General features: G+C 36.8%; 3 protein-coding genes and 2 long non-coding RNA genes across 11 annotated transcripts; 4 read left to right on the forward strand and 1 right to left on the reverse strand.

Annotated features, from left to right (window-relative positions):
* Positions 1-5,902: 5,902 nt before the first annotated feature.
* LOC114542408 lies at positions 5,903-8,837 on the forward strand. Its single transcript, XR_003689615.1, has 6 exons — positions 5,903-5,942; positions 6,818-7,174; positions 7,427-7,489; positions 8,327-8,418; positions 8,498-8,584; positions 8,826-8,837. It is a non-coding gene; the product is annotated as an uncharacterized LOC114542408 (long non-coding RNA).
* A 4,865-nt stretch (positions 8,838-13,702) lies between these two features.
* LOC114542401 lies at positions 13,703-14,141 on the forward strand. The gene is made up of 3 exons (XR_003689605.1): positions 13,703-13,742; positions 13,943-14,018; positions 14,101-14,141. It is a non-coding gene; the product is annotated as an uncharacterized LOC114542401 (long non-coding RNA).
* A 228-nt stretch (positions 14,142-14,369) lies between these two features.
* Positions 14,370-23,131, forward strand: LOC114542404 (calcium/calmodulin-dependent protein kinase type II delta chain-like). Of its 7 annotated transcripts, none has more exons than XR_003689609.1 (5): positions 14,370-14,411; positions 14,639-14,815; positions 14,901-15,071; positions 15,417-15,497; positions 23,097-23,131. XR_003689609.1 is itself a non-coding variant. In XM_028561967.1 (4 exons), the coding sequence occupies exons 2-4, from the start codon at positions 14,804-14,806 to the stop codon at positions 15,492-15,494; spliced, it is 261 nt and encodes an 86-aa protein (XP_028417768.1). In that variant the 5' UTR covers positions 14,370-14,411; positions 14,639-14,803; the 3' UTR covers positions 15,495-15,634. The 7 variants fall into 7 exon arrangements, 2 of the variants coding, with proteins under 2 accessions (XP_028417768.1, XP_028417769.1); XR_003689607.1 differs by lacking the exon at positions 23,097-23,131 and adding an exon at positions 22,429-22,577; XR_003689608.1 differs by lacking the exon at positions 23,097-23,131 and adding an exon at positions 19,584-19,623.
* Positions 23,132-39,105: 15,974 nt separating this feature from the next.
* LOC114542402 lies at positions 39,106-40,597 on the reverse strand. The gene is made up of 4 exons (XM_028561964.1): positions 40,213-40,597; positions 39,761-39,838; positions 39,288-39,412; positions 39,106-39,145 (listed from the first exon to the last, which is right to left on the reverse strand). The coding sequence occupies exons 1-4, from the start codon at positions 40,309-40,311 to the stop codon at positions 39,136-39,138; spliced, it is 312 nt and encodes a 103-aa protein (XP_028417765.1). The 5' UTR covers positions 40,312-40,597; the 3' UTR covers positions 39,106-39,135.
* A 980-nt stretch (positions 40,598-41,577) lies between these two features.
* Positions 41,578-42,668, forward strand: LOC114542403. The gene is made up of 4 exons (XM_028561966.1): positions 41,578-41,633; positions 41,760-41,940; positions 42,082-42,185; positions 42,300-42,668. The coding sequence occupies exons 1-4, from the start codon at positions 41,586-41,588 to the stop codon at positions 42,666-42,668; spliced, it is 702 nt and encodes a 233-aa protein (XP_028417767.1). The 5' UTR covers positions 41,578-41,585.
* Positions 42,669-72,089: the final 29,421 nt, after the last annotated feature.

Raw genomic sequence — 72,089 nt, forward strand, 5'->3', positions numbered from 1 at the left:
GACCGTGTCCCAAAGCCTGTAAATATATATGGCAGAAATTATATTAAGAGAATCAATCTCATCAATATTCCTTTATCAGGCATTGCCAACACTCCTGGTACAGCTGTTACTCAGCTTTGTTCTTTTGGTCTTCTCAACTGACGGTCTATTCGGAACAAAGCGAATTTAGTCAAAGACTATGTGGTTGAGAATGAATTTGATATATTTGCGATTACAGAAACCTGGCTTCACCCTGACAAATTTGATCATATATCTTTTGGGAATTTCACCCCGAAGGGCTACTCCTTTAACAATATCTCGAGACAACAAGGTAGAGGGGGAGGCATTGGTATACTATACAACAACACTTTAAAAGTCAAGCTGGACTCGGCGAAAATGTTCTCACATATTAAGTCTTTCGAAGTGATGGGTATGCAAATCAATGTGTCATCTCAAATTCTAAATATAATCGTATTATATCGACCTCCATGTAGACGATAAGTCGGAATTAACAACAAAAAAAATTCTCAATCTTGTTGATTCTTTTAATCTAGAACAACGTGTACAACAACCAACACACTTTGCTGGTCACACGTTAGACCTTATCTTGTCTCGCCATGAGGAAAATATTGTTCAATCTATTGACGTTCATGATCCATCTATATCTGACCATTACACGGTTACATATGAACTCAATTTTAAAAAACCATTGTTTCAGAGAAGGGTCGTGGAGTCACGTAAAATTAAAGCAATCAATATGGACTCGTTCCTTAATGAAATTAGGCTATCTCCGATTAACACTGGGAACACGGCTGATATAAGTGCGAAAGTCAACCAATACAACTCGGAGCTGCCCAAAATTCTGGATCATCATGCACCACTTATTTCCAGAGAGATAATTATTCGTCCAGCTGCACCTTGGTACACTGAACAAATTAAAAACGAAAAACGTATCAGAAGGAAACTCGAGCGGGTATGGCGTAAGTCAAGACAATCCTGTGATCGTCTAAAATACAGTCAGCAATGTCGCCGTGTCAGTGAGCTATTATAGGAAAGTCGTACTCGTTATTATTCTGAAATTGTTAGAGATAATGGGAGTGACCAAAAGAAATTATTTAAAACCGTTGGAAAGTTACTACATTATACCCCTGATTCTCAATATCCTGTGTGCCAATCTGATGAGAATCTAAGCTAACAATTTTATGACTTTCTTTGAGGACAAAATTAATAAAATATATGAAGATCTAACGGAATCCACTTAGCTAAATAAAATGTCGTTGTTTGCAGCTAAATGAAATGTCGTTGTTTGCAGTAATCATCAGTTATTCTCCTGGTTTCTCATCGTTCCAGTCTCTTCATCCTTACTGCGAAAACTGGTTTGAAAATATTAAAGATTTGGTGGAGAAATACTTCAAGTGTGTGGTCTTCTTTTTTCTTTATATTTTGTTATGTAAAAATGTAATATTTTGGTATGTTGATTTTTGTTTAAGTTCGTGATGTATTTCTATGTAGCCTCAGTCTTATCCTAATGGGAATTTTTTTTTAGATGTGAAGAGAGGACGGCCAACCGAATTAAAGCTCTAAATGTGCTTTGTAACATATTAGGAACGTTATCTCCACTATATGAGGTATAAAATTTTAGTACTTTGAATAAATTTTAGTCCATTTTTCTAGACATTAGCGATATTATGAATCTTTTTCTAGTTTTATAACTCCGTGTTTTTTACAGGAAGAAATACTTGAGAATTCAGTGTTGTCACATTTAGACCACATTGTCAAAGATCGGGATATTTCTGTGCGGATCCGAGCTGTCCAGCTTCTGGTCGATGTTATTGAATCCTCTGATTCACCGAAAGTTTGCGATGTTTTGCATATAATCGAGAAGGTACTCAATACAATCATTTTCAGACGGTTTCATTTCTCCACTCCAATTTCCCTCTTCATTCGTGATGAGCTGATATTGTACTTCAATAGAAAACTCTTTCTTATCAGTGAAAGCTTCCTGACCTGAACCTAACTATATATCCGCAAATTGGATCGTTTTACACGGGGGTCGTGAATGCAAACGCATCAGTGAAGTAAAAGGATATATATTTCATTTATCAATTCCAGATTGCCACTGTCCAGTTGATCCTCTCAAACGATACGTTAAGCCGTCATGTAAAGAACATGTAAGGTAATTATAGAGACTGCAAGGTATATGTAGGAACATCTAGAGACATAAAATTACATCTAATCACTGTAATTTGTCTTTGTTGCTGCAGCCTCAGGATGAAACAGCATAGAAAGACATCAAAGAGGCTGTATTAGGATTAGTACGCTTGTTCAAGGTAATGAAGGACATGCAGAGATTGTCCACACATATTCGTTCATTGTGATGAAGTTATTTTCGTGAACAAAAATAAGTGTAATTTAATGCCACACTTGCTTCTCTTTCAGTAATTTCATTCTATTTTTGCAGATGAAATTGTTTCGTAAACCTCAAGAACGAGCCGAACGAATATTCAATATATTAGTGTACCACATAAAAACTCATTATGACAATGGCTATCGGACGTATAGTGCATCGGAAATACGGCTTTCGGTAAGGCAAATTCAATTTTATTTCTCGCGATGTTTCTATGATGTCTCACATTGTGTTTTCTTAAAGATTCTTCAATGTTTCCTCAGTCTGCGAGCTGACAACGTCTAGGCCTTGTGCAAGACAAAAGTAGAAAAGTTTAATTCACTTCGTATTTTGTTTGTTCTGAAAGAAAAGGTTGGTTAATGACGATAGTGCCACGTATGTCAGGTATTCTGCTTCCAAAATTCCTTTTCTTGTTTGCGTAATACATTTTCATTTTTGTTTTAGTTCTGCAGAAGATAAGACAAACGGGATTGTTTCACTGCCTTACAGCGAGGCGATGAATGTTATTCTTGTGTGCTTACAACAGGTAAACTTTTCTATCATAATATATCATCTGGCATTAAGTTTCGATTGAAGTTCAACTTTCTTCATTTTCTAGGAATTGGAATGGGAGGTGTTGGATGTTCTTCTGAGGAACTTTCCAGAGGCACTGCAAGATAAAAACTTGATACTTTCTGGAAAGCAATATTTACGTTCATTATCTACAGTCTTCTCTAAAATGTGAAGGGAAGTGAAGTTGTGTTCTTTCCACACCAAAATCATGAACTAAAAATTTTACTTTGCATTCAGGTTTCAAATTACGATTTTCTTCCTGGATTATTTCGTGTTCCTAACGATATGCGCCGACCTCATTTGTACGCTAGAATTTTTCCAGTACGGTTCTTATCAATCAGTTTTTTGCATATATCATAATATCTTACCATAATTATACCAAAACCATACCATACCATAACCATACCATATCATATAATCATATCATATAATCATATCATATAATCATATCATATAATCATATCATATAATCATATCATATAATCATATCATACCATAACTAACCATAACTAAATCATACCATACGATAACCATATCTTACCATAATAATATCACACCATACCATACCATAACGAAATCATACCATACCATAACCATGCATATCATACCATAATTATATCATACCATACTAATGATTTAATTGGATATTTTATTGTAACACGTGCAGGTATTAACGGAGCTGTGTACGTACCACATTTTTATTGGTCAAGATGAACAGGTAAGAATCTGCGTGACTTTATTTTCAGCGGTTGTCTGTTCTTGCTTAAACGTTGTTGTATATTTCGTCTAGTGTTGTCTGATGCGTACTTGGTTGCTCATTTCGCGACGTTAAGCGTATCTTGTCTCACCGTATGTATGTTAGAAATGCCTTCAGTTATGGCAAGGTATGGCTACTTAAAATAGTCTGGAATTTGAGACGTTTTTTTATTTCCATTAGCACTTTGTAAGAATGAAGTTGATTTAAGTAGTTGCAGCGTTTTAGAAGTTTATTTCTTTGGAGGTATTTGAAATCGTGCCTTGATAATGTGCTCAGTGAATTTACAGAAACGTTTTTCAATAAACTCCAGCCTAAACGTAACGTCTCTTGTGATGCGAGATACTCCTTCACAAATATATGATTTTTTAAGTAATAATTACTAAATTTTCTGTCCTTAGACTGCTCCCACAATATCTGGAAAAGTTTACTAAACTTTCGCCAACGTCTCAAGTTGCCATACCACTGCTAGAATTTCTCTCTGGTATGTTTCTTGAAGTTACGTAAATTATGAAATCTGTTACAAAATATCAATGTACCCCCTAAAGAGAGCTAGGTTGTGTAAACACACAATCGTATTCGGCGAAAAGTTGGTAACATTCTTTTAAATCGTTTAAATCGCATTGTAACAGCTTTGTGCTTTGTACAAAAACTTCACAGCGATCCAGTTGAAACAAGTCTTTGGAATATGTTTGCCTTACACAGAATCATCGAAGTTGGCTCAACGCGATAACATCTGAAACTTTTTATTATTGGTTTTGTCAAAATGATTAAAATATAAACGAACTGATATGTTTCACCTTAGATACTCTCAATACACTTAAGAAAACAATTCGTGCCATTTATTACGAAAGTAAGTCCACATGTCATTCTATTGCCACGGGGATTGCTTGCTGAATTTTCAATAGATATATTTGCAAGAGCGACCAAGTTTTAATATTCTTCTAGTGAAAGCTCTTAGGAACTTATTTGTCATTTCCAGGCTTCTTCAACTGATAGCAAAACTCGTGCAGATGATTCTAGCCAGGTGCCAAACACAAAATTCGATACCAAAGCATCTGACCTTCTTACCCGCGATTTAAAGGCTACTGGTACCGTATGCTCAGTACAGAAATCTTGTGACTCAAACATCTTGTGACGACCAGCGATGGGAAAGACTGAGATTTATGAAAGTTTAATTCCAAAACAACTCTTTGGTAAGCCCATTTATTTTCTCAGTCAAATTGTGCTCTGAATGTTTTCGCCCACAACTTGTCAACGATGGGTCAAACCTGTTCAATGTTTCGGTTGGGCATTCCGTTGGCGGAATGTCAAATTGATATTGTTGTATTTCAGATGATTTATCGGCTGAACTCATTAAAGAAGGAGCCAGACAACGCCTTGAAACTACAACAGAACTTCTTAGCGAGAGCACAGACAGCGTACATTGATTGTAGATCTTGTCAAAGATCGCCTCGCATCGTGTAGAGAAGATGAGGAAACTAATATTGAAGATACCCGGGATGATGTTGAAATGAAGAAAACCGAACTCAAGGAGTCAGGTTTGTAATGTTAAAACAGATCGGCCATTGTTCGCGCATTTACGAAATGAACAAATTATCTGCCTGCATTTTAGACAGCGCAGAACAAAAGATGCTGCTTACAGAACACGGCAGATCTTCACCCTCGTCGATTTTATTACAAGATTCCGGTCAAAAGTTGAATCTTGGTTCGGCATTTGTTCAACGAACTCGATATTTGAGTCGTAGGCCGAGATATGGACCAAGCGCTTTTATGGTAAGAATTTCTCTTCAAACTCGCTTTGCATGAAATTTATTTCGTGCAAGAACATTCACTATCCATCCCTTACATTGCTACTAACATGACTGGCAGGGGAAGCAGAGAAGAAAGAGATCTTTGATTTAGACTAGCTTTTTCATTTTACAATCGTTTCAGATTGATGTCGTACCAGGTTCCAAAGACACTGTTTTACACATGGAAGAAACTGAAGGCAAGCGAAATTACCTTTGCAATATGGAGGAAATATATATTATAATATGACTATATTTACCAATTTTTCTTTCACAGGAACAGTCAAGGCTTATTAACTCGTGAAGAGTTTCAAAAGGTAGCAATTTTAAGATCACGAATCATCATCGTGCATTAATCTCAATATCTGTTTAATTTTAGCCTGTTCCTGGTAAATCCCTTCTGGATGCAAGTCCTTTGAAAACTTTTTTGAGTTAAGACGAGGATAAACTTAATGAATCCGTAAGTCAAGTAATAATAATGATAAATTGGTCTTACGGATTATTAAATACTGAGCATTATAAACCAGTAAACTCAGAAACCGGTAATCTCAATTTTGCACTTCGATTTACGTAATTAAATCCTTGTGGTTGAAGGTGAGGACTTGCAACCTTACTTATTTATTACAGGTGACGATAGCGTGGGGAATTCAGGGGTCGGTAGACTTAGGGAAAGACACTCGTAATATAATAGATTTTACAAAATATAACATTAGGTTTTCCTATGAGTTACAATAAAACCTTTACAATTGTTCATTGATGAGCTCAGAATGTTTCGTTATCACGTGGCCTATGCACGACTCTTAATGGTTACTGTTAATCTGTTGTAACCACCTGCTGTACTGGTATGATGATTATCACATTTTGTTTGAGCTTTACATACCCGGGGAAAACACTCAGCCACGTCGAGGTTATTAGCTAATTCCAACAGCTTGTCGTAGTATTCATTGTGGAATAAATCTACAGAGGCACGTAGTTTTGCCATTTCATCCTTTAAAAGATTAATCCGTTTTATTGATTCCGCAATATCGATTTTTTTTTCTTCTTTAATTGGACCGTCAATGACAAAGTATGATCAAGAACATGTTGGGTGATAATGAGAGCAGCCAAAAAATCAAATTTCTCCACGTTGCAAAAATGAGACTGTGCGTCACTAGCTAATCTAGGAAATGGCCCTTCTTGCGATCCTCCAAACTGCATAAAATTGAGTGTTTCGTAGATAACTTTGAATGCATCCAAACAACCATCGCGGGATCTTATTCGTTCTACCCATCGTGTCGTGGAAGGCTTTTCGAGCTTGTTACGGGTTAAACCAAACTCTTTCATCTTTTTACTTAGATACTGTGAGCGGATAGGGAAACTGATAAAAAAGCTGGCGATATTTTGTGCCTGACTCAACATATTTTTCACTGGAAGAATTGAACACGCTTTGGCAACAATAAGGTTTAAACGATGACTGGAGTAATGAACATGCAACGCCTTCGGGTTTTTCTCTAATATTCTCCCAGAAATACCTTTTACCTGGCTGGACACAGCACTAGCACCGTCATATCCCTGGCCTCGACAATTTTGAAGGGAAGCCCGACATCTTGAAGTGTACTTTGACTAATGAACGGAATCAAATCCAAAGGCGAAACAGTTTGGTATACAAATGAAAATGTTCTTGAATCATGTAAAACTTCAAATTTATTCAAGGTATGTTAAATAATTAATAATGCATAATATATTTTTGAAATATTATAAATTTGAACTTAAAATCAGTGTCTACCGTCTACTTTTTGCGTATTATAAAAGTAGCAAGCAAATTCAAATGACCATAAACCCGGCATTATTTTAGAAATTCGAAATTTTGACAGGATATAATTTTGTAGTTTTGATAGTTTATAAACCCCAACAGCCAAACAATTTTATGATACTTATCCCTATATTGATCATTAAACCCTATAGAATGTATTAAATTATCCAGAAAGTATAAGCTTGGAGTTATCATTAAAAAGTGCCTTGCACCAGGTGAACTATATTTATTCAAATCTATTTACTAATTATTGTATTTTACTACTTTTGTATTTACTAATTATTGTATTTACTAATTATTGTATTTTACTAATTTTGTATATACTCATGTGTATGTTATAGTGATAATAATATAACAATAGAGTTGATGTTCGCGGTCATAAATGTGTTTTTGGCCCGACTTCGAACTGATTTTAGCCCGAGCGTAGCGAGGGTTAAAATGTGTTCCTTGAGGAGGGCCAAAAACACATTTATGCCCGCGAACATCAACTCTATTACTATAATATATAATAAACTATAAACTATTATTACTATAATATATGTTCAACATCGTCAGCCTTCATCCCCTTAGCTCAGTAAGTCATGCGACATTCCATGTCAGTTCCAGTAATTGTTCATCTCAGACCTTGAAAGAAAAAAAAAAACAAACACTCCAAACACTCCAAACACTCCAAACACTCCAAACACTCCAAACACTCCAAACACTCCAAACACTCCAAACACTCCAAACACTCCAAACACTCCAAACACTCCAAACACTCCAAACACTCCAAACACTCCAAACACTCCAAACACTCCAAACACTCCAAACACTCTAAACACTCCAAACACTCCAAACACTCCAAACACTCCATGTCTTCTGACCTGGATTCAAGTTTACTGCTTTTATCATCTTTTTATTTCACGTTTCCATTTTGAACATGTCCAATTGCAAAAAAGTATCCAGCCGACTTAAAATAGTTTTATTTTTGCAGTTACTTTCCAGAATATACCGTTTGGTTAAGACTTGTGTATTATAGTATATCATAGTTATAAAACTTCTTTTTCTGTCAGATATTTTCGATAATTAGCTATCGAGACCATCCTCAGTTGTTCGGGCTGGAATACACAAGCGGTCAGCTGAGAAATTACTCGTCTTCCGACAGGTAGTTTAAAAAAGCAGATTTTGTATGAAGCTATATAAAATATTTCTTGTTCTGAATGTTTGTATTTCACTCAATCTAGGGATATATCATTGGCTGGTTAGCTACACGGGGTTAGAGGCAGTGGAAATGGAGATGTTTGTGTAAAAACGACCCCAACGAAGAGACGGTACTGTACGCTTTTTCATAAATGATTGAGCGAAAATTATGGTCAAAATTTTCCTGATGAAAATCTCGCACTGCTATGATTGCCGTAAATACGAACCCTCATTTCATTCTCCTCCTGACGTATGGGATCTCATATAACACACAAACAATTACACTTCTCGTCAGGTATTCCTATTAGTCAGTGCAATACATCACATACAGCAAAAGAAGAATTGTTTTTTTTAAATGATATATTTTTCAAGGTTATCGTTGGGTCCATTGTATAACGTTGTTGACGAAGAAGTAGAAAGCAGTCATTTAAAATTCCTCGCTGCGTCTCCAGGTGAAATATTTCTCTTTTTATTTCACTTTAAATTTTTGAAATATCTCCCAAAGCTTATATTGTCTTATTACTGGTTCCTTGCAGGAAATTTAACCGAAGATGTGTAGAGATTTAACTGCAATATTTCCTACAGCGGTCTACTTCATGCAGTCACCCAAGACGTAAGTTGACAATTTCTTATTTTGTACTTTTCTGCAGACAAAATCCTGTGTAGAGAATATTATTGCATTTTTACTGAGTTTTAATGTTCTGTCAAAATCTGGATTAAGGCTGTTTTCCACTCACGTGTTTTTCATACGCACGTTAGTTTTCTGCTTATTTTAGTATGCATTAGTTGACCTAGATTTACAACAATATTCGTTTAAAGGAAGCGAGAATAATTTAAATTGGCAGTTGAAGCTTATTATAATCATAACCATGTACGCACGGACTCGAGTTTACTTGATAGTCGATAGCGTCGACAGCAAATGACATTGAAACGTTTGTATGGATATTTCGAAGTCCTGACAGTATAATTAATATCCCGTAGGTTATTTCAAGCAAATATTTGACTAGCGACGTCGAACAAGGCCAGTTAACCGTGTCGTGGATCGTAAACTGACCTCAATACAGAAAGTGGGACAAAATAGATAAAATACAAAACATTTTGTTCTTGGCCTCTCAGTTCCCGGCTCGCCGCGTATAAAGAACGTTAAGAGCCTAGGGACTACGCTGCGGTAACTCTGGTTGCTGAGTTGACTGGGTCCGAATCCATGAAATGGTAGATTTGAATTTTTCTCGCCAGAAGTACGGCTGGAATATTAAGTCTTTTAAACTCCAATATATTTTAAACGATTTTAAATATTTTGTAAGGACTTTTCCCGGAGAATAAAGAAAGACTTATCATTAATGCCATCACAATGCTCATTGCTCACGAAGGTATTGTATATCTTTGCCAATAAATATATTTAGTGTTCACCCCTAAAATATACATATTCTGACTGCTATTACCTTCACAGGTATTCAATATATACATAAAATAGTTAAAATGTTTCGTCTATTTGCAGGAGACCAAAACAAAATATCAGATAAAGATCTCGAAGCACTGTTTCACGCTTTGAGACATTAGGTTGGATCCAAAGCAGGTTTCACAACGCTCAGTAGGTGAGAAACGTTTATCTTTAACCATAACACACGCTGTTTACTCAACCAGCTCATTTTTCTCTAGACCGTGTTTCTGTTTTGTTTTTACAGCTTCTATGAGAAGGTTGGTGTGAAAACTGTGTGAAAGCTTTGAAGAGGAATAATGAAGCCGTGACTCACGCCGCTGTCGACATACTGTGTGCTCTGATGCAGGTAAAGAGAGGGCTTTCCTTTAAGCGGCCAAATGGTCAGACCGGTCATATTTAAATTTAAGATAGAGTATTTCGTTAAGAATATAGTTGCGAAATTTCCGAGCTAGACAGATGCAAGTAACGATATACTTGAACGCAGAGTTCTTGAAACACTCTAAAATACCAGTAATCTGTCTGTACCGAGATCAACAATAGGACCGGTCTGGCCGTTTTTTCCGTATAAAGGAAAGCGCCAACACTTTAACGATGAATTTCCTGGTAAAATGTTGCCAAATCTGTCACTGTCATTAGTGTTACCCCTTTAACTTGCAATCCACATAAACTTAGCCAACTTTGAAATCTGAATGTTAACAGGATCCAATTTTATCGAAACCAATTCTGTTTTTTTATATAGCCAACGCACGATAACTATGACATTCGACAAGAACAGGTAAATAAAAGCTCTTTGTTATCCTTTGAAAAATTTCTAAGCAGTTTGTTGGAAATTCTCACGATAAATGTTGTAAGATGTGCGGTGTTGGTTGCCTATAATCTATGCTGAACCCTTGCATTTTATTTTTCCATCCCTCTTGTATGTATATAGCTTTGTTTTGGAAGAGAAATTCCCTTGCAAAACCCAGCAAGTGATTCGTAGCAACTGCCTTTCTAATTTGAACTACCTTTCTAACTAAACACAAGAAATAGATTAACCATGAAAACTTTTCTTCTATATTCGTTCTACTGGGGTTTTAGTTATAAGTGGATTGCTTGATATTCTGACGTTTGCTCTGTGTCCTCCTTACAGGTTTGTTCTAGTTGCTTTGCAATATATTAAAAGAATACGGGGGTGAAGTTGGACATTCATGTTAAACTAATAGTAAGGTGTGATTGCTTCCAATATTTTGAATCAACTCATGTAGTCTGTTACAATAAATTCGACTATTGCGATATTCCTCTTAGTGAGACAACAGATGATGAACAGTTTGGGAAAATTACTGGAGAAAGTTGAGGTATGCTACAAAGAAATTTGAGGAGCTTTTCATTCAACTTGTCTTCTTGGTAGTTTATGGCTCTTTTACTGAGGTTGAGAGTTGATTAAATAGCCTTTCTCTCTTTACCTTTTTGGTGAAGTTTACCACGTCCACTAGCTTGACCCATGCATAGGAGCAACTCATGAAGTCTGTTATTTGTTTGTCTAGAAATGGGTCATTGCATTTATCGATTGTTCCAGGTAGGTTTACGACAAAACTAAATAATAGTACCAATTTTACCATTTCTTCGCTTATGTATGTTTTACTATTGCCCCGCTAATGGTTCTTACCAATCGTGGTTTTGAATTCGTTCCTCAACAATTTCAGCATCCGTCGACAACAATTGTGAAAGTGCTGGCATGGTTCTGAAGGCGATAATCGAGGTACGTTTTATTCATTCATTCATCCATTGAGAATTTTCTGCCTTTGACGAACGTCATTTATAACGCTCTGCATTTTTTTAGCTGTGATGAATGTACATATTAGTTCAGTTGATATTTAAGAGGTTTTAAAGGGTCTTAATTTTGAGAGGTATTATACACACTTCAAATCAAGCCAGGAACAGATGACGGAAAAATGAGTGAACTATAGATCCTCCGGCAGGAATCGAACCTACGCTTTTGCGATGCCGGTGCAATGCTCTTGTCACTGAGACGTACAGTTGACTCATTTTTCCATCAACTGTTCCCTGCTTGAATTTGAAGTGCGTATAATACCACTCGAAATTAAGACCCTTTAAAACCTCAAGAATATTCCTGCATCGTGTGAAGTGCCTAAAATCATCTGTTAATATTTAGTTAGAACTTCACTTTAGGAAGCTGATGAAGAAACCGCGGCAAAAATACAAGTTCTGGCGCTTGCCGAGAGCGCTCTACCAAAACGCTTACGCATGGCCATGTTTACGCAAAGCACTGATAAACGTTCGCTATTGAACAGGTGCGAATTAGTGTGATAAATTAACAAATTGTTGCAGAGGTATAGCCTCTATTCCATCCGCAGGACCAGAGTTGTATTTTAGCAACATTCTCAGATTCATCTTAAAACTTGTGATTTTATAATCCTCTATATACTAGCTATCTGTAAATAGTTCAATTGAGACTAACAAGCATACTCCATAAGTATTTTTTAATCATTATTGTTGGCATAGCATCATCCAACAGCAATGGCATTACTTGCGAGAATAATGTTCGTATTAAAGTAGTTATAGTTTTTAATGTCTAAAATATACAAGAAAGTTTAAATGCGAGATTTCTGTTCATAATTTTTGGTTCATAAACAATTATGTAATAAATTTGAATACGATTTTCACAGCCTGCTGGTTTGCTCTATTACCTTGAAAGCCCTGACGAAGTAAGAAATCTTTGAAAACTTTTTTGCGAGGGCCATTATTTACATAAACCCATTGAGGTGATTCTGACTAACCAATCGTATTCATGACTAAGTGTATCAACTGCTTTGGTAACTAAACTCCATCATTCATCCTTAAACTGTTGCCAACTGCCCCACTGAGGAAATAATTAAATGGTAATTCATTCAGAAGTGTAAAACCTTTTTGTAAAGAAACAATTTTGTTGGAAAGTTTTTATCTTTCCTTCAGCCACCAGAGACTGAAGAAGATCGTTTATCAATTCGTGACAATGTAAAGCTTGCAGAAGTACGTTTTAAATCAACAATCGTGTTCCAAAATTTCATAATGCATGCTTGCATGTACGTATAAGCCTGTTATTTCACGTGCTATACTTGTGTCTTAGAGCTCTGGAAAAACGAGGGGAACGTTGAGGAATCAACTTGAAGGATATCTCTCGCATTGGAGGACAAAAATAGGATTCAAATCCAGGAAAGATGTGAGAATTTAAATCCAGTTTTTTTATTACAAGTAAGTGTTCATATTAAGAAAATGGGAAAATGTTCTAGTCGTTTGAAAGATGAAAAAGCAATGATATTTAAGCGGATCTTTTTTACAGATTCAGTCAAGATCTGACAGCGTACAACCTGATTTGGAATTACAAGGTGAGTCTCGAAGTTAAGGTTAGTTTCCGTTGAAAATATAGGATATGGAAATGTAATGGAGGATTTCCTGTCGCTATGAGTATAACAAGACAAATTCAATAGTCCTGACCTCTTTCTCTAAACTGTTCTCGTAAAAGAGTATGAAACAATTTCTTATGTTTTCAATGTGACAGACGCGAGAGGAACTTCTGGGGCACTCGAATCTGATTTGCACGCATTTGCAATGGAAAAAGATCTGAGTGGAAACTACGTTGTCTTTTGGAATCACCTTTAGTTTGAAGTCCTGTATGAATGTTTAGCTGATGAACTGAAATAGGTTAGTGATAAGCCTAACTGCTCTAGCTTTTTAACAGTTCTTCATAAAGCGTCCCCCCCTTATTCCTCGATAGGAATCAAACTCAGTAACGTATCTCTGCTATCAGGTGACTATTATTTGAGAGTCTTGTTGGAACAAAACGACGAGGAGACGCCGATAACAAATGTGTGAGTCCACGACATTTATCTATCAGGGTTTGCAAATATTCAAACTACTTTCCATGTGCTTTTCTGTCTGGCTTCCCCCTATTCTCTATATTGCTGCACAGTTCACGCAATGTTATTTGTCCTGCAGAATGTAGTAGAGAAGTATAGAATCATGGATGAAACCATTCAAGATTCGATCGACTTTTCTATTTTGTTTTCAGGCTCGAGTTGTCTAACGATCTGTATCACTGATTCCTATTGACAACTAAACCAACTATGAAAGCAATGTGCCTTCAGGTGAGGATGTCGTTTAGCGGGAATGTAGCCATGTGTAGCCTTCGAAGAATGAATTAAACAAATTGGAATATTTCATTCACAGGCGATGACTAAAGTTTATGGAAAATATCACGAAGAGATTGGAGCTTTTAATGACACCAAGCTAAGGATCATCTGTTATTGATCCAGTGTTACTGCAGGAGCCTGAACTAAACTAACTTTATTCATACTGTTTCGTATTTTTAGCATTTACATGAAAATGGCATCACTAACAGGGATTGGAAGGTAAGCACGCCCTAATTTTTTTTCACTACTGTCTTTATATCCTAAACTTTAACGACCATAATTTAACTTTTTCTTCTCTAGCCAGAAAATGTTTTATTGTGTTCCTCGTATGACGAAACGCTTATAAAGGTTTGTGTCGGTTGTGTATTGAACTTGTGTTTAAATTGCCCTTTAAATTGTATTTGAAGAAACCATTCGATGTGACCATTGCCAGCAAATCCTGGAAGTCACTATAATCTCAATTCCGAGTTTTGTCCCTGATTCGTTTTACGAAAGCAGAGCGCATTCTGCAAACGTTTTAGGTTCAGTTATTTCTCATTGTTACAGTTTCTCAATGATAACAATTAATTTTTTAGATCAGAATTCCTATATGGAAACAATCTGTGGTACACCAAGTTACCTCGCTACCAAAATGTTAATCCCGTAGCCTGAAGAACGATCCTACAAGAAATCGTGTGTTATATGTTTGGTATGCCATATACTTCAGTTTACTCAAATTCACGTAGTGAACACGATTTGTAATGAAGCTGGAGGTAGCTTAACCTCATTTCAAAATTGGAGTACGTCAATGAAAAGTTAACGTCTTTTAGACTTTCCGGATCTTCTTTATTTTCAAAGCAGGCAAATAACCCATTGGAGAAACAAGTCAAAGAAGGGTCGTATAAATTTCCGAACAACCTCTGGAAGAATGTTAGCAGTGAAGCTAAGGATCTTATAACAAAACTGCTTACTGTTGGTCACAGAAAATGCATCACGGTTTCAGAAGCTCTGGAACATCCTTGGATGAAGGTGATGATGAAATTACTAACCGCCTTATAACACCCCGCATCTAAGATTTTTCAAAATCGGCTGACCTTTTTCGTCTGAAGTCCCAGCTTTTTCGAATTGTTAGAATTAGTTTGGTTGAAGTTTAGAACTGATACAGCTATCCAGCATAAATAAAGTCAGTTTAGTTCAGGTTTCCTCCTGTAGTAACACTGGATCAATACGGGATGACCCCTACTGGACCTCCATGAAGGACAATTTAGAACTGATAGAACTATACGGTATAAATAAAATTAGTTCAGTTAGGAGAGAAAGCTTTTAAAAGTGTTAGATTGATCCACGATTTAACAAGGTTTTTGTCTTTTGTAGGATAAAGAAATGATAGAAAAAGCAGAAAAAATGATAAAACCGACCGTGGATGGAAGATCAATGTCTCCGCCCTTATAAAAGGTATGTTGAAAACTACGATACTTGTCCCGTTCTTCCGTCCAATGACCCTTATTTTCAACTCGCAATTGCAATGAAACATTACATGTTTGCAAGTTACATCGAAATTTAACCAGCTTTCCGAAACAATCTCAAGGCGCTGTTACACTACGCAACTTTCCTTGCAAATTGCAAAACCATTCTACTCCTGAGGCATCTAAAGTTGTCAAATACGAACATCTATTACGATCTGCTAACGTTTCCTTAGTATTTCGAACACTCTTTACAAATTAACATCCTTCGGAATTATAATTGCATTGCAAGTTGTAAGGAAAATTGCATATTGTATAGTAGCGCCTTCAGTAAAGTTGAAAACTCACCGTGCAATGAAACATTGCATGTCGGCAAGTTAAAAGGCAGAAAATAACTGTCACCGTACATGGTGAAGACTGGCCGACGGTCACGTTCGCAGACGAGGCTCTGCGAGCAAATAAAATACTCAGTGGCGAGCCAGCACGACAGTTTAGCAGCATGACTGAAAATGCTTCATGTAAGATCACATCACTAGTTATTCCGATAAATAAAAGAACAGGGGCCGGTTGTTCGAAAGGTGGATAAGTCGCTATCCAACGGATAACTCACTATCCAACGGATAAGTTTTATCCAGCGTGTGATTTGGGTTGCACGAAGCTTGTATAACTTTAACCAGAGGATAAAAATCGCTATCTACCGGATAAATTTATCCAAGGTCCGGAGGTGGTTTAAATCCACTATCCAGTGGATAAATTCAAAGATACAAGGTAACACTGTAAACATTTATATAAAATAGGACAAAAATGCAATATTCCTCTTACTGTGTTTCAACAAACTAATACACATCATGATTGTATTCACTATATATTAAAAATGTTTTCGAAGTGCAATTTGTCGCAGCAGCGTTTCACGTTGCCTACACATTCCGTTCGACCGGCGATTTTTTGGACATCCTCGCATTTATAACAGGTGGTAAATTTACTATACGCTTCTAATCAGTTTATAAACGCGAATATGCAAAGAAAGATTCAACCTATTCCAAGGAAACTTGCTAATATCTAAGTAATTTCATTCACGAACATTAAAATAGTGTTTCTAAATTTGCTATTGGACCGAAAGGCAAAGCGTTGCAAGGTCAAGGAATAAAATTGCAATGTGTTTAATTAATAAAATCACTATGATGTGAAGTGCAAAGTTACGAGCAAATCACTTGTTCAAGTCTTTTCCATTCAGTAACTATACTCGAGAATTCGTAATGATTATGAATTCAATGTTGTAAATGCTTAGCAACAGCTGACGTTGTGGTACGAAATTTCAGAATAATCCTGTTTTCTTCTGGTAAATTTTAACTTATCTATTGGATAGCTATCCACTTCACTATCCACGCTTCCTGCAACGCGTTTTTATCCAATGGATAACTATCCAGATTTATCCGTTGGATAGGACTTATCCGTTGGATAAGTTATCCATCTTTCGAACAACCGGCCCCAGTTCCATACCTATACTTTTGTACGTGTGAAACTTTTCGCTTGATTTTCTTTAATTGTGAGAATCCGACCGTGCAGCAAACATTGAAATAAAGCGATAACACTAAACTTGATTGTGATAGCCCTGAGTATATACCGCTATAATAGCTTTGTTCCTCATAATGATATGCTGGATTCCTCGTCCAGGTATAACTTCTAAAACACGCCTTATTTTTACTTGTATTCCAATGCACCTACAGTACTGCTCAGAAGTAACCTAATGTGACGAACGCGTTCAGAATGCGTTCCCGAACGCGTTCAGAACGCGTTCTCGAACGCGTTCCGAACGCGTTCCCGAACGCGTTCCGAACGCGTTCCCGAACGCGTTCCGAACGCGTTCCAGTGTTTTCACTTAGACGCTTCGTGTGCCTTCGGAAATTCCGAATAAATTATCGAACAGCTAGTCAATATGCTTATGCTACGGTTCGTTAATTCCGGTTTTAGTATGCGGGACAAGCGCTATTTTATTTCGCGTAAAAATAAGCAAGTGTGTGACTTGTGTATCTCATTCGAAAATGATACTAATATGTATGTAGCATCTTGAGAAATTTGGACTTGATGGCCTTAGGATATGCTATGCTTAACCAAAGCCAGTATTTGACAGGGAAAACGCGGTTAAAATTAGCTAGATGACTCTTATCGCCGTCTTTGTTCAAAGAAACTTTCGGTAGTTAATAAACCATTGTTTTTAGTTTTCAGTTAGTATACATTTAAACAGTGTATACAGTAGTCACGGTAATTACCGTATTTCGAATTTTATTCATATCATACTGTGCCGTACATGTAAAACAATTGAGGTTTTGATATTGTGAAACGAAGATCTGAATTATAATGATCGACCCGTGCTCTCAGCTAAGCTATTTCAGTTAACAATTGCATGTTTGTTCATACCTGCACTTCATTCCTTGTCGGTGACAACACAGCAGCATTCAAACTGTATCGAAGTCCATTTTTGTATTTTGTGAATGAATTTTTTTTTGTATTTTGTGAATGAATTTTCTTTTAACTCACGGGATGTTAACTCGTCATTTTCTTTCATTTTTTCATCTATAAAATTGCCATGCTCCTCGCTTAGTTTCGGCTTTCGACCACTCCGAGCACCGTCCACGAGGCTACCCGTCTTTCGATATCGCGAGAGAAACAGAGAAATAGCCGACGTTGAGGTTTTAATTCCTTCCTCAAGAAGAATTTCTTGTATTTTTTTGTGTGTATTTCCAGTGGATTTTAAATAAATAACCCTTTTTCTAGCGTACACTGAGAGCTTCGCCATTTATAAAGCATAGATTAAACCACAGTGTGATTAAACTAAATCGGGAATATCCGGGTATTGACGACAAGATCCGGAGTCGATAGCCGATGAATATCGAATGCGTGCTGGAACGCGTTCCGGACGCATTCGAGGACGCGTTCGGAACGCGTTCTGGAACGCGATTGAAACGCGTTCTGGAACGCGTTTGGAACGCGTTCTGGAACGCGTTCGGAACGCGTCCTCGAACGCGTCCGGAACGCGTTCGGGAACGCGTTCGGAACGCGTTTTTGATTAGGTTATTTCTGAGCAGTACTGTAAGTTAGTAAAAAACCTGACAAACCCGCTGGTAGGGTGTAAAGAATTTATTTCTAAATCAAAAACTCGCTCTTACATAAGCCACTTATTGAAAAATTTTCGCTATATATTTCAGTCAGATGGATCTCTCAGTCATTTCTCATTCCTTAATGAACAAATAGTATTTCAGTGAATTGCTAGAACATACCTGAAAAACAGCTATAAACTTCAATTCTCAAAGATATGTTGCATACCATGTCTTTGGATGAATGCGGATGTAAAGCGCGGTTACAGTTGGTGATAGGACATTTTCCACCAGCGAGTCTCTAATGAAATGAATAATTTGTTAAACAATTAATCTTAATCACACATTAAAAGTTATATATGACCGCATGGAAATGATGTGATGCATATAACGTGACAGGGCAATCTGTAGAAGCCTTGCTTATTAATCCAGCTAACCCTGACTAGTCCATTTATTTTGTAATGATCGAATTTTTGCCCGTCGGAACTACAGGACACAGAATAGGTCTTCACTCACTAATTATAATCACGACGACTTTGAGTGAAATCGCTCCGACAAACATCTTTCTTGCCAAATGCATTTGGTCCTGGTTATTTTTCCGTGCAGACCAGGAAGCTGCCTCATTTAAGCGACCATGTCCTGTCGACTTATCCGCATTCCCAACACTTGTTGCTATTATCTGGGATGTTATGTGTCTTCAGTACGTGGGCCAATAATTAGTATCAATTATCTTCTGGCACCAAAACACCATCGAACAAGAATCAACAAAAATGAAATGATAATGCATATAATTTTGCCATACACGGCTCCTCCAGGATTGAAACCAGTCGAGGTACAGCGTTATTTCCATTGATTTTGTGAAATCTTTACTTGGGGCTTAACATCGAATTTTATCACATTCCTATATAGGGGAATTACTGAATAAAAAAATAATGTCCAACAGTCCTAATATGACATAATTAAACTGAACATATACCATGTAGCCTGCAATATTTACCTTGCTTGGTATGTCAGTCCATCAAATCCATGTATGGCATAGCGATGGATGGAGGTGTAGTCAGTGATAAGAGAAAGGTAATAATTGTTAGCAACTCCTGGGTTGCCATACTTTATTTGATCTAAAATTGAAACACAAGGAACAAGTAAATTATTATATTATTGTCCAGGGTTGTGAGGCTATCAGCATTGTGATATCCCAGGTTCATGCGTACCGCTACCATGGGACAACATTCCTTAGCCAACAAATAGTATTTCAGTGAATTGCCAGAACATACCTGAAGAACCGCATAAACTTCAATTCTCAAAGATATTTTGCCGTACCAATTCGACTCTATATGCCATAGAATCTACAATTGAGATTACAAAAACATAACTATCACACAATTGAAACTATAATTGTATATGAATCACAAGGGCCTATACAGTATAGTAACAGCATGTATTTTTGACTTCTATAACACAAGAATATACAGAACAAAATGCAGGTTGTTTTCTTTCATATTCACATAATACCCCCACCCCTGACAGTTACATATATATTAGTAAATGCAATTACATAATAGGAAAGGGAGAAAAAAAATCTATTTTTTATAACACCAGTGAAATATTGTGTACGCATAATACTTAGCGCTATGACCCATGCTGTCATGCTTCCATCACCAGATATCATGAAATCATCTTGGTTTTTTAATGTTGAAATTAATCCGTTTAATTTAAAAAGCACAAAAATACCACCAAAATATAGCTCGAAAATTTCTAATCAAGAAATTAATCAATATTGCTGTTAACCTGACACTGCAGTGCAGCTCTAAAAATCATATCAAATTACACAGGATTACAAAATGGAAATATAACTCGCCTTTGGAATTTCGTTATTTTCTTCGTTATTTTTTATCCTGTCGTCTTTTAACCGTTACATATAAACTGTAAAGGCATTAGTTATCTTTTCTGATAGGATTTAAGTCAGGATGGGCAGAAAAACTCGAAAAATATAGATTTTTTTATTTGTTATTGTGTATAGCGGGCGGTGCTCAGCTGCATGCACAAGTGGTTGTCGCGTGAGGTTAGAGGTGTCAAAAACGTAATGTTGCCTACCCCGTGGGGGTAAAATAAGCCCAGAAATCGATTTCTGGGTAAAATTGTCCCTAAAGGTCATAATTGTCATATTTTCGCTAATATGGTGATAATTATATGTACATTTTCGGGTTTCCGTTTGTAAACACATTAGTTGGAAATATCACTACAAATCGCCAAAGCAACTGTATTTCGAGTAAAATATATGAAAATATTGATCCCAATGTAAGCTACAAATATTTGGAGGTTTTTAGGCGAGATTTTTGGAAGGCTTTGCGTATTTTTGCTTCTCTAACATTCAATTTAAAAAGTACAAGTTCTGCAATAAATATCTTGGCTTATAGGAAAGCTTTTGAAATGAACTAAAGTTATACAAATAGGTAAATGTTTTTTCTTTAAGATAATACAATTTCTAGTTGAATTGATAAAACACTTCCAGATAAAACCGAAATTATCTGTGTGCGCCGTTTACGACCGGACAGCAATGAGTTTAGTGGTCTCATATTTATTAAAATGGGTGAAGTATTCGCAGAGTAATCACAAGTTTAAATGAGCTTACCACTTTGAAATATCCTCTGATCGGACGTCTAACTGAGAGGATCCCTTAAACATCGAGAATACTTCATTAACAAGTGCCGCATTCTGTCCTGTTTGAGAAGTTACAAGAACTTCATCTTGGGTATTGGTTACTCTTTGCTCCGTTGGAAGTTCCATTCTGTTGTATGAGGACAACACTTGTAGTTGGTGTGATGAAAGGATGCAGATTGTCCGTTGGATGTTGTGCTTTTGTATTTGAGACGGACCACATTAGATATCAGCGTGAAATTGACACATTCATGGGATTCGAACCCATGAACTCCTAAAAAGGAGTATCCACAAAATGTGTTCTTTGTGTGGCCAGGAAAAAGAGAGAGCTACAGGGCTTCTCCCAAACCGACTGGCAGACAATACGAAACGTAGAGGACAAGACAGTACAACACAACACAACACAAAACACACAACCGACGACACAACATCCAACAACCCACAACCCACTAACTCTGTAGCTGAAACGACAAAAAATATGGTGAGTTGTTCCTAGAAAATTAAGCATCACAATTAGCATGAAGGCAATTGCTGGCTGGGGTTTAACTGACGGCATGGATATGGGGTGGCTTCTTAGGGTTGGATACTGAAACTAAACTACGATCGTCTTTGTCTGAAACACACAAAAAAAAATTATTAGTAGCTCCCTAGAAAACGAAAAGCAAAACACAGTTAGACAAGCAGTGAGCCGTGTTTCCAGATACGGGGACAGAGATTCTTAGCTAACCGCGGGGCCACGGGGTCTACTTCTATTTAAAAAATTAATTATACATACCTTGATCCTACCTAAAGAAAGAACTCACTTACCTGAGAAAAACGGTCGCAGACGGCTCTGTTTTATAGCCTGTAGGCTCTTGCATAATTCAGCAAAATTAAGACAACTTGATTGGTTATTTCTGTACACAGGTCAATTTGTCATTGGTCAATTTTTGTACTCCACGATTGGTTCAATAAAAACCAATCAGATTGGTTAATCTATATTCAAAATTTGATACCGTTTCTTTGATATTTGCAAGGTGATTGCACAACAAATGTTCGATTTCACACGTTTTGGAGCATATTCCAAGCCAATGTATCACAGTATGAGTGTATTTGTTCGATTATTTCTCTCATGAAGTTCACAAGAAATTACAGTTCAATCATTATTAAAAGGCTTTATTCCCCTACCAGCTTTAGAACCCCATCGAACAGGAAAGTCGGAATTTAAAAGGCAAGTAAATCTTTCACACTGTTGTAGCACTTGAATTCTGTGGTACATTTAACTACTGAACCTTTCAGAATATTGTAGAATCGGGCATGGCATGGAATAATAGTAAATATAGCAAACTGACAAATTCGCAAATGTAGTAAATTTCAAGGCTAAATATTGCAAATTCCAGTGGAAATACGGCGTTTTACCGCCATGCATACATAGCTATTCACAGCTACGATATTCACGTGTTGTATATATTCAATATTACACATCAAAGCGGCCTAATTCTTTGGATATTGCCCAAATGCAAACGAAAACCGGTTGCAGTGGTTTAGCTCACATATTCAGGATTATTTTGATATCCTTAGCGTCAAAATCAAGCCTTTAGAAGATTTTTGCCCATTTTTTATATAAACATACCTGATGATATGAATTATCGCATCACCGGCAATAATATTTCACAATAATAAAAATTTCGGGCCAAAAGCCGAAAATCTGACCTAGGTCCGATTCGAGCTTGCCTTAAGCACGTGATTAGCAATGATTATCGCTTAGAACTTATAAATGCTCTTTCTTTGATTTTTTGCACATACTACACCAAGAATTACTCAGAATTAAAACAGAATGATAACATGTCAAATTCTAGACATTTTGAAGACAACAGAGACCAAAAAAGCGAAAAAATATGGAATTTCCAAATATATTTTGCAATGGGTGAGTAATTTCAGATAACAAAGCAAGCTATTATTTAATTCTTATTTTCACGTATAATACAAATGCAGGTTATAACTATATGCTGGTTGGAATATACTATTCAAAGAATCGTTTCAACCGCTATCGTTTACTGGTATTCCGGGGTCTTTAGCCCAAATACTTGCTGAGATATTTAATGTTTTTCTTCTGTGCGACAATATTGTCAGGAGTAATAGCCTAATAGGGACCAGACGGGAATTAGATATTATAGTACTTGTATATAATAATTAAAGGAAAAAAATATTCCCTGTGATATATCTTCATAGGAAAAAGTATCAAAACGGATTATTTTCAACATTGAAAAACCAAGATTATCTGATGATGTCTGGTGATGGCATGCATGACAGCATGGTTCTTAGTGCCAACTACTTCGCAAAGCCACGTGTTATGCCTACACCATATTTTTCTGTACAGTTCCATCATTCATTTTACACTGATGTTATATAATTTTTTTTTATTCTCCCTTTCCTATTATGTAATTGCAGAACGAATATTCAATATATTAGTGTACCACATAAAAACTCATTATGACAATGGCTATCGGACGTATAGTGCATCGGAAATACGGCTTTCGGTAAGGCAAATTCAATTTTATTTCTCGCGATGTTTCTATGATGTCTTACATTGTTTTTTTGTAAAGATTCTTCAATGTTTTCTCAGTCTGCGAGCTGACAACGTCAAGGCCTTGTGCAAGACAAAAGTGGAAAAGTCAAATTCACTTTGTATGTTAATTGTTCTGAAAGGAAAACGTTGGTTAATGATGATAGTGCAAGGCATGTCAGGTATTCTGCTTCCAAAATTCCTTTTCTTGTTAGTGTAATACATTCTCATTTTTGTTTTAGTTCTGCAGAAGATAAGACAACCGGGATTGTTTCACTGCCTTACAGCGAGGCGATGAATGTTATTCCTGTGTGCTTACAACAGGTAAACTTTTCTATCATAATATATCATCTGGCATTAAGTTTCGATTGAAGTTCAACTTTCTTCATTTTCTAGAAATTGGAATGGGAGGTGTTGGATGTTGTTCTGAGAAACTTTCCGGAGGCACTGCAAGATAAAAACTTGATACATTCTCGAAAGCACTACTTACGTTCAATATGTACAGTGTTATCTAAAATGGTAAGGGATGTAAAGTTGTGCACTTTTCACACTAAAATCATGAACTAAAAATTTTACTTTGCATTCAGGTTTGAAATTATGATTTTCTTCCTGGATTATTTCGTGTTCCTCATGATATGCGCCGACCTCATTTGTACGCTAGAATTTTTCCAGTACGGTTCTTATCATTCAGTTTTTTGCATCTATCATAATATCTTACCATAACTATACCAAAACCATACCATACCATAACCATAACCATACCACATCATATCATATAATCATATCATATAATCATATCATATAATCATATCATACCATAACTAACCATAACCAAATCATACCATACGATAACCATATCATACCATACGATAACCATATAATCCCAAAATTATATCACACCATACCATACCATGACCAAATCATACCATACGATAACCATATCATACCATAATTATATCACACCATACCATAGCATAACCAATTTATACCATAATTATATCATACTATACTAATGATTTAATTGGATATTTTATTGTAACATGTGCAGGTATTAACAGAGCTGTGTACGTACCACATTTTTATTGGGCAAGATGAACAGGTAAGAACCTGCTTCACTTTATTTTCAGCGGTTGTCTGTTCTCGCTTAAACGTTGTTGTATATTTCGTCTAGTTTTGTCTGATGCGTACTTTGGAGATTGGTTTGGTTGCTCATTCCACGACGTTAAGCGTATCTTGTCTCACCATATGTATGTTAGAAATGTCTTCAGTTATGGCAAGGTATGGCTACTTAAGATTGTCTGGAATTTGAGACGTTTTTTATGTCCATTAGCACTTTGTAAAGAATGAAGTTGATTTAAGTAATTGCAGCGTTTTAGAAGTTTATTACTTTCGAGATATTTGAAATCGTGCCTTGATAATGTGCCAGTGAATTTACAGAAATGTTTTTCAATAAACTCCAGCCTAAATGTAACGTCTCTTGTTATGCGAGATACTCCTTCACAAGATTATTTGGGTAATAATTTCTAAATTTTCTGTCCTTAGGCTGCTCCCAACATATCTGGAAAAGTTTACTAAACTTTCGCCAACGCCTCAAGTTGTCATACCACTGTTAGAATTTCTCTCTGGTATGTTTCTTGAAGTTACGTAAATTAAGAAATCTTTTATGAAATATCAATGTACCCCCTAAGGAGAGCTAGGTTGTATAAACACTCAATCGTATTCGACGAAAAGTTGCTAACATTCTTTTAAACGTTTAAATAGCATTGTCAAAGCTTCGTGATTAGTACAAAAACTTCACAGCGATCCATTTGAAACAAGTCATTGGAATATGTTTGCCTCACACAGCATCATCGAGGTTTGTTTAACGCGATAACATCTCAAACTTTTTATTATTGGCTTTGTGAAATTGAATAAAATATAAACGAACTGATATGTTTCACCTTAGATACTCTCAATACACGGTAACTCTTGCTGATAATGTCATTTCATCCTGGTTTGTCAACTGTCCACTGTTGTTAAGAAAACAATTCGTGCCATTGATTACAAAAGTAAGTCCACATGTCATTCTATGGCCACGGAGATTGCTTGCTAAATTTTCAATAGATATTAAGAAGTGGTGTTTAAACTTTATACAGCTTAGGCAGTGTTGTTACATAAACTTGTCCATTTCATGTTACATAATTTTGCTTATATGCAAGCTCGTTTTCAATCATTTGTCCTTGTATTCCTTTAGAGTCTTAACAACGCAGATATATCTTCAGATGCTGCAAACCCATACCCTTAGTCACTAATCCCCACCAAATTCCATTCACTCCCAAACTCCCTTGAGAAATCAAAGGAAGACTCAAGCAACACACTTAGTTCAGAGATGATGGAAATCGTGGGTGATATGATGGTCAAATATACATTTTCTTCTTATTTGACCCAACCAAAAAGGTCTGTATGTTGGTTTCGTATTTTTCTGCACTGTGTTTCAGGGAAGATGACTATTTTGTTGTTTTTATAGAACTGCAGTTGTTGAACGACTCCTGCGCAATGGAGTGTCAAGAAGTTGGTTGCTTGGCAATGTGTTGATCACGGTTACAGTCAACAAGCAGGCAACTTCGAACATGTCATGCGCATATTGTTCGGCAGGAAAAGTGTTTGTGTGAGATGATTCACTGCAGAAGGGCACGGAGCCTGAGGTTTTAAAAGTTGAGCTTAAGAGAAACAAAAACGAGGCCTCAATTAGTCAGGTAAGGAAAATTCTTTCAGTATCATTGTTTAAATTGGCATACACTGTCTGCCCAGCGTATTCATGCTTAAGCAACAAAATATATTTGCAAGAGCGACCAAGTTTTAATATTCTTCTAGTGAAAGCTCTTAGGAACGTATTTGACATTTCCATTGATAACGACAGTAATATCGTGTGTTTGAACGTTAAAGATGAACTCAGGGATATTCTAAACAATACAAATTATGGCCCTAGAGTTATTTCCGATAAAAACCTGTCGAAGTTGGTTCGTCATATTGCAATGCATGTTAAATAAATTTGGTCAGTAACTTAGGGTAATTTAAATGTCCGGATGTGATATTGACGGTATACGAATGTTTTTCTTTTTAAGATTGCGTCAGTTATTCACCAAAATCAGAAGAAAACTACAGATACCTAGGCTGTAATTGGTTACAAAGAATACGTCAGATCAAGAGGATTCGAGCTAGAGTTTCTCATGCGGTACCGGAACAATGTAGGTCGCTAGACTTAAGGAAAGACGCTCGTAATATAATAGATTTTACAAAATATATCCTTTGGTAATTCTTATGAGTTGCAATAAAACCTTTACAATTGTTCATCCTTCACTGATGAGCTCAGAATGTTTCGTTATCACGTGGTCAATGCACGACTCTTGCCCTGGAGGAGGAACCCAATCCGGATATAAATGACTTTTTTATCTAAAGTACTTCACGGAAATGCCTTCAGTTGAAATATGAAGAAAGTCGGGCTGATGTTTCAAAGATTTTATGACGCGAAGTTGAATCTTGGTTCATCGTTTCTTCAACGAAACGGGCACTGATAAGACTTCACAGATAAGATATCACAGTGGAAGCCAGTGCTCTTTCGCTGTAGCTTGCCTAGCGGCACAGAGGTCTCAACAGATGGTAGGAAATGACAACAGAGAGCGAACATGATAAAATTTTTATGAATAAAATTATTCCGAAAATAACAAAAAAGATCAACCTGGTTGGGTGACATCTAGAGGTCTAATTTTATTCTTTCTCCAACTATGAGATTTGATGTGAGCCTCATTTTTGTTTCTTCTGTCCATCTATTATTTCTTGAAAACAAATACCATGAAACATGGTTCAAAATATTGAGACATTTTATAAGCACGATGTTTGTAGAATACTTTGCAACGCTTAACAAAAATCCGTAACTGGTATTTTCAATTTGTGTTTATAGCTTCAATCTCGTTCTACTGCAGTTTCCGATAGCAAAATGAAAGGTAGGATAATTAATTGTAATTTAAATTTTAATTTAAATTTGATGAAGTATCGTATACCTCAAAACCTTCAACACCACTTTGCTGGTATTACTAAATGACGCTCAGAAAACTTCGAAACATTAATTTTGCACTTTAGCGAGTTTCGAATTATGGAGTTTTTTATTGCTGAGAGAAGAAGCACTGGCTGAAGCCGTTGCTAGATCATTCCTCATTTTTTTCATTTTCAGTAATAATCAGTATTATTCACTCGCATATATTTATGTATCTTTCTCTCTGTAGTGGCATTCGCAAGTAAGTGAAAGGAGTGAGCCGTTTGAACCCGTTCTTACTTACGGTCACTTATTGAAAATTACTAGCTATACTATTTACAAAAAGTGCTGAAAGACTTCTCTTTAGGCCTCGACTGAAAACCATTATTCCATTGCACTCTTTCATTCATCTCTATAAAAAAATCACTTTATATTTTGAAACATCTATGACATGAAGAGAAAGTGCAACATTTGGAGAGAAAAACTCACCAAGTGGAAAATTATCAAAGAAAGCCAAGTCAAACCTTCCCAACTTAAAATTTGCAACCCGTCACCAGAGTTGTCGATGGGAATTAAAACATTTGTTGAAGTTTGCAAGTCGATTGTATTGCTACAAATATCACGAACATTTTTTTTTAATTTGTTTTTATTCTAATATCCATTCTACTTTACATATTTCAGTATAAAGTTGTTTTGTATTGACAAGCAATTGCTTTTGACTTACAGATGTGATTTACTACAATATTGAAAATGGCTTGATTGACGAAGGTGGACTTGGTGGAGTTGTTGAGATTATGCCATTGCAATGCGACATAATTGATGAATCAATGGCGAAAGAATTCTTTAGCTAGAGTCGTGTTAGAGTACCATGTTTAGAAGGCGCTTGCGACGGACGACGAAAAACAGCGGATTAAATTTGCAAAATATGGCTGAAATTGTGTTTTAGTGGGGGTTAAGTGAAATGAAATATGTCGTATCGCAACAAAACATCGTTATTTCTTTGGAAATTTATAATAAATATATTAAAAGCATTTTTTTCATCATATGGCGAACATTTTTAGAAAATAAAAATTAGACTTTTCCGGGTGAATCAGTAATTTTATGCCTAATTAGCAGTTGACCTGGAATGGTAAACATAATTTGCTTGTAAAATATAAAACTGATGATAATTTCACCCTCCAGTGACCACCCCTAAAAGCAACCATTCTGAACCATATAAGCAATTCAGAAAGACTGTAGCTTTGATAATTCAGGATTTAGAGCTATGGCGGTTATGACCGCCATGGTCATTTTACCCGAAAACAATTGAGATAACCTGTTTTGCATGAAATGCACACAAACTCCTTTACAGGGCCTTGACTAGTAAATATACCTGAGTTACACGGGCTGTTGATATCACAATTGTTTATCTCTTCACGCACTTGCAATAAATCACATCATTAGCAGGGGATGGGTTAACTTTGCAATTCCGGACTTGACTTGATATGTTCATATCAGAGAGATGTCGCTATTGGAGAGGTACATATTAAGACATGTTTACATTTTCAATTACTGCTGCCATCTTCTTTTGATATATGTGAACGAGTAGATAAGTTATGGATTTTTCTGATAACAGCACCGATTTCATGTATTGAAATGCAACGCTCAATACCTACACACAACTAGTAGCGTAGTAAAATTCAAGATAAATGGTACGATAATTTATTCAGCTTTAGAGAGATTACATGTTCTGACGTTTTGGGTTCATTACGTGAGCTGTTTGGCACTGCTACTTTAAACGCAAGTCGAACGGGAATTTCTTTAATATTTATTGAAAATATATTCTATAGAAAAGATTAAGTTTAACTATATATAAGTAAAAGGTATAAAGATACATGCATTCCAATCATTTTCTTAGTTCATACGATGAATCAAACTAAACTTAAACATTAACATAAACACTAATCACACTACAAACATACATGCAAACAGATAAAGTTCAGTACCTGAAGGGTGGATCCCCGTAGGACTTTGTCTAACACAACTATTTGTAAATCAACCGTTCGTTCTATCTCGTACTTCTCCTGACGCTTAACTGATTAGCAGTCACTCGTACAGTATCCTTTTATTAACTTAATAACTAACATAACTAGATATATTTATTACATAAAATTAATTTGATTATGATGGAATGTTGTTGGCTATTCAAACCAAGAGCTAAATCCCAACAAGGCTACAGGACCCGATATTATACCTCCTATTGCTTAACGAAAGATAGCAGAAGAAGTCTCTACTATGCTTAATGCTAGCCTCCTCCGCAAGCATATCTTATGTATTAATATTAGGCATTTATATTTCGCTTGGGTTAGCTGTGTCGGGGAAGGCGAGGAAAAAGTGGGAGAGATCAGCAATTTTTTTTCTCGCTCCCCGACAAAGCTAACCAAAGCCAATTATAAATGCCTAATATAAATACATAAGAGATGCCTGCGGAGGAGGCAAGCTTAATGCATTATACAATAAAGTAATCCGACATGGAGTGTGACCGTTGGACTGGAAACGGGATGAATGGATTTCAGTGCACAAAAAGGGCGATCGCCTTTCCAAAACCAATTAGAGCACCGGTTACCATACTGATAACCGTTGACAAAATTTTCGAGCATCTTCTTTGAAAGCAATTGAGTGAACTGACGGAAAAGATCTTTGACAACTTTAATTGGTAAAATACGGAAATATAGCCATGCCAAATTGCCATATTTTGTATTTCGCGCGGAAATTGAGTAACTAATTTAGTTACAAACTTCCAGCCGTAAGATTCCGGCTTTTCTCTATCCTTGTTTTAAAGATCCGGCTTTCTCATTCCGGTTATAAAATTTCGGCTCTTCCCATTCTTTGTTTTTAAGATTCCGGCTTTTCTCATTCCTTGATTTAAAGATTCCGGCTTTTCCCTTTCCTTGTTTTAAAGATTCTGGCTTTTCCTATTCCTTGTTTTATCGTCCCCCGTTCCCTTCCTCGATTCCCCGTAACTGGTTTTAAGGCTAGTTTCCACTCAGGAAAAATCTCCTTTGGATCGGAATAGACAGTAAAATTTCTTTTGTCGCTGAGTTCTCAGGCGGCGTTTATACAAAAGAAACTTTTCCGTCCCCTCCGATCCAAAGGAGAATTTTCCTGAGTGGAAACTAGCCTTTAAAGATAGCCCTTTTCCGCCCCTCCCTTGCATATGAACTAACCGCTAATTAAAAATTTTTGCGCTGTCACATGACCACCTTAACCAGGGTTTTCGCCGCAGCGTGGGTCGTGGAGCGTAGGTAGAATAGCCTGGCCTGCGAAGTTGGAATATGTCAATGTACACACACACCCGAATTACGAAAATTGCACTTGTCAGCAAATCGTCACAAAGGTTTAGTAAAATGTCACGTACCCTCAATATTCCATTATGAATAGGAAAGTTTACTTGAACGAGATCCGCATGTCTTCGGTTATTTGATACAAAAATCAATTCATATGAAGAAACATTGGCGTTGAATTAAAATCGTATCATCATGCACATGGGATAGAAACTTCGTCATAATTATTAAGTCGTTTTTTGGCTTCACCGAAAAAATAAGCCTGGAAAAATTTGGCATAAAACGATAGACAAAAACATGATTATCTTTAATTTAATTTCAAGATCAAAGAACGTTTTTTTGATCAATATTTAACTATAAGTTACGCTTGTGTTCCTTACAACGGAAACAAGACCACGTGAATGAAACAGCTCACAAATTTTATAAATCTAGCAACATCTATTGTTTGCTTTACTTTAGTTTATTGAAAGGTTCCTGTTACTGTTTCAGGAAAGTAGCGGTAGTATATTTACTGTGTTTTAGGCAGAAAATGGTTGTTTATAACAATTGAGTCTCATCATAGGTAAGTGAAGTTTCCTTCTCTTACAACAACAATAGGGCCATTATGGGATACCAGATATGGATACTGCACATCGACAACTTTACAAAAGAAGGTAAGAGTTTCCAGCTTCCCGCCCTGCTTCAGGGTAGAAAGAAATAGGAATTTTTTCCCCTACCACGGTTAGAACCAATATTTTATAAATAACCTAGTGAAATGCCACTCTGACAACTTTATGATGGTCTGGGACTTTTATTGTTGTCTTCAGATTTCCTTCCTTGGTGTATATTTGAACTGCCGTATGATCGTTTGTTGGTATCATGATTTCATTCTGCTGGAAATACTCAATGAAAATGCCTCACTTGAGTCGTTGTCAAATTTGTATTTCAATTGACACATCTTGTTACAAACATACACATCAGGCCTCTGTGTTGGATGATGATGATATCATCGTCTTTGCATATTGCGATTCTAACTACAGAAGATATTTTGTCCTCGAGCAAATCTAATTTGTCTTCTGCTTTTACATTGTAATTCTCGTTCAATATCGTCAACAGGAATCCTTCACCAGTATGTTTTTAGCACGTAAACATTGTTATTGATATCAACAGAAAGGGCCATTAAAATATTGCCTAAATTCAGGTAATTCAATCCGTTTAATTTTTCCTTCCTCCTGGATAATCATAATTTTCTCATAAGGCGGAGTACGAGGGAAAGTAAGAACACCCCCTGACTTTTCACAGCATATGGAGAAGCTCTTTTTTTCATGAAGGGTCTGTTCGTTTGGAGGATGAGGCAATTCCTCTTTTATAGAATTTCTTGCTGAAATTTCGTGCCAGCTTATTATTGGATGAAAACTGCGAGTGGGAAGTTCAATCGTTGGCATGCAGGCGGACATTCAAATGAACATTTATTACTGAATTTGCAAACATATTGAAACAACACATAGTTGATTAACATAACCGACAGACGTTCTCCACCCGTTGAGTTTTATTCAACAACGATTTGACTCCATCGTTCAAAGACACTGAGAATATCTCTTGAATCAGTTGAATGGCTTGTAAGCTATGCAGCTTCTTCCAAAACGATAAACATTCGGTGATTGCGGTCTCAGGATAATCAAGATGTTCCACTATTTTTGAAACTATTCGTAGCTTCGCTGCAAAAAAATCGATCTTCGATACTAAATGCCTCATTCCAGAAAGCAGTGGTTGCTGCCTTGCGCGCTTCCTCGAATCTTTTTCTCGCATTTTCAAACTCTCTGTCCGAGTTGATTTTAAGCTTTTTCCTGGCTGGAGGAAGCTCTATTGCTTGGTTTAAGATACCAGACAGAATAACGCTCGAAAGTTCACCTGGTTCGTCCTGAGTTTCGCTCTCTTTCTGCTAAAGATTTGATTTATCGAGAGAAACACTGAGTAACTCTATTCCTTCTTCTAGAAAATTATAACTGGCGAGTGAAGTTGATCTAGAAAGGCCATCGATTTTAGACTTGATATCATTATAACTCGCGTACGACAATCTTACGAATTTCGCCGTCTTTCAGTTTGTCTGCCGTCGAGGCTATGACCTATTCCATAATAAACCAAGTGTTGAACTGAGTATACTTGTCACAATTAAAGTCGTATCGCGTTTCTTATTAACTGTACCCAAAAATTAAGGCTTTATTAAAAGCATCTGCTAAAAGGTGAGGAGGCAAAACATCATTTAGCCGAAGCTTCTTGAAGCGATACGAAAGCGTGCGTCGTGGTTTGTCTAGAACGTCGTGGCCTTTAACCTCTGGCTTGGACCGATAGTAGAAATTTGGTGGAGGAGAATTCGAGATTTGTTGTGACACTTGAAGATAATCTTGTTTAGGTGCTGACGTAGATAAACCAGGTGATTCGTCATCTAACAGGGAAATAGTTGGAATGGATTCCTTGTTTTCTGCACTTCGAACTCCGGAGCGCAAGAGTACATCGTCGGTAGGAATGTAAGCCATGAATGCTGCGATGTGCATCTTTCGTTCGTCTGATGACATGCCTTTCCAATCGGCATATGTTTTACGAAACATGTGGTAAGCTGGTGCTAGGACGTAAGGACCGTCATCATATATGGCTTTGACAACATTGCTAAATAAACGGATACTGCATGCTTTCAAGGCATCTAGGCACTCTGAAAGTGTCGCGTCTCGATGACTACGACCCTCTGAATGCACGTGGGCGGATATTTCATCTTTTGACAAGACGTTTTGCCACTCAATTGGATTTTGGCCGCACACTCCGTCAATGGAAGCTTGCTTTCGAACGTTTTTAATCATTTTGTCCCTCATTTGCTTCTCTTTATGAGTTTCAAAATAATCCACGAACTGACTCGCGGGACGATTGCTGGTGTGTTCCTTTTCTATTTGAAGCCATTTTGATTTCAGTTGCAATAGCTTACGGTTGTAAATATGAGTACTTTCGCTTCCGTATCTTCTTCTTTGCACGTGGCACCACCGAAAATATCACTCAGGATAATTTTTTTTTGGATTGAAGGAAAATTTAACGACTGCAATTTTTTATCTACATTTGCTTGGGCATGCTCTTTGCCCAAAAGGTAAATGGTCTTTCCACTCGTTTCCTTAAGAATCCCGCTAGAAAGTGCTTCGTCTTCATCTGTACCAAAAGCAAGGATGTTGGCAAGAGCCGGATTCCCTCTTTTCACTGCTTGCCAAAAATATGCGAAATCCTGCGCTGATTGATTTCGATGGATCAGAAATGGTCCTGGAAACCAGGGATTCCTTAAACTCTCTCTTCCAATTACTGACATCTGCTTGTAGGTCGTTTGTGTCACGAGATGATTTGCAATGTTTAATGTAGTGTCACAAGCCAAAGGCGTAGTAAACCTGGGATTTGCTGATGAATGCTTGATTCTTGTCAAGCAAATCTGGGTCCATTTCGTCAGCAGTGGTCTTTGCTCAAGGAGTTTAAGGATAACTTCCTGAATTTGATCGATACTAGATCTGGTTTTTGTTTCCCCATACAAATAACGGTAATTATACAGCTGCTTGGTATCCCGAATAGTGGTTGACTGTAATGGAGAATCAAGTTAATTCAGATACTTCGATTTTTCGTCTTCAATAACCCTTGGGGCACGAACATCTGTATGAACCGTTTCTTTCACTTCTTGTTGAGAGAGTGCTCTCTTGAAATAAAGGATTTGGCGTGCGGACGTGTTGTATTTCCATGCGCTGTTGCGACTACGAGGACGGCATTCCCGGTGTTAAAATAGTAATGCAATAATCGTGGAACATTTCAAAGTATATGACTTCAAATTCTTTAGACGACTATAAGATTAATTTATTCTGCTATTAGCATAATAAATATGACATATCTTGTAAATTCCGTCTGATACATTTTCATCGTATTCTTATGCGTTGCTCTTTTTCTAACTACAGCGTACAAGAGCTCCTTGCCTACGATCTGCCGAACCCAATTTCGAGCATCGCGGACGTCGCAGGTACCACCAACGATAATGCCATTGTCGTCTTTGTTCACCGAGACCTCTGTCCGTAACCTTAACTTCATAAAACCTAGTTTGCTATTTTTCTCATAGTACCCAAGCCAAGTGTTTCATAAGTTTCGATATCAAACGGATGCTTTACTTTTGCAAGTTTTTGGCCGACAACGAAGGTTGAGGTTGTAGAAATGCTTGTTGGCTTGATTTCTGCCTTTCGGTCTGCAGGAATATCCTTTTTTAAACAGATCTGGAATATTTTTTTATGTCAGGGCTGGAATGACTGTAAATTGGAAGCCTTTTATCACCCCTGTAATGGACAAGATTAGGCAAATCAATGTCAAATGAGTAAGACGTATTATCATTTTCACTGGTCTCATGAGTTGACTGATTCGGGATCACTGGAAAATGTGATAATTTTCTTCGCTGTTTCCTCTTTTTATTGTTGGAAAAAAGATTTCATCGTCCTCCGTGAGATCCACAGTTTAGTTCTCTCGCGCTTTTTTCTTCTTTTCGTCGTTTCCCGATAAATTAGTTTTTTTTTTGGACATCTAGAAAAGCGGGTCATTTTTGTTATGTAAGTGCTCTTGTTTCTGCTTTTTTCTAGTCAGATGCCTTAAAACAGTTACGCATGCAGTTAAATATTAGTTTTGGATTTTCATCTTGATTACTGATGATTGACATTCTTGCATGACCCTTACCATGACCAAATTAGTTGGTAGATAATAATACCTTGTCACTTGAAGTACACTAGCTCACCGGCTGATAATATTTTCATATTGTGTTCAACTCCATTCAATAATTGTTACGTATTATGCTAGCCTCATCGAGTAATTGTATAAAGTATTATAGGAAAAATTAAACCTTGAAATAACCTATTGGAATAAACTGTCCAAAATTAAAGGCGTGTGCATGTGAATCTAGAATTCTCCATTACAATTTACATAAACAACGTGTCATATATTAAGGTAATGTTTCGCGAATATTTCACTCAATTTAAAATAAAACATTTGCTAAAAAAGGATTTGGTGAGATCCTGAGGGGAATTCCCCTGTCTCCCGGTTCTCCCATTCCACTGTTCCCTGTTCCCCGGAAAAAGTCTTGTGCAGCCCTACTTCGATTACTGCTCGCCCCTGTGGGATACTTGTGGCAATCTGCTCAGAGATTTCAATTTAGTTGCAAAGAGTTCAGTTTCGTGCAGCGAGGGTTTTAACAGTGCAAATTATGAACCTCTTGAAACTAGACGGTCTGGTGCTAAGTCAGTATTAATGTACAAGATACTTAATAACCATACTGCGCCCGCTCTTCGGGAGTCTTTCGTGAGAAGAGAAATAGGATCCCAAGGCCGAATCGAGAATACCTTAAAAAAGTTTCAAATATAGCCGCGCTATGCTTTGGAATCGGCTCACAAACGAAGCAAAATCAGCTGAGTCGCTCGTTAGTTTAAATCAATTGTTGTTGCACACTGAAATGCATCCTAGTTACCTGTGTGTGAAACCTATACTGTATTCTTATTACTGTCTTAATAATTAAACACGCCCCTCGTGGAAACCAGCCTAGAGTTGATGGGGCTGGCATGTTTCTTGCGATTTCCACGTTTTCATGCGATTTCCACTTCTGTTCGTGAGCTTTCGTTCGTGTTCATAATTTTTTGATTCCTGTTCACTCGTGTTCGTGATCTTTGGTTCGTGTTCATGATTTTTTGACTCGTGTTCATTCGTGTTCATAATTTTTTTATTCGTGTTCACTCGTGTTCGTGATCTTTGGTTCGTGTTCATGATTTTTTGACCCGTGTTCACTCGTGTTCATTCGTGTTGATGATTTTTTAACTGGTGTTCACAAGCGTTCATATTTCTTGAGTCGTATTCTGACTCGTGTCCACTGGTGTTCATTCGTGTTCACTCGCGTTCTGACTCGTGTGTTGTTTTTGAACAGATCATGGCAAGAATCGAACCTACGCTTTTGCGATGCCGGTGAAATGCCCTTGCCATTGAGAACGTATATTTGACTCATTTTTCCATCCACTGTTCCTGGCTGAATTTGAGGTGTGTATAATACCACTCGAAATTAAGACCTTTTAACCTATTTGATTCTTGATAATACAATCGCGTTCTTTCAACAGCTCCGTTTTAACCGTGTACTTAAGGGTAGACGGCTTGGTAAAGGAGACAATAAAACCTGACACGAGTGGATCATTTTGGTATGACCAAAGCTGGTTCAGGATACTTAGAACATATCATCGTCGTCGTCATCATCATCTCTGCCTTTGTTTTCCTTCACATGTTCACATCGTTTAAAAACTTCTTAATAAGAAACTTTAGCTTCTCAACGGCACCTTCTATTCCTTCTTCTTGGTCAAAATCATCATTTGTAATAAACATATTTTCTTATGTACCGGATCTTTCTTCAGTTGTCTCATCCACAAATGGCGCTTTAAATAGATATTTTCTAATTCTTCCTGCACAGCAAAATTGGAAATTCTTGCAAGAAAAATATTCTTGCAAAATTCTTGTTTTAAGTAAAACAATACTTAATTTGAGCAATACTATTCTTAGCAACAATTTAAAATTCTTGAAACAAGTAAGAATATTTCTGCCTAGAATTATTTCTCTTAAAATAAGACAAATAAATTCGAGACAAGAATTATATTCTCGCTAGAAATGTAACATTCTTGAAACAAGAATCAAGTAAATTTGGGGAGAATATAAAATTCTTAAAATACGAATATAACAAGAATAATATTCTCGCAAGAATTGCAACATTCTTGAAACAAGAATCAAGTAAATTTGGGGAGAATATAAAGTTCTTAAAATAAGAATACGACAGGAATAATATCCTTGAAACAAGAACAATGTTGGAACAAATTTATTCTCATTCTTAAATCTAGTAAATTAGTTCTACCTATTACTTAATTTTTATTAGAAGTGGCTCGATACAGTTTATTAAAAGTCAGACACTTAACATTTAAAGACGTTCAAACGTTATTAGGATAGCATTAAGGCATTTTGAAGATTTTAACTGAAAATGTTTTTTTTAGTTTATTTATGAACTAAAAATCACACTATTAATTGTTAGTAACAGATCAAATCACCCATGCTTACATCAGCTTATCCTGGAATTTTCTTCAGCTAATACTGTTGGGGAAAGTCACCCATTTCTTTTCATGTTTTTTTTACCTGAATTTTGTTATAACTATATGGAGCCAGCTTGAAAGGCAATTCAATTAAATATTTTTGTATTTCACCCGGAATGTTTGAAATAAAAATATCCATTTCAAATCTAAATTGTACTGTACACTTTGGCATTAATTGTCATCGCTGAAAACGTATCGTTTTCATAATATATGAGCTCAGTGAATAGATTCATTTGAAATGGATATTTTTAATTTCAAACTTTCCGGATGAAATATTAAAATGTTTCAACCCTAAAATCACTCAATGCTATAGGTTGGCTAGAATAAGCCCTTCAATAAACAGTAAATAGTTATGACAAGGTGATTCAACATTAGTAGTAATATATAGGTGCGATTAAGTCCACTGCACATAAAGAAGAAAGCAGCTGATTGCCGCTTTTTATACAAACAATACATTATACCTGGTAACATTGTTCTGGATACATATGTTTGTTTCACTGTGTAACATACAAGTTGAAACAATGTGCCATTTGGTGAAATAGTGTTGAAACAATGTGCCACAATTTATGTTAATAGTCTTGACTGCCTGTTTCATGCAAGATACTATATACAATTTAAATTTTTCTAAAAACTCTTACCAGTCACAAATGAAGAGGATTTCGTCCTTCAATATGCTCCTCAATTATATCACAAAGGTCATATTTCACTGTAACATACTTGTTATTCTCTTTATCTTTCTTCCAATGAAAGACATTAAAGTCCACTAGACTGTCATAAGGATAAATTGCAGTAACATCCTCTGTACTCTCCGAAACGTGATAAGCTTGATGTTTTTCATGGAAAGATAACGTCTTAAGCAACTCTACATCAAAGTATGTAAAGTCCAGAATTGACCATATGCACACAATGACTCCAAAAACAGGCAATGCAGGGTCTCCAGCAACATCAATAGCAATAATACCAGACTTTGCAAACTTTGTTCCAAAAAGCTTGATCCAACTTACTTTGTAAACATCCACAATTTCAATTGAGGGTAGAAGGCCATGACATTTAAAACTTCCGCTTTCACAGAATCTACCACTTGCTTTACCAGTGTGCGTGTACTGTCCATTATTGATTCCATTGCAACCTGAACATATTGATTGTATTATCATATTATATGTAGCATTTCAGGTACATAGTTTTTCTAAAACCACACAATTTGACTCTTTAAGGAGAGATTGTTTCATGCTATGTACTTTACACAGTTCAGCTTTAATTTTAAGCTTCAATTTTAATTTAACTTCAAATTTCACTCAAAATTATACCAAACAACAGGTGATTTCAGAGAAATAAAAAAACATTATCAGGTGGATAGCACTATCTAGTTTTCATTGGCCATTGATGTTTAGCAATTTACCATTTGTTTATGCAAATAGGGATGTGGGTTGGGTACACTATTCTGTACCAAGGTTTCATCAATAAATTTTATACACACCTGAGGTATTTTATTCCTTTCTTTCACCTTTAAGAGGAATGAGGCAGCACTCTTTGTAATATCAATATTGTCAACATTCTAAAACCACATAAATTATTTTACACTTAAATAACTAAACTACTTGGTTTGTGCACATAATATCACAGTTATGTTAATATCACAGTAATATTACAGTTATGTTTTGTGATACCATGTATTTAGATAATTCACTTGACAGCACAGATGAATACTGCTATCATTTTATTTATATCACCGCCTATATTCAACATGCCATCATTTAAGTAAACTGCCAGCATTTCATACATGCTAAATAGCAAATGTTTCATATATGGTAACTAGAGCACTTAAATATGGTTTTTTGAAAAGTCAAAGCACTTGTTATGATAGAGTATTGTAATCACAGTTTGTTCGTAATGACAACACTCTCCTTTGCGGCTGAACAATATAGGTACCTGGTTCTTATCTATATTCATTTCCAATTCCAATTCTTCATCACTACTGCTCTCATCTGAGGCTGAGTCGACTGAGAAGTGGTGATCAATATCGTCCATATCATCGATATTATCCTCATTGTTGTGGTTAAATTCAACGTTGGTATTATCCTCGATATTATTATCGTAGACTTCTTTATGAGATCTTGTAATGTGCTTGTATAACGAATTATATTTCGTAAATGTTGCTGGACAATTCTCGATGCCACACACTACTTGAAAATTGGGCTCATTTCCATGAACCTTATTATAATGATTAAGCAACGTTCGTAGTGAAATTGCTTGAAAACAATTGCACAATCTACACTCCCAACGCCTTTCATTTATAGGACGGTGTTTTCATTTTAAAAGCATATTCTGAACGGATAATTCCTCACTATAAAATTGTAAAATCACAGAGAACTTCAAAAATATAAAATTCTCCCTGCAAAGCATTTTGGGACTAGAGTTCGCTGGTCAGGCGGTGCGGCGGCGCACTTCTCATGTTACTAGCGCGCTCGACAAAGGTGAAGGTGTCCAACGTTTGTTATCGCAAGAAAATACGAAAATGTCGAAAGATTTACTCGAAAAAATCGCCGAGATTGATCAAGACGTCGCAGATAGTTTAATAGGTAAGTATATGTTCTTATTTTATGTCATAATAATTAAGAATTGTCGTCGCATACATATGTTTGAATTCGGGAACGCGATGCAAATTTAAATTTGCCGCGGTAACGAATATAAATTAATACCGTCAATCCTTCAGTTTTTTTCACCTTACTTGCTTCGTACTATTACGAATTGACAGGTAAAGTATATTATCTGCGATCGAGTGTATAAACTAAGGTATTATAAATGAAAATGGAACAATGCTGAGACTTTTTGATTAAGCTATATTTTTTAATTTATAAAAGCACTTCATTTTTTAATATTCGGGGGTCCCCTGTCATGTTTGGAGGGGCGGGATTTTTTGAATATAAAAATAGAGAATAGTTTGGAACAATTATATATAGAATACCAGGCTAACCTGCCTCTACACAGTTAATGTCATATAGTCATATAGATACATGTACCTTGTGTTATGTTACTTAATCCATTAATTGGACTTTAAAAGAACAAGAATAAACAATATTTTTATACAGTTCTATATTCTAAAATGTACACTCTAACAGATCTTTAACATAATGCACTATTGGCCTGATATTTTTTAATTGTACCCATATGGAATACATCAATGCAGGTTTCATTCATATTATATTTTCTAACCTGTATATTATTTTCAGTGGTTGGCCTCACAAATGATGATCTTAAGGAACTGTGTTATGATGCATTAAAGGAAATTTCCAGGCGATGGCATGAAATTGATTTTACTGCGGTCACGCATCTGGAAAGTAATATCTCAGGTATAAAATAATGTTTCTTAGTACAATCTTTTAAAATGATCAAGTATTTAGTTTCAAGTGAGAGTCGACAGAGAATATTATTTTAGACTAAACTATATAATTATTTAATATACTTTGCATTATTAGGAAACTGAGAAGGCAACACCAACTGATAACTCTAATCCAACAACAAAGGCTTTGGTTGAAAAGAGAAATATTGATATGGTAGTCTGTGTGGATGATCATGTTGACTTGTCAGGGGATGATACTTTATCATCATCATCATCATCATCAACAGATGATAAGGGCCTTACAGAAGCTGGAAAGGGTAAGTATAGAAATTTAAAAATCTGTCATTCTGCATTTCTTATATATGTAACATATCTGAAAAGTTGTGCCGTGTCTGCTGAATGCATTGTTCATTTCCTATTGCGCATAATGACAAAAATAAAAATGTTGATTGTTATAGTTGCCAAAGTTGTTCATCTTATGAAGAACGTGCACTTGTTGTTTGGAAGTGGAAAGCTGAATAAATCTGCCAAGAAGCTCATTGACCTTATTTATTTGATTAAGGTAATTGTTACTTTGATAAAGAAGTAAGATAACTAATTATTGTCATACTACACAGCCACTCAGCCAGTGCTTATGATGAAAATGTTTCATGCAAAATTGTGTTTTTCAATGTAGGATCATGAGGATCCAGAAGCAGTGTGCAGCCGGCGACAGGGTAAGAGTATGCCTTTGCTGTGTCTTGATAAAACATCAGCCTACCTGATATGCCAAGGTACGCTAATCTTTACTGTGGCATTGAAGAGTCTCATGAGAGCAGTCCTTGCATTAATTGGACTGTTTTATGTTATTGATGTGGATTATCCAAAATCCCATGAGCTAGGTCTCACGATGCTCCACAATTTATTTATAAACTTGGTCGCAAGCGACAGGCAACCCCACAGAGTACTTACTCCAATTATGGTATGTTTTAATTTGTTATTTAAAGACATGAACACCCCTGCAGACCTATATAACTCATTTGAGTCTGCAAACAGGACTATCTAGAGTTCAAACAGAACTCATCTGATGATTTTTAAATGTTGATAATATAGAAATAGAGGGCTTAAGCTTCGCATTTGAAGACATCTAGGCTGAGTTGATTTTTACTTAAAATTTGGACGGCATTCCTTCGCATCCTATTTTCATTCCGGCCTCAAAGGAATCATTATACAATTCACTTCGAACAGATCACGATTCCCATCATTGCCTCATATTTCCCCCTGTCGTTTGCCATTTCTAACGGAATGCTTAAGCCCTCTGGCCTTTTTAGTTATGATTTGAATAGTACAATGTAGAATTGAGTGCCTGAGGCCGGTTGTACGACGAAGGCGGATAGCGCTATCCACCGGATAGTGTTTTTTTCATTCGCTCTAAAATTGCTCGTTGTTTGGCATAATCTAGATTAAAGCTTAGTAATCTTAAGTTAGGGGACCTCTTTTTGTCGGCTCCAAATATTTTATTTCATTGCCTTTTAGGCATGTTTAAAAGGGTTGAAAAAAACCACTATCCGGTGGATAGCTCTATCCGCCTTTCGTACAACTGCCCCCTGGACCCTATAGTTTAAATGAAACTTGCATGCATGTACTTTGGGTAATTTACTTTCTGGCCTTTCGTATTAGTGTAGTATTGTTTTTGTTTTCTGGGGCTTTTAGCATACCGAATGTATTAATAAATTTTAAATAGAACTACAATAACCTTGAATTAAAAAAGTGTTGTTTTCTGTATCAGCGCACCTGCCCCCAAGAAAACCGTTCTTAAATTGAGAATATAATCTTAACCTTTATACTTATTTTAAGAATATGTATTTCTCATTGTTCTTAATTTAGGAAATATGTTCTTGTAACAAGTAAAAATGTTCTTGCATTCTAGGGTTATTCTCGCAAGAACAAATGTTCTTGTATCAAGAAAATATTCTTGTATCAAGAACAAATATTCTTGCCAAGAATATTATTCTTGAAACAAGAATATTTTTCTATGCAAGAATAATATTCTTACTATACGGACAAGAATGTATTTGCTTGCTTTGAGCAAAATTTTGCTCAAAGCAAGCATTTTTTTTCTTGATTCAAGAATGACAAATTTTGCTGTGTGGAGTCTAGCATAGCATTGAAGTAAGCTTTCTTTTTAGCATAGTGCTCATCAAAACCACTGTTTATAAGGCTTTCTTTCATTTCCTCGAATACTGTGTTAATTTTATGTTATGCTTCTTCTATTAACGGCATCCAGGGATCCAATTCTTCTTCACATTCTGAGTCCGTTGTCGTCGAACTTCCAGATTGCTGAGTGGAAGTGGTCGAGACATCATCTTGGAAATCACTTTCTTGACTGTCCGAGTCTGTTTGAGACATGTTTCTTTCTTGTTCTCGTAGTAGGCAATACTCCCGTTCGGGTCTGCGCTGATTGTAACTGCGGCTGAAATATCTTCTGCAAAATTGGCAGCTCATCCCCTTAGCACTAGAAGTGTGTAAATGCCTTGTTATCGAGCAGCAACGCAGTTTTATGAGCAGATGTCTGCTCATGTGTAGTTATGAGGATGTGCTAATCTGCTCAACGGTACTTTTTCCTAGTCCAGTACATTCACACAAACTAAAATGTTAGCAATCCCTTATGTACTTTTTTCGTTTCCCCCTAGATAGAGGTTGTTCGTTTGCAGTGCTTAGGTAAACATTAAAGTTTCTCTCCATCTCTTCTTGATAATAAATTTCTCTCCATCGCGCTCTAATAAATTTTCCAGACACTCCTCCATATCGAATTCCTTTGGTTCTTTACTCTGTCGAGGTACACATATTCCTTTCTTACTCCACTTTAACCATCTCTTGCGTTCCTCTGTGCCCATATCGTGTACTTGGTCGAGATGATTTGCTAACCTTGCTAAATTTGTACTACCACAGCTAAACACAGGACAGCTCCTACGAGTGCGACGCATATTTAGATGATTGCTCAACAAATTCCTAATAATAATTGGCTAATTTTTTTCAAGTCAAGTATTTAATTAGGCCCGTTTGGGCCCTATATGGCCTTATATGGCACTATTAGGCCCGATGGCCCAATTGCTGCATGAGTAGGCGTCCTAACCCGGGCAAGTCCGGGCTTTTCAATGCAAACTCTTGCTTACGGAAGAAAAAGTCAAACGATCTAAACAAGAAAACAGTGTAGTGCCCGGACATTATGTTTAAAATATTTGTAAAATTGTTCTACTTAATTACATTGTTACAAGCGTTAATACGTGTCTTAATTTATGCTTCAAGCATCGCGTTGTCCATAACTCCAATATATATTTCGATTCGCTCTAAAAATGCACACATTTTCGCATTCGCAATACCCCCCTTTTTCCTCCCTTTGAGGAGTTTGGGCCTGAAATATCTCATTGAGCGGATGAGCATCTGCTCATGAGCATTTATGAGCATGTGCTCATAGGCCCGTTTGGGACTTATATGGCCTTATATGACCCTATTAGGCACGATGGCCCGATTGCTGACTGCATGGGCATCTTAACACCCGAATATGGACAAATATTCGATTAAACATTGGGGAATAAATGTTCCCTTAGAACATTCCTCTGCAACACTGCAAATCTATACGTCGTATACGTACACATCTTTTTATTATATGTATACGAATATAACGCCCATACGATATGTGACCTTCCACGGGAAAACGTACGTTAACGATATTTCGTTGAAACGGCAAAACGAACGGATAACGAACGGGTAGTGAACGATCTGTAATAACGTTTCAACGAACCCAGAAAACGTTTTGACGAATTCAGCTAAAAATGTGAACGTTTAAAGTCGAGAATACGAACGGATAAATAAACGTTCAATCTGAAGCCGTTTGAACGATTTATGTTTATGAACGGTTTTAACGAATTTGTCTGAACGCCTGTTGCGCGTATAATTGACGCAAGATATTATTGACTAATTTATCTAATTAAAAGAATAGGAAATATTTTCAAACAAGTAACATGTGTTGTTCCAAGTATGTGTGTACATAAATAGCTATACCTTCATTTGAATGTTTAACTAAAATTATTAGCTATACTACCTAAATCCCATTATTTTATACTTTATATACATATATACATTGGCGTTTTGCATCAAAATTCGGGTTAATCGTTAGAAAGCCTTCAGTTATTAGTATATATTATCATCGTTATGTCAAATTAATGCATCATCTGCAACTATACCCATCAAAATATTCAGCGCGTGTTCATTTGCAACATCGTTACAGGTTTTGTAAATTTTTCCACGAACAAACTCTATGTATGAGTGGTTAAAGACATATAAACAAAGACATACAGGCGATACAGCATGCATCCGTTTTATTAACACGGCTGTAAACCGACAGTAAACAAAAATTGCCGTCTCAGTTTGGTTGAGTTTCAGCTACTGGATACATACTTTATGTTAAACTAAACACAAGAGATTCCATTGTACACTTTTGTTTATACTCTTTGACGCGCAAACGATTAAATTAATTAGCGCAAGGATCAAGTTGTTTACCGATGATAACCAAACATTAATACAGAATATCGCATACGCAAAGTTCGTTTGTATGCGAACCAGCGTAGTAACGTGTGCTTGCATGCTGTCAAAACTTTTTGGTATAAATACTACATTAAATATCCACACCATTTATACACATGAAATCCACATTTCAATTTCAGCAATGCATTGCGGTAATAAAATATTTAAAATATAGGCTTGGATATTTACCTAGTGCACACAATATGTTCCGTGCAGCAACACCAGTAGCCTAGCTTTAGCCGCGGTCAAGCTTGTCGCGGAATGTCGCCTATACACAGTACTGTCAGTAGCAAGTCACTAGCAACTAAGGGCATCATTACCTTAAGAATATTTTAAAATTTGACAATAATCTATTTTGTCGATTGCATGCACCATCGCTATATTTTCTTTGCAAAGCTAAAGCTGCAATGTCGCTATTTCTGCCGCCATATTAGTTACATATTTTGTGACCATACGATCACATATGCATGTGTTATGATTTTTAACCAGTATAACAAGTTGCTAATTAATACTTGTGATCTAACTAAATTATTGGTGGTCACTATATTCATTCCCCCCATATATTCGACCATCTACATAGTTAACTGTGTAAAAATGCCTAAGCTAACTGCATGAGCCTAACAATAGTGACCTAAAGAAATAGAACGCATAAATTAGTGGGATAATTTTCGAAATCTTCATTTCAAACGACCGCGGCAATCCGCAATCCTAAAGGTCCGAAAATCCGCCCTGCAAAGCAACTTAATACTCAACCCCGGCAGCAAGACAAAAGTGCACATTATTTTTACTAAAGCATATAGCAATAGCACACGGCCCATAAAGAAACCGAGTTTTTAAATCACAAAGAGTGCAAATAATTTTTTTCTGCAAAGCTTATAGCAATGCTGCCGCCCATATAGAAACGACAATGCCAAATGCATGCACAGGGGAGTTTATACTCACCATTTTAAGAAACACCCGATCCTTAACATCTTCGAGACATCTACTTGTGACACAATTTGTGCCGCCTGCTTACAATAAAATTAACTAATCAAGATTTCCCCAGACAGATGATTAAGGCATGCATCAAAGCATCAATCCATTTTGTCTTGCGAAAACTTTTTATATCATATAATTAGGTATATATTTCAAGGTAGCATCTACCCACATATTTTTTGACAAATGTCAGAAAAGTTTGCAAACAATTGTTGTTTCAATGTGAGTAAATGCATCCTATTAAATTGTAACCACCAAGCTAACAACTACTCTAACCTCAGCCAAGCCATTTTAAAGGTCTGGCAACCTTTCATGTCATGTTTATTCGGAATGATTGGATGATCGTGGCCCAACTCGATTCCACCGGCCATGGCAAGTAATCTAAAAGTTATATTGCAGTGCGCATTTATATCCGACTCTATTTTACTCGCGTTAGCATATATACATAAAATGCAATTGAGAACGTCTTGTTATATACAATTGCATGATCATCTATATGAAATCTTACTTCGAATGCGTGTCATATTTCGATATATGCATGGATCAATAGAGAGCTACAGTTTAGCCAGGCAAACACACTCAAGGAAAAAAAACTTTAAATCGAGCCAACCGTAATACGAATTCTGTTGATGATTTCATCGATAAGCCTGATTTCAATGCTGGGAGGGAAATAATTGCAAGCGCGCCTAATAAAGTATGCCCAGTCATGACTTGACTTATATAATAGCTAATGTTTCGTGTAGTCTCATACCTTTATATGCAGGGGTAAAACGCCTTGACTTCTCCATATAGATGTTAATATCCAGCAAATATTTGGTTTAGTCTTTGCGAAATTACTGGTAAGGATCTTTACCCGCGCGCTCATATACGCATAAACAGTTGATAGGCGCCATTTCAAATTTGTTCATTTTGCCGCTCTAGCTGGCAGGCTTCAAGGTGCAATGACCATGCATAATTGCAATTTAATATCCGGAATGTAATTTCTTAATAAAGGAGCCCAAATTAAAATTAGTAAATATTTTCTTGTTGCCCAAGCAGCTGATATGTTGTCCAAGCAAGATAAATTCTAATGTTCGTTTTCTGATGAAGTATGGCGAAATATATATAAGCGAAATATCCGAAAGGTCAAACTTAAATGTTTGTACACGTTAGCTTGGCAACTTGCCCTTGGGCTTGGGCCAGTTGTGCGCAAGGCTGCACGCACTTGGTTAAAACATAGCGCTAAACTCAATCTCACAAAACACGGAATTTGTAGACGGCGTCTTTGATGGTTTATGGTAGTTTAATATCAACAAAACTTAAATGGTATAATATAGATCATAATTTCTGTCTTGTTATATTTTTCACACGGGCCACAGCTCTAATTATGTTGACCAGATGATATTTTGTGCATTATCAAAGCCTATAGGCTAAATTTCCCGGAGCAATATTATGATGTTCATTGTACGACACTCTTGTTTTTTTATTGTAATAAACAATGTCACACAATGAACATCATTGATATAGCTTCATTACTTTCATACAGTCTCTATGATTTGTACGATTTGAGACTTTTCCGCGTTCCACGTTTCCGAATCGAGGAGCTAGTCGAGAGAAATCAAATCACAACCAAAATATAGCTACATGCATGGGGAGTGAATTGTGCTGAAATGTGCATATATATATACATATATGAAGTAATTTTTTTTGTGAATTAAGAGTCTAAATAAACATTTACAATGCATGAGTTATATTTATGCTATAAGTTATATTTATGCCAATTGATACCTTTCAACATGCCAGCAACAATCGAGCCAGATGGCTTAGATCTGGTGAGACAAATATACCCTTTTAAGGAAATAAGACAATTTTGCAAGCGGGGCACTGCTCCATGCAGTTTTAGACTAGATGCACGCGTCATATTTAAATTGCTTGGATATTCATGCAGTGGCATAACGAACAGAGGATGGGGTCTTGAGATATACTTGGTACTGCCGGGTCCCTTAATTCGCTGTTTGTCATTGATCACGTTTTGCTCATATACTATGATGTTTCGTTATCTATTCTGGCCCCCAATAACTGGGGAACCTTATTTTAGTTCTCGTCCTAACCCTACCGAACGCGCGTTAGGTCACTGTATTTATGCCTTCAAATATTAGCTAGGGTATTTCAATTGTTGTATATAATTTGCATGTCAGACTGCATTAAAGACAACGAGCTGAAATGCTGAACCGCATTCTCGTCCTAGGATGCGGTCCTTTATTTTGAATACATTTTAATCAGTAGCTGCTTCGGACGGAGGCCCTGCTATCAGATTATCAGATGTAAATATAAATTAGCTTAAATTTATCGCACTTTGTAAATAAATTTACAAGTGCGATAATATGTATAACACGCAAAATCCCTCAATTTACTGATTTTAAAATCTGGTTTTGTCTGTTTACATACATTACAGACTTCCGACAATTATGCAACTTAATTAGCACCTTGCCAAGGCATATTATGGCTCGTAATGCTGTAATATATGGCTTGCGACGTTGTTTGTGCGCGCGGTGAACTTTGGCTTTATGGAAGCTACAGAAGTATATTAAAACACAAAATCTAACCATTCAGTGCATTACCGAAGCACAAAAACGATAAATTTTTAAAAGAAAGCTTATAACGTGAAATTTGTCGCTAATGAAATAAGAGCACGCTAAGCATAAACCAGAACATGAAGCGCAAAAAAGCATTCGATTAGGCTAAAATTATATAAATCTACTATTTCCTTTACAAACCTTCTACTAAGGAACTGAATACATTTCTGGGAGTATTTCTGTGTAACACATTCTGCGCTTCTTCTCTAAAGTTGTAACATTGCAAATGTTTAATCGAATGTTGAACCAAATCCAATGCGATTGAACGAAATTCCGGCAAACGTTTCAACGAACGGTAAATCAAACCGTTGAACGCTTTTGGACCAATTTTCGAACGATTTTTCCTAAGCGTTCGAACGGGCAATTTCGAACAATGAACGATCTCGAAAATCGTTTCAACGAACGCTTGAAGCGTTTGAACGGCAAACGAACGGATAACGAACGATATTTTTGAACGAACGAAATAGCGTAAACGTATGTTTTCCCGTGAAAGGTCACATATGTTAATGTAGTCTTTACATATGTGATGTCAACAGTTATTTAACACAAATGTTCGCCTATACTCGCGCGATTCTTTGACGTTCATATGGTAACCGTATTTTCTTGTTTCGCATAGGTGGCTTGTTTGAGTAAAAACGAGCTAGTACACTGGCTAGTACACTGTTGGCTTGTTCTCCCTGGATTTCCTGTTTTACTTGCTCTCATAGATATTTAATGGAATATTTTTCCATAATCGCGGGTTAGGACGCGCAGTCAGCAATCGGGCCATCGGGCCTAATAGTGCCATATAAGGCCACATAGGGCCCAAACGGGCCTATGAGCATATGCTCAAAAATTTTCATGAAAAGATGCTCATCTGCTCAATGAGATATTTCAGGCCCAAGCTCCTCAAAGGGAGGAAAAAGGGGGTATGGCGAATGCAAAAATGTATGCATTTTTAGAGGGAAATATATATTGGTGTTATGGACAACGCGATGCTTGGAGCATAAATTAAGACACGGATTAACGCTTGTAACAATATAATAAAGTAGAACAATTTTACAAATATTTTAAACATATTGTCCGGGCACTACACTGTTTTCTTGTTTAGATCGTTTGACTTTGTCTTCCTTAAGCAAGAGTTTGCGTTGACAAGCCCGGACTTTTCCGGGGCTAATACGGGGCTAATAAAATACCTGACCCACGAAAAAATGAGCCAATTATGATTAGGAATTTGTTGAGCAATCATCTTAATATGCGTCGCACGCGTAGGAACTGTCCTGTATTTGGCTGTGGTAGTATAAATTTAGCAAGGTTAGCAATCATCTCGACCAAGTCCGCCATGTTTTTTGCTTCGAAAAGATGGCGGCAAAGTTACCGAAAAATGACGAACCAGTCCTCCAGGAATTATAATATAGCTCAGTGTTTTGCACCCAAAGTTCTTACTGCAGATATATGTGGGAACATCTAAGGTCAACAAGTCCCACAGTTAGTTGAAGTAGAGTAGTACATGAACTGAAATACGTCTCCAATATTACTCCTATAGCTTCGACGATGTCCGGAATGCACTATCACTGTAACCTATGCATTAACTTTACATGTCAAACTCTTCGCTCGTTGATCAATCATCTCGGTCGAGTTCACAAGAGTGATCGGGATTTCCATGCGCTATGTGGCATTAATGAATGTCCACGTACGTACACGAACTATTTCTCTCTGCGAAACCATTTTGTCAACAAGCATAGTCAAGTACTTCAAGCAGAGGAAGTTGTTGAACGAGATCCACGTGCCAACAACGAGGGAGATGAACTTGACGTTTATAATGGTAAAAACGATGACGATGATTTTTTCGTCTTTGTTTGCGAGGTCAAAGAGGAAGGCAAGGTACCCCAAACGATTGTCAATTCGATGGTGCAACATACCACCCAGATTGTCGAGAACAGCGTCGATGCACTTCAGTCTGGTCTCTAGCAATGTTTATCGAATGCGGGTTTGTTTACCAAAATACGCATAAGTTTGTTTACCAAAAGTTGTTCAGTACAGTCTGTATATATATATATATATATATATATATATATATATATATATATATATATATATATATATATTATTATATATATATATATAATATATATATATATATTATATATATATATATATATATATATATATATATATTATATTTATATATATATAATATATATATAAAATTATATAATATTATATTAATATTATATATATATATATATATAATATTATATATATATATATTAATATATATATATATTAATATATTATTATAATATATATATATATATATATATATATATATAATATATATATATATATATATATATATATATATATATATATATATAATAGTTGTTTCAACTCTAAGGGTAGTTTCGACTGGGGTCAAAACGACTCTACAATAGAGTCTTGTTACTCTACCAAAAGGTAATGTTACTTTCGAAGGAGTCAATTTGACTCTAATTGCAAAGAGTAACCGAACTACGAAAATTACCGTTTCGTCTAATTTATAATTATGCAAACGTTGTTTTGTTGATATACTGGTTGCCCAATCACACTGATCAGTGATCACACACGGCAATAATTTTCAATTTCACTGAGGCAAACAGTTATACAGTATTTATATAATCATGCACATGCACAGCGAAATCGAGAATTCTTACCTAGAATAATGTTCTTGAGAAATTCTTATTTTAAGCAAAATTTTGCTCAAAATAAGTAAAAGGGGATAAATTATTCTTATCAAGAATGAATTTTACTTGAATAAGTAAACTTTTTTTAAGCAAGAATAACCGTTTCTTAAAACAAGTAAATGTTCTAGCTTGTATTCTAACTAAGAATTTTGGTATTCTTAAAACGAGGAAGGCGTCTTTGTGGATTCTTGGCAAGAAACATTGTTAACTTAAAACCGCAATCAAAAACGCTTGTTGCCAATTCACTTGCCAAGAATACTAATTTCAAACAACCAATTTATTTCAAACAACCAAGAATATTTTTACATTCTTACTAAGTAACATTTAATAACCGAGCAAAGATTCGCAAGTTTCGCTTCATATGCAGACGAAATGAAGGTTTTAATGCCTATTTAAGCATTCTGAATGGACGTAGTTCGTTTCTTATGAAAATATATATTTTAAACTTCGCTAACTGCCAACTGGTGGAAAGAACTGTGGATTATTGTGGATTACTGTGGATAGGATTTACTGGACATTATGTCGCAAAATTTCCTGCAGAAGATTGCGCAGATTGTTTTAAAAGTGGCTGGGAATCTCAGTCTTCTAAGAGGTAAGGATTTAAAATTATACGCGCAAACAGACGAAAGCTTTTTTGAATTTGCCGCGTAAACAGTAAACGTATTTATAAACAATAAACAGATATATTCACAGTTTTAATACTCATCATTCCCGATAAATGAACGACGTTTATATATATATTATAACGTGGTTATACTTAGGCACTATGCCATAAAAAGTGTACGTGATATTGACGTTAGCTATAAAACCATGGTCAAATTTTAGCTGAAACATTTGTACTCAATCTTGGGATCATGATATACTGAATCTTGGTTACTGGATATACATAAGTTTTGATTAAGAATTAGGATGAAATAACTGTTTTATTGCCTTTTAAATTTTTTTATATGCATTCTTAGATGGTGGATTAACAAGTGGTGATGTTTATGTCTAAACCTGTAATGAAAGAGGTCTCATTGGAAAGTAATATCTGTGGTAAGTAATGCATTATAAGGAATTGTGCAATGCTGTTAGATTATTCACCTAAGCATATGGCTTAGTTTTTAATGTATAATATAATATACCGGTAATTATATACTTATTGACCAATTGATTATATACTTATTTATCATGTAATAGATAAAAGGAAAAATCATTGACAGCTTACCAGATGACTACCCTTTATGCCTAATTTTATATCTGTCAGAGCATGCAAAACTGTGCATAGCATCCCCAATCATATATTTCACACATATTATGCACTGCTTAGTTTCTTTAACATTTGTTATCTTAACTCTGCATGATTTCTCAAGTATGCTTGCTTTTTTGTTTTATTAGGAACATGGATTGAGGTAGTGAGCAAGAAATTCAGTGGAAAATTTGCTATACCAATGGTTAATTGGACCTACAGTGTTTCAGCACTTGATTTTCAAGGAAAAAAATACTCCAGGTGATCTTATAAATATTTTCATGTTTGGCATGATATACAAAATTTAAGAACAGCTGGTCAATAATCAAAGGGAAACATTGCTCAGGAATGAATGACTTTAGCTTATGTGTAATAATTGAAGACATGCAGTGAGTTTGCATAGATGTGTTTGTCTTCTTCCATGAATATTTTTATTCAACTACTTCTGGGTTCATACAAGGGCTTAATTTCATTATCTGAGCTCTATCGGATACTTTCCTAAACTTGCCAATTGGCAATTTTTAATTAAGTCCTTGAAAGACTTGTTTATTTGAGCAAGGTATTGCACAAACCTAGCAGTACTTTGAAAAACTATTTCTGTCAGATGTAAATGTATGGCATTTATCTATTTAGTATGGCCACTAAATAAGTAGTTTTAATATTTTGAACTAAAATAATGTATAAGAATAATGTATCTGTGATGTTTCAAAGCCAGCTAATAAACTTAATTACTAGAAATGTTTTCTTTTGTCTAAAAATTTTGTACTTATTATAAGTAAAATTATTCTTGTTTTAAGTAGTTTTTTTCTTATTTGTAACATTCTAGGTAAGAATTGTGTGAGTAGGTTCCTTAATATACAATAATAATTTTGCTTATTTCAAGCAATGTGTTACTTAAAACGAGTATTTTTTCTTTAGAAAATTCTTGTTGCAAGAATTGTTTTTCTTAAAATGAGATTCCAGGTAAGAATAATATTCTTGCCTGGATTCTTGCCAAGAATAATATTCTTACTATACTGACAAGAACAATTTTACTTGTTTGTATTTTTTTTTTAAATAAAACTCACGATTTTGCTGTGTGCATGTATTATGGATTTGGCTTGATTTACATGAAATTAGGTTATAAATTATACAGGGACTGAAAAGCGTAAACATGCAGTGCTTCCACTTTTAACTCTAGGCCTTTATGTAATGTGATTTATTTACGCATAGATATATTGCCAGGCATGAATTTTGCATACCCTTTCCGCAGCTCAGTTTTCTGAGCATCAATAATGACACATTAAATTTTACGCCGTTTTGGGATAATTTTGGCTAGGAGTAATGGTTTTCGTAGCCGCTTTATTTCTGTTAAACAAAACGATATTTATTAATACATTGCATTAAAATTCCAAATAGTTACTCTCAGAAAAGGGTGGAGGCAAATTACTGCCAGCACCTGTAGATACGGCCTACGACCATCACTAATTGAGATATAACGTTCCTCTCTCTGTATATATCAGCTACGGTAAATCGTCCAATGTACATAATTGTTAGCGGAGGCTTTGGGGAGGAGGTGGGTTCAACTTTAAAGGAGATCTGTCTTTCGCGATGTCACGCTTAAACTGACCGTTTATGGTTTGGGTATTCGGTCTTTGTTAGTTTTCGATTTGCTGCTGGCCATTGACCACCTTTCCCATATTGCGTGCCATCCATTACCTGTCGGTCTTTTAGATAGGACGCAAAGCCCATAATATAAGATTTTTAATTATCGTCGGCAAGGCGTATCCCCTTGGGGGTACACCTTGCCTTAATAGTCTATTTATAAAATCACATTACATAAATTTCTTATTTCCTTCGTAAATATTTTGTTTTATGTAATGTGATTTATTTACGCATAGATATATTGCCAGGCATGAATTTTGCATACTCTTTCCGCAGCTCAGTTTTCTGAGCATCAATAATGACACATTAAATTTTACGCCGTTTTGGGATAATTTTGGCTAGGAGTAATGGTTCTCCTAGCCGCTTTATTTCTGTTAAACAAAGATATTTATTAATACATTGCATTAAAATTCCAAATAGTTACGCTCAGAAAAGGGTGGAGGCAAATTACCGCCAAAACAACGAAGCAAAGCAAGTTGACCCCACCCCAAGGAAAGGGATGCATGCAGAAAGTTTCAGAAAGTTTCGTAATACATTAATACAGGATCAGCGGTCTGCGCGACCGTATAAACGAACATGGGCAAAAAGGCACTTACAAAGCCCGTTAAAAGGCATAGATTATCGCCCTTGCTGATAATCTACACTTAACTGATATTAGTTTAGCAGAGTCACAATATTACCGCGCCCAGAAGAAGCTTCTCCATCACCCTGTTATAAGCACTTTATTTCACCCCCGGAATGCAAACGATCGCCCTTGCTGACCATGTGCAAGCTGAGGAAGAAATAAAATAACCGCACAATTCGAGCAGAAAACTCCCCGCACGTTTTACGCTCGAAAATTCATCCAAACTATGTTGATAGGGAAGAAAAACGTATATATTTGAGGAATGCGTTCGATTTCCAACGCCCCATAGTTCGAATTTGGGCATCAGAGTGCCTGTGTTCAGCTGCGTGGGAAGCGGCGCCTATTCGAAATGAATGAGACTTATATTTGGAAGTATCGAGTCCACAGAAGATTGGCAAACTCGTCACACGAGACTGGAATGCCCAGTTGTGATAGAAAAATAGCTCCGGGCTGGGTACCTCGCAAAATCATGTACTCCTCTAATAAGCGAACAGGACAGCATGCCGTTTGCCTGTAAATTTCCAAACTAAAAGGTCTACTGTTATAATTGTGCTTGAAGTCCTCGAAAGTCAACCTTATGCCTGCAACCCGGCCATCATCGGGAGATATTTTGGAGAGTTGTCGCAATTGGAGGGGTTGGTTATTTGACTTCTTAGTTATTTCTCCAATTCTCAGGAACGCGAAAAATGCTAAAGAGCACATTGCCCGGAATTGACATATTTGGTACGGTGACCCAGCAATATGAGGCGCAGCCTCAATAAGACGATTGAGAATTGGTAAAGTTATAGGCAACCTACTATCTAAGCGGAAGCCTTTCTTACCATACCCCTTTAAGATTTGCGTTACGTAGAAAACTCTCGTTGGATCCGGTAGATCGGACATGCGATGAGTATAACCAAGTGCAGATACATAAGTGTTAACTGTTGAAGAGGCGTACTTGAGGTCAAATAAGTACGCTATGAATAACGCAACGACTGAGGGCGACAAAGGCAAAGTGAACGATCCCTCATTAAAAATTGCCACATGAAATTGCGTAAAAAGTGCCCATGCCCGTTTATAAGTCGGCACTGAAGAAGGTTGCAAGCTACTTTGAGCTAATTGAGAAACTATAGTCGCCAATTTTCCGGCAGCAGGTGAAAGGGAATAGGCGTTGGAGCTCGATGCATGTCGGCCGGCGCCAATTGTGAAAATTTTTGGAGCTGTAAACGAGACAAACAATCAGCTAGGACATTTTGTTTACCCGGTATATGCTTTGCTTTGAATAAAATATTGTATTCTAAACAAACTAAAACCATTCGGCGAACGAGTGTCATAATATAAGAATCCTTTGATGTTTGCTTATTAATAACAGACACCAAAGCTTCATTATCCGTGAGAAACAAAATACAATGATTGCGCATTTTTGATCCCCATAAACACAGGCTGAGGACAATCGGATATAGCTCTAGAACGGCAATATTGTAACTCCGCCAGTCAGTTGGCCATGCGCCATAGCACCAGTCGCAACCAAACAGGGCCCCAAAACCAATACTACCCGAAGCGTCAGTATATAAATTCAAATGGGAGTTATTACGCCAATGGTTGTGCAAAAAGAATGATTTGCCGTTGAAATTCGACAGAACCGTTTGCCAGACATGAAGATCATGTTTCACACTTTGCGTTAAGCGAATAAAGAAATGAGGGTGTGAAATGCCATGCGTTAGATCAATTAAGCGTCGCAGGAATGCGCGACCTGGCATAATGACGGAACATGCGAAATTAAGTAATCCAATTAAGGACTGAAGTTCTTTGAGTGTAACCTTTTTACGAATTAAAAAGCGTGCGATAGATTGAACACATTTCTCGATTTTATCCATCGGCAATCGGGCCTGGAATTGTATTGTATCTAATTCAATCCCAGCGAACGTTAAGGTTGTTGAGGGACCCATGGTTTTTCCCGGTGCTATAGGCACGCCAATGAAATCACAAAGAGCAATGAATACTTGTAAGTTTGTTTTACAAGCAGAATAATCCGGTGCAACAAACAGGAAGTCGTCGAGCAAATGAAGGAGTTTGCCGATGTTAAGCTTTTCCCTAGCGATCCATTCGATAGCCGTACTAAAAATCTCAAAAGTGCGACACGAACTGGAGCAACCCATTGGCATTGCCCGGTCGTAATAATACAAACTCCGCCATTTTATGCCAAAGAGGTGATAATCCGCTGGGCTGATAGGAATGATTCGAAAAGCATTTTTTATATCTGTTTTCGCCAGGAAACAACCCCGGCCCGCTTTTTTAATAAGTTGAATAGCGTCGTCAACGATAGCGTACCGCACAGATGTTTCGAAATCGGGTATACCATCATTAACCGATGCTCCCTTTGGAAACGATAAATGATGAATCATGCGAAAATCACCCGGTTGTTTTTTAGGAACCAGGCCCAAAGGCGAAACACGAAAATTTGGAAAAGCGGATAATTAAATGGCCCAGCAAGGCGAGATGCCTCTAACTCTTTCGTTAATTTTTGGTCAACCGCTTCTGGTTTGTCAAGAGCAGACCGTAAATTTATTGCTTCAAACGACTGTTCTGTGCCAGAGAAATGAATGCGAAAACCCGAAGTAAATCCGGAAATTAGTGTATCAACAATACTTGGATTATAACCTTCTAACAATATTTGTAAATTATGAAGTTTTACGGGTGTTGCCAACGGACGTTGTTGAAATAGGCCTAGGCGATCGATCAGTGGGAGATGGTCTGTTGTTGGCACGAAAATTACAATTCACGGCACGGTGCGATCCGTTGCATTTAAAACAAATGTGCTTGAAATCACAACCGGCACAAAACGTTCCGCGATAAAACTTAAAACAATATCCCCGAGGAACAGACACTTTTGAAGGGTGGCGCGTATGATTGCTGCCTTGCGTGTTCGGCTTAGAAGTAGTGGGATATTGACATTTCAACCATAACTCTCAGTGAACAGTCGCCCTGGGAACGCGCGTGGCCTGTGTTTGGCGCAAAAATCGAAAATTCTCATCGTAGTAAAACCAATTATGACCCCTATTGGCCAAATCCTGGATGATTTGACAATATTTCATGAGCGCGGGGGACTCATGGGGGTACCGTTGTGTATAAATGGAAACAAAAATATGAAACGAACGAAGCCAATCGCTAATAGTTTTGACCCTTTTGGATTTCGCAGTCGGCTCAAGGAGAAGAGAAGCAGGTTGACCGTTGTCAGGAACGTACACTAATCTCGTATTTAGCGGCCGCGTCTGGGCCACCTGACAAAGTACTTATATCGACAAACTCCTCATTCCATATTTTAAGCTTTATTTTATCCGGAATCCGCGAATCAAGAGGCAAAGCGGCAGAGTGGAACGATTCCCGTGGACCCGAGGCACTTGAACATGAAGAGAAAAAGGAGTGGTCTGACCTGTAAGGTTTTCTTGTATAGACGTGAGCGCGTCGTTGACCAGAGAATCTGCATTGGGACCCTGGTTTGAGATTTCGATACCGGAGGTAGAATCCGTTGGGGCAGACGCCATTGTGGATGTGGAAGACGCAGAGGTTGGTAAAACCAGCTAGCTTTTGCGTGACTGCCTCAGTAACCGAAGACACCAGCGTTGAGATAAGCTCACTCGAAAGAGAGGGCAAAGTCACTTGACTCACGGGCACAGTTGACGTTGACGGGGCGGCACCAACAGATACAGCATTGGACGAACTTCGAGTTCGACGAGATGTTGTTGATTGGTTCTGAACAGACTCTCGCAAAAACGGCTGATGAGCGGCGACACGCTTAGAACGACGTACGGGTGGCATTCTAAGAAATAAAACTTTAAAAGCAGAAATAGATACTTATGGCGTAATGAGTTTTTAGATAGTAAAGCAACCGCACCCAAATTTTGTCGTTGTGCGAGAAATAAAACTATCCCCGTAATGGCGAACATTCAACAGTGAGGATTCGTCCGTTATTTGTCGTAATTGAAAATTGGAACTTGTGAAAGCATGATTAGAAAATCAAACGTCAGCAGGATGAACATGGCAGATCCGAAGACCGCCGCACCGTTCACCCTGTGGCCAACAAAACTCACAAAAAGTGTGAGAACTCTCATACAGATGAGAGATAAAGACAAAATCAAACGTCAGCAGGATGAACATGGCAGATCCGAAGATCGCCGCACCATTCACCCTATGGCCAACAAAAAACTCACAAAAAGTGTGAGACCTCTCATATAGATGAGAGATAAAGACAAAATCAAACGTCAGCAGGATGAACATGGCAGATCAGAAGATCGCTGCACCGTTCATCATATGGCCAACAAAACTCACAAACAGTGTGAGAACTCTCATATAGATAAAAGATAAAGATATAATAGATAAAGGCGCTAAAGCGGTATTTAAGAAGTAATCACGAGTAAAGTTTGTCAAATGTCAAGGTTATATTATAAAAATAAATGTAATGTACAACAGCTTGTTATATATATATATATATATATATATATATATATATATATATATATATATATATATATAATATATATATATATATATATATATATATATATTTATATAATATATATATATAATTTTATAACATTTTAATTGCTTGAAGAATGGCCCCCCGATAACTTCGGTATAATTTATATTGCCCGATTCGATTAAAATGGACCCCGTCAGGTAGAAATGGCGTCACGGAAGGTCGTATAAAGCCATGGTGTGTCCATAAAAACACTCTCGGGACCTTCTCTAAAACTACCTGTAGATAATTGTTCAGCATTAAACGCTTCTTTTCAAAAAGAGGGTTGTTCTTTCGCGGGGAAATCATGCATACGCATACCAATTTTACGTGATATTGATCCAGCAATAAAGCAACCAAGTCGTCAATGCGTGACCCGACTGTTTCGGGCCTTAAGGAGGACAAATCGTTCGTGCCTATCTCCAGAATAACAATATCTGGGGCACACCGAGAAACTACGCCTAAATCAAATTTGCGAATCTTCTTCACTGTTCTACCCCCTATACCGCGTAGAGAAACTCTCGCTGTGCCCTTGAGTTTAAAGGTTGGGCACATGCGAATATCCCGTTTATGTTTCAGGTCGCACTGTAGACGACGAACAAATGAGTGTCGCAGGACCAAAACTTTTGGGGGTACCATTGTGTATTCGTAGCTACTATCTATATGTATATCAATATAAATATATACAAAAACAAGTAGAACACTTCTGTAAATACCTTTCAACTTTAAAGGAGATCTGTCTTTCGCGATGTCACGCTTAAACTGACCGTTTATGGTTTGGGTATTCGGTCTTTGTTAGTTTTCGATTTGCTGCTGGCCATTGACCACCTTTCCCATATTGCGTGCCATCCATTACCTGTCGGTCTTTTAGATAGGACGCAAAGCCCATAATATAAGATTTTGAATTATCGTCGACAAGGCGTATCCCCTTGGGGGAACACCTTGCCTTAATAGTCTATTTATAAAATCACATTACATAAATTTCTTATTTCCTTCGTAAATATTTTGTTTTATATTATACTGTACAATCATTCACATGATGGTTATAGTCGGTGCAAACACGCAGTTTGCTTGCAACTGCACATACCATTGTTGTTTTTGGAACTTAAAATTTATGCCAAGAGGATTTACTCGTTGTGATGTTTAATATTGGAGATAAGTTGTTTTTTTTAATTACATTGTACTAGATTATATATTTACATATCTATAGAGTATATGTTTACTGTTTAAATATTCATTAAATCAGTATCATATTTAACATTTACATATAACCCAGTGGCACCAATAGGGCTAGTAACATGCTATGGAAGAAATGTTGCAAACACTTTTTAGAAACAGATTTTAAATGATTTTTCCATAGGTTTTCGCACTTTGTATACATGATAATGTTCGCTTAATTCTACTGTTTCTAAAACTTCAATATATATATATATATATATATATATATATTATATATATATAAATTTAAATTTACTGAGATAGTATGAGGAGCTACAAGCAGGACATCATATCACTATTGCTTACCATGATCAATTCCACTTTAGCTACATACAATAATATTCCTTCCCTCACCGATTTCTCATTCCAGGCTTGGGACTGGACAATGGCTGGTTTAAAAGGAGGAAGGAAACCAACACACAAACATAAAAGAGATTTTATTCATGATATGAAGATGTGATGTTATTGTATTATATTACTAATGTGGGATTATTACTAACACGCATTCACGTGTTATTCACATGAGCGGGACAATCAGTCGCGAGCTGTCATACAAAATTTACTATAACGAGAGTGCACAAGCCTAAGCGTGCTTAATATCAAAATTTAGAAAGGTTGTTATAGCAAATCAAGAGTGCACAAGCCGAAGCGTGCTTTATTTAAATTTAAATTTACTGAGATAGTATGAGGAGCTACAAGCAGGACATCATATCACTATTGCTTACCATGATCAATTCCACTTTAGCTACATACAATAATATTCCTTCCCCTCACCGATTTCTCATTCCAGGCTTGGGACTGGACAATGGCTGGTTTAAAAGGAGGAAGGAAACCAACACACAAACATAAAAGAGATTTTATTCATGATATGAAGATGTGATGTTATTGTATTATATTACTAATGTGGGATTATTACTAACACGCATTCACGTGTTATTCACATGAGCGGGACAATCAGTCGCAAGCTGTCATACAAAATTTACTATAACGAGAGTGCACAAGCCTAAGCGTGCTTAATATCAAAATTTAGAAAGGTTGTTATAGCAAATAAAGCACGCCGGCGTGCTCTTGATTTGCTATAACAACCTTTCTAAATTTTGATATTAAGCACGCTTAGGCTTGTGCACTCTCGTTATAGTAAATTTTGTATGACAGCTCGCGACTGATTGTCCCGCTCATGTGAATAACACGTGAATGCGTGTTAGTAATAATCCCACATTAGTAATATAATACAATAACATCACATCTTCATATCATGAATAAAATCTCTTTTATGTTTGTGTGTTGGTTTCCTTCCTCCTTTTAAACCAGCCATTGTCCAGTCCCAAGCCTGGAATGAGAAATCGGTGAGGGGAAGGAATATTATTGTATGTAGCTAAAGTGGAATTGATCATGGTAAGCAATAGTGATATGATGTCCTGCTTGTAGCTCCTCATACTATCTCAGTAAATTTAAATTTAAATAAAGCACGCTTCGGCTTGTGCACTCTTGATTTGCTATAACAACCTTTCTAAATTTTGATATATATATATATATATATATATATATATATATATATATATATATATATATATATATATATATATATATATATATATATATATATATATATTATATATAGTACTATAAGGTATCATAAAGTACTACGAATTACTTATATACTAATAATCACCAAAACGTTTAGGAGGCCAACACTGCCTTTTTGGTTTAGGCGATAGCTATCCGTTTTGGCGCGAAACTCAAAGTCACGACCGCTGGACTCGATTTCTTCAACAACTGTTTCCGAGACAACGTGTCCGCGATGTTTTCTGGACCGGAAGATACTTAACAGTAAAATCATATTTCTGCAATCTCAGAACCCACGTTTCGACTCGTGCAGAGGGCCTATGGGTTTTGGAATAAATCACTTCTAATGGTTTATGGTCTGTCAAAACCTCAAAGTGAATCCCGAACAAATACACATGAAAACGCTCACAAGCCCATACTATACTTAATGCTTCTTTCTGCGTCTGAGAATACCGCCTTTCCATGTCAGAAAGAAATCTACTAGCATATGCCACAACCTTCATTACATTTTGTTGCTTTTGCACAAGCACTGCACCAAGACCAACAGGACTAGCATCTGAGATTATCGACGTTTCTGCATCTTTATCAAAAAAGCCAATGAATCAGCGTGTAGACATCGTATTCTTAAGCTCTTGAAACACCTTATTCTGTTCATTTCCACAAACAAAAGGTGTAGTTGTCCTGGCTAACTTCCGCAGGGGTTCAGCCGTTATAGCTAAATCTGGAATGAACAGACTACAGAAATTTACCAGGCCAATAAAACTCCGAACTTCAGAGGCTGTTTTCGGCTCCGTAGCATTCACCACACCCTGACTTTCTCCTCAGTGAGCCCAATTGTAGTGTATATGCCTTGTCTCTGATACAGATTGATACAGATTGATCTAGTCTTCATAAAATGTTTTATTCTCTGTTTTATTCTATGTTACAGCATCATCCAGCAAGCCAACAACGCTGCTAATTACGCATGCATATTTATACCTTACAGGCTAATTAAATATTCAATATATATATCACATAGACTACAAGATCTGGAGCTGAACGCCCATGGTCATTAATTTACTTTATCCTTTTCACAAAGTTCATAATGAAAAACGGTTGTGGTAGGATTCGAACCATCGATTTAACACATCGGAGACCATTGTTTTCGCCACTAGACCACAAGGTCTTGTGCTGAACGGTTATGGTTATTTAATTTACTTTATCCTTTTCACGAAGTTCATAATGAAAAACGGTTATGGTAGGATTCGCACCATCGATTTACCACTTGGGAGACCATCCTCCTCGCCACTCGACTACAAGGTCTTGTGCTGGATGGCCTTGGTTATTTAGTTTTCTTTATCCTTTACGAAGTTCATAATAAAAAAAGCTTTTGGCAGGATTCGACCCATCAATTTAACACTTTGGAGACCATCGTCTTCGCCACTAGACCGCAAGGTCTTGTGCTGAATGACCCTGGTTAATTAGTCTACCTTATCCTTTCACGAAGTTCATAATAAAAAATAGTTTTGGCAGGATTCGAAACATCGATTTAACACTTGGGAGAAAATTGTCTTAGCCACTTGACCACAAGTTCTTTGGGTGAACGGCTATGTTTATTTGATCTACTTTACTGTTTTAACGAAGTTCATAATGAAAAAGGGTTATGGTAGGATTCGAACAATCGATTTACCACTTGGGAGACCATCTCCCTCGCCACTAGACAGCAAGATCTTGTGCTGAACGGTAATGGTCATTTAATTTTTTTATCCTTTTAACGAAGTTCATAATGAAAACGGTTAAGGTAGGATTCGAACCATCGATTTAACACTTGGGAGACCATCGTCTTCGCCTCTAGACCGCAAGGTCTTGTGCTGGATGACCATGGTTATTTAGTTTACTTTATCCTTTCACGAAGCTCATAATAAAAAATGGTTATGGTAGGATTCGAACCATCGATTTACCACTTCTGAGACCATTGTCCTCGCCACTAGACTGCAAGATCTTTTGCTGGATGGCCATGATTATTTAGTTTACTTTATCCTTTTACGAAGTTCATAATGAAACGATTCGAACCATCGATTTAACACTTGGGACACCATCGTCTTCGCCTCTAGACCGCAAGGTCTTGTGCTGGATGACCATGGTTATTTAGTTTACTTTACCTTTCCACGAAGTTCATAATGAAAACGGTTATGGTAGGATTAGACCCAACGATTTACCACTTGGGAGACCATCGCACTTGGGAAACATCGATTTAACCTTGGGGGAAATTTTCTTAGCCACTAGACCACAAGTTCTTCGGGGAACGGCTATGTTTATTTGATCTACTTTATCGTTTTCACGAAGTTCATAATGAGAAAAGGTTAAGGTAGGGTTCGAACCATCGATTTAACGCTTGGGAGACCATCGTCTTTGCCTCTAGACCGCACGTCTTGTGCTGGATGACCATGGTTATTTAGTTTACTTTATCCTTTCACGAAGCTCAGAATTAAAAATGGTTATGGTAGGATTCGAACCATCGATTTACCACTTCTGAGACCATTGTCCTCGCCACTAGACTGCAAGATCTTTTGCTGGATGGCCATGGTTATTTAGTTTTCTTTATCCTTTACGAAGTTCATAATGAAAACGATTCGAACCATCGATTTAACACTTGGAGACCATCGTCTTCGCCTCTAGACCGCAAGGTCTTGTGCTGGATGACCATAGTTATTTAGTTTACTTTACCCTTTCCACGAAGTTCATAATGAAAAACGGTTATGGTAGGATTAGAACCAACGATTTACCACTGGGAGACCATCGCCCTCGCTACTAGACAGCAAGATCTTGTGCTGAACGGTTATGGTTATTTAATTTACTTTATCCTTTTAACGAAGTTCATAATGAAAACGGTTATGGTAGGATTCGAACCATCGATTTAAGACTTGGCAGACCATCATCTTCGCCTCTAGACTGCAAGGTCTTGTGCTGGATGACCATGGTTATTTAGTTTACTTTACGCTTTTTACGAAGTTCATAATAAAAAATGGTTTTGGCAGGATTCGAAACATCGATTTACCACTTAAAAGACAATTGTATTAGCCATTAGACTGCAAAGTCTTGTGCTGAACGGCGATGGTTATTTAATTTACTTTATTCTTTTCACGAAGTTCATAATGAAAAAGTCATGGCAGGATTCTAACCATCGATTTACTACTTGGGAGACGATTGTCTTCGCCAGTTAGGCTTGCAGATCTCTTGCTGAGGGTTATGGTTATTTAATTTGCTTTATCCTTTTCACGAAGTTCATAATGAAAAAAGGTTATGGTAGGATTCGAATCATCAATTTAACACTTGGGAGACAATTGACTTAGCCACTAGAATGCAATATCTTGTGCTGAACAGCCATGGTTTTTAATTTACTTTATTCCTTTCACGAAGTTCATACTGAAAAACAGTTATGGTAGGATTCGAACCATCGATTTACCACTTGGGAGACCATCCTCCTCGCCACTCGACTACATGGTTATTTAGTTTACTTTCTCCTTTTACGAAGTTCATAATAAAAAAAAGAAAGCTTTTGGCAGGATTCGAAACATCGATTTAACACTTAGGAGACCATTGTCTTCGCCACTAGGCCACAAGGTCTTGTGCTGCACGGTTATGGTTATTTAATTTACTTTATCCTTTTCACGAAGTTCATAATAAAAAACGGTTATGGTAGGATTCGTCCCATCGATTTAACACTTGGGAGACCATCGTCTTCACCACTAGACCGCAAGGTCTTGTGCTGGATGACTATGGTTATTTAGTTTACTTTATCCTTTCACGAAGTTCATAATAAAAAATGGTTTTGGCAGGATCCGAAACATCGATTTAACACTTGGGAGAAAATTTTCTTAGTCACTAGACCACAAGTTCTTCGGGAGAACGGCTTTGTTTATTTTATCTACTTTATCGTTTTCAAGAAGTTCATAATGAAAAACTGTTATCATAGGATTCCAACCATCGATTTAACACTTGGGAGACCATTGTTTTCGCAACTAGACCACAAGGTCTTCTGCTGAACAGTTATGGTTATCTAATTTACTTTATCTTTTTCAGGAAGTTCATAATGAAAACGGTTATGGTAGGATTTGAACCATCGATTTAACACTTGGGAGACCATCGTCTTCGCCACTAGACCACAAGGTCTTGTTCTGGATGGCTATGGTTATTTAGTTTACTTTACCCTTTCCACGAAGTTCATAATGAAAAACGGTTATGGTAGGATTCGAACCATCGATTTACCACTTATGAGACCATTGTCCTCGCCACTAGACGATAGATCTTGTGCTGAATGGCCATGGTTATTTAATCTACTTTATTCTTTTCACGAAGTTCATAATGAAAAAGGTCATGGCACGATTCGAACCATCGATTAAACACTTCGGAGAAAATCGTCTTCGCCACTAGACCGCAAGGTCTTGTGCTGAATGACCTTGGTTATTTAGTCTACTTTATCCTTTCACGAAGTTCATAATAAAAAATAGTTTTGGCAGGATTCGAAACATCGATTTAACACTTGGGAGAAAATTGTCTTAGCTACTTGACCACAAGTTCTTTGGGTGAAAAGCTATGTTTATTTGATCTACTTTACTGTTTTAACGAAGTTCATAATGAAAAAGGGTTATGGTAGGATTCGAACCATCGATTTACCACTTGGGAGACCATCTCCCTCGCCACTAGACAGCAAGATCTTGTGCTGAACGGTAATGGTCATTTAATTTATTTTATCCTTTTAACGAAGTTCATAATGAAAACGGTTAAGGTAGGATTCGAACCATCGATTTAACACTTGGGAGACCATCGTCTTCGCCTCTAGACCGCAAGGTCTTGTGCTGGATGACCATGGTTATTTAGTTTACTTTATCCTTTCACGAAGCTCATAATAAAAAATGGTTATGGTAGGATTCGAACCATCGATTTACCACTTCTGAGACCATTGTCCTCGCCACTAGACTGCAAGATCTTTTGCTGGATGGCCATGATTATTTAGTTTACTTTATCCTTTTACGAAGTTCATAATGAAAACGATTCGAACCATCGATTTAACACTTGGGAGACCATCGTCTTCGCCTCTAGACCGCAAGGTCTTGTGCTGGATGACCATAGTTATTTAGTTTACTTTATCCTTTCACGAAGCTCATAATAAAAATTGGTTATGGTAGGATTCGAACCATCGATTTACCACTTCTGAGACCATTGTCCTCGCCACTAGACTGCAAGATCTTTTGCTGGATAGCCATGGTTATTTAGTTTACTTTATCCTTTACGAAGTTCATAATGAAAACGGTTATGGTACGATTCGAACCATCGATTTAACACTTGGGAGACCATTGTTTTCGCCACTAGACCACCAGATCTTGTGCTGGATGACCCTGGTTATTTAGTCTACTTTATCCTTTCACGAAGTTCATAATAAAAAATAGTTTTGGCGGGATTCGAAACATCGATTTAACACTTGGGAGAAAATTGTCTTTGCCACAAGACCACAAGTTCTTCGGGTGAACGGCTATGTTTATTTGATCTTTTTTACCGTTCTCACGAAGTTCATAATGAAAAACGGTTATCATAGGATTCGAACCATCGATTTGCCACTTATGAGACCATTGTCCTCGCCACTAGACGCAAGATCTTGTGCTGGATGGCCATGGTTATTTAGTTTACTTTATCCTTTTACGAAGTTCATAATGAAAACGGTTATGGTACGATTCGAACCATCGATTTAACACTTGAGAGACCATCGTCTTCGCCACTAGACCGCAAGGTTATGTGCTGGATGACCATGGTTATTTAGTCTACTTTATCCTTTCACGAAGTTCCTAATAAAAATAGTTTTAGCAGGATTCGAAACATCGATTTACCACTTAAGAGACAGTTGTCTTAACCATTAGACTGCAAGGTCTTGTGCTGAACGGTTATGGTTATTTAATTTATTTATCCTTTTCACGAAGTTCATAATGAAACGGTTATGGTAGGATTCGAGCTATTTATTTAACACTTGGGAGACCATCGTCTTCGCCACTAGACCACAAGGTCTTGTACTTGACGGCCATGGTAATTTAGTTTACTTTACCCTTTTACGAAGTTCATAATAAAAAATGGTTTTGGCAGGATTCGAAACATCGATTTACCACTTAAAAGACAGTTGTATTAGCCATTAGACTGCAAGGTCTTGTGCTGAACGGCGATGGTTATTTAATTTACTTTATTCTTTTCACGAAGTTCATAATGAAAAAGTCATGGCAGGATTCTAACCATCGATTTACTACTTGGGAGACGATTGTCTTCGCCAGTAGGCTGCAAGATCTTTTGCTGAGCGGTTATGGTTATTTAATTTGCTTTATCCTTTTCACGAAGTTCATAATGAAAAAGGTTATAGTAGGATTCGAATCATCGATTTAACACTTAGGAAACACTTGACTTAGCCGCTAGAATGCAAGATCTTGTGCTGAACAGCCATGGTTATTTAATTTACTTCATTCCTTTCACGAAGTTCATAATGAAAAACAGTTATGGTAGGATTCGAACCATCGATTTACCACTTGGGAGACCATCCTCCTCGCCACTCGACTACAAGGTCTTGTGCTGGATAGCCATGGTTATTGAGTTTACTTTCTCCTTTTACGAAGTTCATATTAAAAAAAAGAAAGCTTTTGGCAGGATTCGAAACATCGATTTAACACTAGGGAGACCATTGTCTTCGCCACTAGGCCACAAGGTCTTGTGCTGCACGGTTATGGTTATTTAATTTACTTTATCCTTTTCACGAAATTCATAATGAATAACGGTTATGGTAGGATTCGTCCCATCGATTTAACACTTGGGAGACCATCGTCTTCACCACTAGACCGCAAGGTCTTGTGCTGGATGACCATGGTTATTTAGTTTACTTTATCCTTTCACGAAGTTCATAATAAAAAATGGTTTTGGCAGGATCCGAAACATCGATTTAACACTTGGGAGAAAATTTTCTTAGTCACTAGACCACAAGTTCTTCGGGAGAACGGCTATGTTTATTTTATCTACTTTATCGTTTTCAAGAAGTTCATAATGAAAAACTGTTATCGTAGGATTCGAACCATCGATTTAACACTTGGGAGACCATTGTTTTCGCCACTAGACCACAAGGTCTTCTGCTGAACAGTTATGGTTATTTAATTTACTTTATCCTTTTCAGGAAGTTCATAATGAAAACGGTTATGGTAGGATTTGAACCATGGATTTAACACTTGGGAGACCATCGTCTTCGCCACTAGACCACAAGGTCTTGTGCTGGATGGCTATGGTTATTTAGTTTACTTTACCCTTTCCACGAAGTTCATAATGAAAAACGGTTATGGTAGGATTCGAACCATCGATTTACCACTTATGAGACCATTGTCCTCGCCACTAAACGCAAGATCTTGTGCTGAATGGCCATGGTTATTTAATCTACTTTATTCTTTTCACGAAGTTCATAATGAAAAAGGTCATGGCACGATTCGAACCATCGATTTAACACTTGGGAGAAAATCGTCTTCGCCACTAGACCACAAGGTCTTGTGCTGGATGACCCCAGTTATTCAGTCTACTTTATCCTTTCACGAAGTTCATAATAAAAATAGTTTTAGCAGGATTCGAAACATCGATTTACTACTTAAGAGACAGTTGTCTTAACCATTAGACTGCAAGGTCTTGTGCTGAACCGTCATGGTTATTTAACTTACTTTATTCTTTTCAAGAAGTTCATAATGAAAAAGGTCATGGCAGGAATCTAACCATCGATTTACTATTTGGGAGACGATTGTCTTCGGCACTAGACTGCAAGTTCTTGTGCTGAACGGTTATGGTTATTTAATTTATTTATCCTTTTAACGAAGTTCATAATGAAAACGGTTATGGTAGGATTCGAGCCATTGATTTAACACTTGGGAGACCATCGTCTTCGCCACTAGACCAAAAGGTCTTGTACTTGATGGCTATGGTAATTTAGTTTACTTTACCCTTTTACGAAGTTCATAATAAAAAATGGTTTTGACAGGATTCGAAACATCGATTTACCACTTAAAAGACAGTTGTATTAGCCATTAGACTGCAAGGTCTTCTGCTGAATGGCCATGGTTATTTAGTTTACTTTATTCTTTTCACGAAGTTCATAATGAAGAAGGTCATGTCAGGATTCGAACCATCGATTTAGCACCTGGGAGACAATTGTCTTAGCCACTAGACTACAAGATCTTGTGCTGAATGGCCATGGTTATTTAATCTACTTTATTCTTTTCACGAAGTTCATAATGAAAAAGGTCATGGCACGATTCGAACCATCGATTTACCACTTGGGAGACAATTGTCTTACCCACTAGAATGCAAGATCTTGTGCTGAACGGCCATGGTTATTTAACTTACTTTATTCTTTTCACGAAGTTCATAATGAAAAACGGTTATCGTAGGATTCGAACCATCGATTTAACACTTGGGAGACCATCGTCTTCGCCACTAGACCACAAGGTCTTGTGCTGGATGGCTATGGTTATTTAGTTTACTTTACCCTTTCCACGAAGTTCATAATGAAAAACGGTTATGGTAGGATTCGAACCATCGATTTACCACTTATGAGACCATTGTCCTCGCCACTAAACGCAAGATCTTGTGCCGAATGGCCATGGTTATTTAATCTACTTTATTCTTTTCACGAAGTTCATAATGAAAAAGGTCATGGCACGATTCGAACCATCGATTTAACGCTTGGGAGAAAATCGTCTTCGCCACTAGACCACAAGGTCTTGTGCTGGATGACCCTAGTTATTCAGTCTACTTTATCCTTTCACGAAGTTTATAATAAAAATAGTT

This window comes from Dendronephthya gigantea, unplaced genomic scaffold, assembly GCF_004324835.1.
Source record: "Dendronephthya gigantea isolate DGI-Jeju-01 unplaced genomic scaffold, DenGig_1.0 000347F, whole genome shotgun sequence".
NCBI lineage: Eukaryota > Metazoa > Cnidaria > Anthozoa > Malacalcyonacea > Nephtheidae > Dendronephthya > Dendronephthya gigantea.

Coding starts and splice junctions, on each gene's coding strand:
- LOC114542402 (XM_028561964.1), bottom strand. CDS start 40,311: ATGGACGATATTGATCACCACTTCTCAGTCGACTCAGCCTCAGATGAG. Junction 39,839..40,212: donor TGAATATAGATAAGAACCAG/GTACCTATATTG, acceptor ATGTGGTTTTAG/AATGTTGACAATATTGATAT. Junction 39,413..39,760: donor AAAGGAATAAAATACCTCAG/GTGTGTATAAAA, acceptor CAATATGTTCAG/GTTGCAATGGAATCAATAAT.
- LOC114542404 (XM_028561967.1), top strand. Junction 15,072..15,416: donor TGGAACATCCTTGGATGAAG/GTGATGATGAAA, acceptor TGTCTTTTGTAG/GATAAAGAAATGATAGAAAA.
- LOC114542403 (XM_028561966.1), top strand. CDS start 41,586: ATGAAATTGATTTTACTGCGGTCACGCATCTGGAAAGTAATATCTCAG. Junction 41,941..42,081: donor CCTTACAGAAGCTGGAAAGG/GTAAGTATAGAA, acceptor TGATTGTTATAG/TTGCCAAAGTTGTTCATCTT. Junction 42,186..42,299: donor ACCTTATTTATTTGATTAAG/GTAATTGTTACT, acceptor TTTTCAATGTAG/GATCATGAGGATCCAGAAGC.